The sequence below is a fragment of the Medicago sativa genome, chromosome 6 (genome assembly GCF_051527215.1).
Source record: "Medicago sativa cultivar Bolivia chromosome 6, Bolivia_mono, whole genome shotgun sequence".
Taxonomy (NCBI): domain Eukaryota; kingdom Viridiplantae; phylum Streptophyta; class Magnoliopsida; order Fabales; family Fabaceae; genus Medicago; species Medicago sativa.
The window spans coordinates 6,333,833-6,395,929 of NC_140754.1; the positions used below are offsets into that span (position 1 = coordinate 6,333,833).

At 31.1% G+C, this 62,097-nt stretch overlaps 2 protein-coding genes, 1 long non-coding RNA gene and 1 pseudogene across 5 annotated transcripts; 1 reads left to right on the forward strand and 3 right to left on the reverse strand.

Annotated features, from left to right (window-relative positions):
* Positions 1 to 883: 883 nt before the first annotated feature.
* Positions 884 to 1,883, reverse strand: LOC146912380 (uncharacterized). Its single transcript, XR_015014440.1, has 3 exons — positions 1,803 to 1,883; positions 1,645 to 1,692; positions 884 to 1,355 (listed from the first exon to the last, which is right to left on the reverse strand). It is a non-coding gene; the product is annotated as an uncharacterized LOC146912380 (long non-coding RNA).
* An 11,926-nt stretch (positions 1,884 to 13,809) lies between these two features.
* On the reverse strand, positions 13,810 to 17,134 carry LOC146912381 (CRIB domain-containing protein RIC11-like). The gene is made up of 5 exons (XM_085720463.1): positions 16,724 to 17,134; positions 16,295 to 16,435; positions 15,940 to 16,037; positions 15,745 to 15,850; positions 13,810 to 14,332 (listed from the first exon to the last, which is right to left on the reverse strand). Exons 2-5 carry the CDS (start codon positions 16,344 to 16,346, stop codon positions 14,115 to 14,117), a joined length of 474 nt encoding a protein of 157 aa, XP_085576589.1. The 5' UTR covers positions 16,347 to 16,435; positions 16,724 to 17,134; the 3' UTR covers positions 13,810 to 14,114.
* A 3,022-nt stretch (positions 17,135 to 20,156) lies between these two features.
* On the reverse strand, positions 20,157 to 39,221 carry LOC146912382 (uncharacterized). 3 transcript variants are annotated; one of them, XM_085720465.1, is made up of 4 exons: positions 29,612 to 39,221; positions 21,932 to 27,184; positions 21,087 to 21,811; positions 20,157 to 20,926 (listed from the first exon to the last, which is right to left on the reverse strand). In XM_085720465.1, exon 1 carries the CDS (start codon positions 35,876 to 35,878, stop codon positions 35,012 to 35,014), a length of 867 nt encoding a protein of 288 aa, XP_085576591.1. In that variant the 5' UTR covers positions 35,879 to 39,221; the 3' UTR covers positions 20,157 to 20,926; positions 21,087 to 21,811; positions 21,932 to 27,184; positions 29,612 to 35,011. The 3 variants fall into 3 exon arrangements, with proteins under 3 accessions (XP_085576591.1, XP_085576590.1, XP_085576592.1); XM_085720464.1 differs by having other exon boundaries at positions 21,932 to 35,878; XM_085720466.1 differs by lacking the exon at positions 29,612 to 39,221 and having other exon boundaries at positions 21,932 to 22,103.
* Positions 39,222 to 46,967: 7,746 nt separating this feature from the next.
* On the forward strand, positions 46,968 to 48,499 carry LOC146912383 (uncharacterized; annotated as a pseudogene).
* Positions 48,500 to 62,097: the final 13,598 nt, after the last annotated feature.

Genomic DNA, 62,097 nt, shown 5'->3' on the forward strand with positions numbered 1-62,097 from the left:
GTCATTGAACGGTAATTAATTATTGCTTAGCGAACAGTAGTTAACTCTCGTTTGGAAGCGAAAAGTGATTAACTATTATTAGGGGTATTTTCATATTATGTACCTAAAGAGCAATTTTCAATTTGAATCAAGTTGATTCGGATTATTTTTGATTTGAACTAAGCTGATACATTGATGTTATATTTCTTTAAGAAATGTCCTGAAACTCAACAATACTCATAATACATATTATTATCCAATTAGTGTGACATTATTATGCAAGATGAATTACCTCGACAAAATTGATTTCTCAAAATGAAACGAACACAAACAACCGATCTAAGTTGGCCTTGTATATGATTAAATCAACAGAAAATCAAGATACAATTTAAGTTGTTGCTTTAATGGAAGGAGTTTGTTTGATCAAACAAATTCTTGTCAAATTATTTCAAAAGGTATTACAACAAATATAAAGAAAAGGGAACTTCTACGGTACACCCGCAAATTAAGGTGTACCGATACTCCTACTTCAAAAATCTTTAAATTAACTATTATTTTTATGAAATAAAGAGTTATTTTTTGATATTTATATTTTAGAAAATGTCATTTTATAAGAAAAAAAACATCATTTCATTGTTTATAAAAATCATACTAATTTTTTTTTTACATTTTTTTGTAAAAAAATAATCAAAATTCTCTATTGTTAGTACTAAAAATTCAGAAAAATTAAATTTTATTTCGTCGAAGTTTTTGGTAAAAAAGATTTAATTATTATAATTACAGGTGATAGAAAACAAGTTTTCTCTTCAAAAAATAACACATTTAACTATTAATTTATTGATTTGGTGTACCAATATACTCAAATTTCTGGGTGTACCGTAGAATTTGCCTAAAGAAAATGCAATTAAGAGATTAAGTAGTTCACCATGCAATTAATATTGCAAACAAGGGAAAGGACACAAATAGTTCCTATGAATCTCTTATTTCTGCCCGAGACTACTATATTAGAGATCTCTTTTCGATTATTATCAACAATTGTTGCAAATGTCATCACCCATAAGATCAAAATGACGGTAGCAGCAGTCCCCGAAACAAGGCTCACTTCAACAACCGATAATATACTTGATAGTAACAATATATGTAATACTGAATAAATGGTGTTGTCAACGGGGTGGCTTTTTGTAATATCATATAGGTATGCTTGAAATAGAAAAACAAAAACGATGAGAATGATCGTGATGAAAGTGTCATATTCTGCCATGAATTTACCACCAAATGATGATATCTTTAGTGCTGGAAACATAATCAATATCAAGCATAATACCATTGACTTGATGGCAACTTTCTCAAACCTCTCTTTGTCGCTAACCATGTACCTATACATATTTACATATGTTCATGAGATTATATATATACTATGAAGTACGGATACCGGACACGATACGGACACCGACACCTTTAATAATTTGAGAAAATCACATAATTCAGTGTAATTACATGTGTCGGTGTTGTGTCGATGTCAGACATGACACATACGTGTCCGATACCAAGACAGCCTGATCATAGAAGTGTTCGGACTTCATTTGGGTTGCAGAAATTAAATGCCAAAAAAAAAAAGAGTCGTAGTGTGGAATTGCGTGATGGTAAATTAAAGAGAAAAAATACCTTGGGGCAAGTGGATTAGAGGATTCATATTCTTCCAGGCTTTCTTCACTATAACAATAACAATGTATGTATATTTCATGAGATAGACATTTATATATAGCTTTCTCGAATTGCATAGAGATTAAAAGAGAAAGAACATTAAAGGGATGATGTAGTACCTTAGATTAATTGAGTGATATGACTTATTAGATTCTTCCATTCTTTGTTAGCACAAGAGTATATTATAGAGAGATTTAGTGAATAAGCTGTGTGCCCTAACTAACATCACATATATCTGCCATTAAAAAACATAATAATACCAACGTGTTCAATATTGATTTGACTTTTTCTTTTACATGTGTTAATTTATTTTGACTTGGTTTGGGTGATTTGAAAATATTATTATTTGTCTCCACCCCAAAAAAAAAAAAACTTTGATGATTTATTTAAGAAAATTATTCCTTTATGTATGCCTTTTTTAGACGTTAAAACTATGTACTAGACTAAATGGATTTTGTTGTAAAAAATAATAATTTAAAAACTAGACAAGATGTGTCCTTCCTACCCTTTTTATCGAAAGATTTTGTTGGATACTTTTTCCCAACTTGGCTTTTTTCTTAACTGCTTGTATACTTCCTTTGTGTGGCATTGCCTTTGATCTAGCCATTTGGAACCAATAATTTTCTTTCCCTTATAACCACAACCAAAATGGAGAAAATAAAGCATTTCTTCTAGCCACCAAGGATCCATCAAGGGTAGTCTTGCTTTCACCAAATTTATACCTATAAAAATGGACTAAATGGTTGGTAAATGGACTATTTTTTTTAGATAATTATAGACTAAATTAGTCCTTAAAGTTGTAATTGTCAGTCATTGCAAATAGATAAATACATCCCCTAATTTGTAACACACCAATCATTTTAACCTTTTCGTCAACTTATTCCGTTAAAGATTATAAGCTAGAAGCTAAATGCATATGTGTCGTAATACACCACATCATATTGACCATTTTGCCTGAAATTATTTATGGCCTCTTTTTACTATATTTAAAGTATGCATGTACTAATTTGTCTATACGTAGAAAAAAATTGAGAAAGCCAAAAAATATATATTCACAAAGTCATTCATCGCACAAAATGTGTCATGAATAAGGAAAAGTACCATAATATCCAATTCAAAGAGAACATGTGTTAGGCTCAATCTTGATGATTTGATGGGATTGTGTTAGGTTCAATCACAAATTTTAAAATGATGAGCTTCCTTTACAATATGTTGAAACATATGTTATCAGGTTTCCATTATCAGGTCACCTACCATTTATATCCAAACCAAATAATGTTGGGCGTGAGAGTGTGTGTTAAGAGTGTGTTAAGCCCCCTCAAGGTGGTTTCGTGACATTGTGTTAGGCCCAACCAAAAATATGCATAAGAGACTCTCCATGATTCATTGGACAACCTACGTACTATCATATTTTCGCCCAAAAATTATAGACGTATTAAGAAGAGTCTCACATTAAATTAGATATTATGTCAACCCGTGTTTATAAGATGTGTTGGACCCAACATATATCTTAAGATTTTTACCTATGTTTGGATCAAGGTTGGGAGTGGTATTCTCACGTCCCAATGTTTCACGATCGTGGTATTTGCAAAGCTTCAAATTGAAAGTCAATAAACGTAGGATGGTGCCATGCATACAAACACATAATATATCCACGAATTCTTTTAAGGGTTGCTCTCGTATTCAAATAATGTTGCCCATTATAGTTATAGACATTACGTTACCCTTTATAGTTACTGAAGTTGTCCTTTTTATTGAATATCTGAAGAAAGTAAGGTAGCAACTAGCAACTATTGTCCTTTAATAAAATTTTTACCAATTTTTCATCTATTTATAAAAACCAGAAAATTCATTGAAGCATCTTGCAGCATATGATATAAGAATGACGACCTTATATACAATGACAGCCTTCCTATCAAATAGATTAGATGTTGCTTATATCTCAAGTTCTTTATAATCAATTAAAATTTGGTTTAGTGTAATCAACTTATTTCAAGTATACTACGTTACTCACTATATAGATAATTTTAAGTTGGTAGGGATACTACGTTACTCACTATAGATAATTTTAAGTTGGTAGGGCAATATCATAAACAACAAATGTTTATATTAAAAGATAAATGCTAACTTGTGCCCTGACCCATATTAAAAATAAACTACTAGAAAATTTAAATAACCACAGAAATTATATTTGGAAAATAATGAAATTGATCAATGAATTTGACGTCATTAATACTTAGCGATGTAACTAGAGTTGAAATTTGATTTTTTTTCACACTTTTTTTGTGAAGTGCCTAGTGGCTAGAATTCACCTTTTAAGGTGAATAAATGAGGTGTTCAGAGTTCGAACTCCAACCCCTGAATATAACAATACATTGTTTCTGGCAACTGAGTTATGCTCACGAATACTCCTTTTTTAACCCTTTAGAAGACAAAAATAGTTTTCAATGATTTATCTCTCACACCATCATATGTTTACATAAATAAAACATTCATTAATTTTTTTTGGAGACTACACTTAATTTTTATTTAAAAAAAAATGAAATTATGCAATGATAAAATGTTAGCGTCAAAGATCTAAAAAGAAAGAGAATCATCGATATTAGATGGCAAAAAAAAAAAAACGATTCACATGACGCCAAATTAAATCACAACAATTCTATTTTTATTGTTAAATTCAACAACAATGATTTGTTCTAAGAAAATTTCAGCAGTGATTAACAACAACAATTAATGTGTGTACCCGTCGACACTATAATTAACTTATTTTTTGGAATTTATAATCACAAAATATTTTTTGTATTAACTTCCGATTCCGCATCTTAGAGAAAAAAAGTCTACTAATTTTGAGTTCGATAGAGAGTCAAGTAAAACCTAAACAAGTGTTCCATCCAAAAATTAGCCACTTTAATTCAATTGCTTAATTGTGCAAATGCAATTTTTTGACGACTAAACAGTTATTCTTCCGTTGTAACATAACAATGCTTTGTTTTTTATATATAAAACTTAATTGATTGACGACATTGCAAAACGTGTTAATTGTCAAAATTGAAAAGTGGTGAACGTACAAAATTAGGCGTTCACAATTATCCATTTTTAGTTATGTCTTTTATAAGAGGGCACCCATTATTGTGCGATAAATAGTGAGATTTATGCTTTAATTTATCCTAAAAAAAACCTCAAATAACAAATAAGTACTTAATCTATACTATATATAAAATATATAAAGAAAGTGGATTGTTTTGTGCTGCCTTTTTCTCCTTCTAATTATTTCCTTAAGCAAATTTGACCATAAAGATGTTATTTTGTTGGTGGCATTAAAAAAGAGATTTATATTATATTTGCTATATTGTTGGTATCATTAAAAAATAAAAGTATAGTTTGTTACAATATAAATGTACAAAATATTTTATTATTTTTTTAAGGAAAAAGTATAAAATATTTATGGGTTAATTAAGTTTTGGGTCTTGTTAACGAGTTCCCCTAAGGCACTCTTTAAGCATTCTAAATTAAGAAATTATTTTTTTAAAAAGTCAAATAGTTCAATTTTCAATGCATTTTAGTCCCTTAAGTTTTTAGTCCCTACAAAATAAAATCACACTTTTTAGTCCCTGTGACATTTTCCTTAAGCATTTTAGGGACAAAAAATATTGATGGAAATTTTTGACAGGGGCTAAAAATGATGTTGGAAAAAATTTATAAGGACTAAAAATGCTGATGGAAAATTTTATAGGGACTAAAAAGTGTGATTTTATTTTGTAGGGACTAGAAACAAAATTCTGAATATATTACAGGGATCATTTACTTAATTAACCCAATATTTATTATCTATACATATAATTTTAATCAAAATCAAATTAATTTTAATCAAAATATCATAAAAACTATTGTTCGTAATTTATACGCATTAGCGCAAGAAGAAGAGTGGACAGATCGTACTCGTCTAAACGTTGGTTATTATAAAGATGGTTTATAAAAAATAAAAAAAAAAGTTATACAAGTAACATAATTGTAATTTGGAGATAATTTAAATGTTTGAGAGATGAAAATTTCGGTAAAAGAAAAAATAACTAAAATTGATCAAATTTTTTTTAAAAAAAAGTACTAATATTTAATTCATTTAATATATTACCGTTTGAACTAGATGCCATATATTATTGATCTCATACAAACACACAAGTTTTGATGCATAACTACATTTTCATCTAAATGACAATTTGGATATTTGTGTCATGATTTGTGATTAAGTTTTAATTTGTATATAAGAAAAAGAATCAATTTTTCTTATATAAAAATTAAAACTTTTTCTCTGACCTCTCTCTATCTTAAGCACTGTTGTTCCTCCCTTCTATCCAAACCAGTCGGCCAGATGTAGATCTCTGGCAGTGGTGGTGCGACGAGACTTCGTCTCCGCACCACCTTCTTCGCCCCCCGCTCTTGGGTTGTTCACCAAATGCGCGTTTTTCTGCATTTTTTTCCGGTCCATTTCTTGCCCGCGTTCTCTCCAATCTGTTCTAGATTTGTTTTATTCATGGATTGCGGTGGTGATAGGGTGGTGGTGGTGAGCTGTTGCTGTTTCCGGCTTCTGTTCCAGATCTGTTACGGTGGTTCAGCATAGATCGGTTTGGTGGCGGTGTTTCACAAAAGTGTTCATGGAGATTTTTCACTAGAAGGAAGCGGGTTTATTCACCATGTCAACTCTAAGCCTCTTCTTGTTTTTGGTGGTGTTGTTTGTCACGCTAGCATATTATTACTTGCAAGTATTACTTGCTAGTATTACTTGCTACAAGACTCCTTTGTTTGGGATTCAAGGAGAGCAAAGAGGTACAAGGCATAGTGACTTCAATGAATGTTTGCTTTTTGTGATAGTTGCTGGTGGTTACATGGGATTCATGTATGGATGGGTTGCTTTGGGAGGGTAAGTGAGAGTATTGGTTTTGCTTGTGGGTGTTTGTGTTGTGGAGGTGTGGTTTTGCATCGGGGTTTTGTGGGGGTTGTAATGGTGTGGTTTGGATGGGGTGGTCGTGGATAATTTTGGACTCGGATTTGGTGTCAGAACGCTTTGTGGACGGGAGCCGTTAAGAGGGGGTGGTAGGTGTTGTTTAGGTAAGGAGGTGGGTGTGTTTGTTGTTGGTGTTTTCTTTTGTGGGCCGCCTCTGTTATTCGGGTCCATATCCGCCGTCGCTAGCTCTTGTTCGTTTTGGGTTGTTTTTGTGTTACGGGTGCTTTGAGTGTGCGTGTCCTTCGAGCTGAGCCTCTTCCTTTTTGAATTGATTTATGTTTGCACCACCGTAAATCATGTCGTGTGCCTTACAATTTGCGGGTTGGATTCTGGTGGGCCGGTTAAATTTGCTTCGAGATCGGAAGTTGGTGTCTAGTTGCAATCTTGTTTGGCTTGTTATGGTGTTTCTCTGGTGGACCGTGGGTAAGGGGTGCCCCTTCAGATTTGGTTGTGAAGACTAGTGGGCTGATCACTTTTGATTCGAGATCGGGAGTTAGTTCTTTCATTCAAGTTTTGTTTTGGGCTTATTTTGGTGTTCTTTCGGTGGACCAGAGGTTGAGAGGTGGCGGAAGCTGAATGATCTTTTCAATAGGACATTTTCGGATGTGGCTCAGCTATGGTAATAAGGACAAGGTGTTTGAATTAGAGGGGTGTTTCTTTTTGGGTGAGTAGAGGCGAAGGGTGGTTATGGATATCGTTTTTCAGTGGTTGTTTTGTGATGGAGGTTGTTTTAGGTGGTGAAGTTAATTTTGGTGGGTGATGTCCTCATGGGTGTTGAAGGTGTGGTTTGATTAGGGGTTGTGTGTAAGGGTGTCTTTTATGGTGTTTAATTTGGGTGTTCCGCCTATATACGGCGCCTTTAACTTGTAGTCTCTGAATCACTGTTCGTCTTGAGTAGAGGTTTGGTTTTTAATAAAATTTGCTGTTTCAAAAAAAAAAAATTAAAAATGCAAAGCTCATGATGTTAGTATCATGCATAAGCAATCAACATACATGAAAATATTTTCTTGTTAACGAACATTTTTTCGTGAGATTTGTCATGTAATTTATCCCAAGACAAATTAACAAAATCAATATATACTTTTTTTTAAAGAATAAGGATAAAAAAATTATACGAATAGTATATTTAAAATTTGGAGATAATTTGAATGTTTGATAGATGAAAAGTTTAGTATGAGTAGAAATAACTAAAATTGATAAAAGAATAATAAAGTTTAGTCTCTTCATTCTATATTACCGTTTGAATTGGATGACATATATATGATAAAAGAACACACATGTTAGGTGATAGAAGCTAAAAATACATGGATACATATTTTATTGATCCCATAAGAAGACATGAGTAAGGATCAAGAAATATGTATCTTATTGATCTCATAAACACACAAGTTTTGTTACATAACTATATTCTTATCTAGATGACAATCTGGATATTTGTGTCATTGTATAATTGATGATTAAGTTATTATTTTCAAAACTAACTAGTTACAAACCCGTGCTTCGCACGGGGGTTCAGTAACATATTTGACAAAATATTATATTGGAAGGATAGATTGCGAAATGACAGATAATTATAAACCATAATATAATATTTAGAGTACTCTTGCATTACGGATTACAAAATTAAATCTTCAAAATGGCTTGATCACGAGTAACAAATGAAAACATATTTAGTCAGCGGTAGAAACACTTTTCCAGTAATAATTGATATCTATCTATAAACCAATGAAAACCCTATTACCAAAGCTACCTGATTATATCATTTTGACTTTCAGCTTCAACATATATAAATCCTTTCACATGATCTACAACAAAGGCAGATATTAACTGCAATTTAGTATCCAATTCTTTCAGGTGAACAAACTTCTGCATCAGACAGATAGCTGAAAGCCTCTCTACCTACTTTATATCATTTTGTGTTTTAGCTTCAACGTATATAAATCTTTTCACATGATCTACAACAAATGTCAATTGATACCCATGGGTACGGATAATATGATACATGTCCCCGCCCCGTTGGATAAATATGATACTCGTGCCCGCCCCGTATCCTCGTGGGTACCCACTATACGGATACCCGTGGGTATTGAGGTATCCATGGGTACCCATGGAGTTTTGAATTTATTTATTTTTTGGTACAAATAATAACTTTTTTAATTACCAAAAAACTTCAACTTTTAAACATCCATACATAATCCACTCAAAATTTCATAAATCATACATAATTCATAGAAAATTCATGATTCTTATATAATCTATATGTTTTATGATGTGAATGAAGTGGAAACGGTGAACTTAATAAGTTGAATTAAAAAAATTTAAAATAAAAATAGGTTATTATTGAGGATTTTTAGGTGGGCGGTAAAATTTTCTTCAAAAAGGTACCAACTTTAAGTAATTAGATATGATATATATTAGTAATTTACTTAATTTATTATCGGGTATGGGTACCCGTGGGTATGGATATAATCCAATTCGTGTCTGTGTCCATATAATAATGGGTAGTCAAATACCCATTTATTATACCCGTGGATACCTGTTTAGCTACCCGCTCCATACCTGTGACGGATTTTACCCACGGGTACCCATGGGCATGGGTATTTTTGCCACCCCTAGCAAAGGCAGATATTAACTGCAATTTAGTACCACGTATATAAATCCTTTCACATGATCTACAACAAAGGTAGATATTAACTGCAATTTAGTATTCAGTCCTTTCAGGTGAACAAACTTCTGAATCAGATAGATAGTTGAATGCCTCTCTACTTGATTTATATCATTTTGCCTTTCAGTTTCAACGTATATAAATCATTTCACATGATCTATAGCAAAGGCAGATATTAACTGCAATTTAGTATCGAGTCCTTTCATGTGAATTATAGGCACTTTTAAAAAAATTATTTTAAAGGAGAGATGTTCAAATTACGGAATATTACCATTCTTCGTAAATTTGAGAATGAAGGTCGCATAATCCAAATATTTGTGATGCATGGTCTAAGGCATGGGGTTCAGTAACGTATTTTGTAAAAAAATTGTTCCGAAGGAAAAATGAACAATTAATGAATATTGCACAAAAATTATAAATCTTTATTAAAATATTTATTAAAGCTTTATCAAGAGCGGGAAAACATCATAAATTACATATTAGTTAAAATTTTAAAAGTGAGCGCTACTGTCATAGAGTTAGTAAAAAGGGATTAACACCAATATTTACATGACACAAAATGAACGAAAGAAACACATTAAACTCTTTAGCGTCTTGTGTAGGAATTTGGTTATTAATAATTTGACCGTTAAAAAATAAAAAATCTCTTTGACGTCAAAAAAGTAATATCAGCTGAGCAATATTCAGTCTCTTCACATATGCTTAGTAATATTCAGTCTGGAAGATTACATTGAAAGGATAGATGGTAAAAATATAAACCTTAAAAACCATGAACCATCAACTTAGTTTTAAATAGTTAAAAATAAAAAATTGTAAAATAGTTAAAAGTTTTTAAAAATATAAAAATTGGAAAATAGTTAAAAAAATTGGTGAGGTAGCACTCAACCAAGCAACACTAAAAAAATTACATGCATTAGCGTAACAAAAAAACAGACAGACGGACATAAAATATTACTCTAAACGTTAATGTGTGTATATATTCACGAGGTTGAAGAAAGGAGATAAAAATATTTGGGATCATTAAATGACAGCGTGAATAAAAATATTTGTGAGATTGTGATGATTAAACGATATTGAAATTAAATATATAAGTGATAAAAAGATAATAAAATTCCTTTGAAAAAAAGGTAATAAAATTAAATGGAACCTCCTTAAAAAATTAATGGAACGGTTAAAAAAAATAAAGTTAAATGGAAGAAAAAAACATATTGAAATATAATATTAAAAAATAAAGAAAAGGTTCCCATCGTGAGTTGAAAAGAGGTGCTTGTGAAATAAATTGTCGAGAATTAGTTTTTTAAAGTAACATTCAACAGCTTCTGGTCAAAGCTTATTCCATTCAATTTTATGCATTCAAAAAAAGTACTTTTTTGGTAAGTACTTAATTGATATTGTATTCGGCCTAACTTTTCCTTAAAAATGTAGAGAAGTTTGAAAAAAGTCGGGTCAAACGATACCTTAATCTCTCACAACGGCAATGTAGAAGCAACTGAATTTGGGAGGAAAAATTGAAAAATAGTTAAAAATATAAAAATTGGAAAATAATTAAAAGTTATTAAAAATATAAAAATTAGAAAATAATTAAAAAATTTTGGTTAGGGGCAAAAATGGAAATTCAAATGCCAACCCTAAAAAAAAAACCTTCCAATAATTAATTTACCAAAATGCCCCTCCTGGGGGTAAAATGGTAAATTCAATGGACATTTATTTTCATATTAGTTATAGAAAAATATATTATCCTTTTCTATATAAAAAATGATTTTTAAAAATTCAAAACTCATGATGTTAGTTCTATAAGCAACAAAGTTGTCTCTATAATATGCACAATGCACAAAATACTCACACAGATGAAAATATTTTTTTGGTACGATCACATGATACGTGATAGCCACAAAAGAAACTATCTCAAGATGATTGCTCTTTAGGTATTCCGTAATTGCTCTTATCTATCCATTAAACCGAAGTTAATTGTCATTCGACACTTCTACGCATTACAAGTAAATGTTCAAAGGCAATGAGAGAAATATTGAAAAATTAAATAGTAACTTACATATTAGAAATATATTAACATGGATATAAACTGTAATTTAATCAAAGTTCTAACATAAAAGTTCATTAAAAACGAAGTATGGTACACAGTAAAACGGATATAAAGATTACTTCTAACATATAAAATACACAGTAAAGCGGATGGTACATGCAGTAAGAAGAAAATATGTCTAAAACATTCTCTTATTGAGGCTTTGATTGTGAGGAAAACATCCCATCGTGAGTAGTTGTTTTCTTTGGCAAAGAAGAAAATAAACAAACAAAAATTTATGCACCTTTCTCAGATAAAAATGTTAGGATTAAAATGTGTTTTGTTGTTATAGAAGACATTTTGTTTTAAAAAATAAAATAAGATAGAAGGAATAAAATTTCTCTTTAAAATTATTAGGAATAAAATGACTCTTGATTTTTTCACATGACATGTAGGCATCATAGTGGATAAAAAAGTTCCACATAAGCAAAAAAACTAATTTTTAAATAATAGTTTGCTTCAAGGACTTAAATGTCTCAATTTATTGTAGAGGATCAAAATGAGTATTTTTTATTGTGAGGGACTAATTTGGGTCTCAAATTTTTTTTAAGGGACCATTTTTGGGTCTTCACTCTTATTTTATTTCATTAATAACAATATCTTCCATACATGTAGGAACTCCAATAAAGATAAGAAAACTAACTAAAGATATGGTCAAAGTTTTAAATAACAAGCTCAGTCGTGCTTGCGTTAAGGTTGTTACAATTTTTTTGTTACGGATGATGCATTATAGATTACGGTTGTGGCGGTGTAAGTTAATTGCAACACTGCATAAATATTATTAAAATTATACTATCATATAATGTATAATAACTTCAATTAAACTTCCTTAAATTAAACACTTTTTTCATATGGTATAAGATGGTTAAAATAAATATAATAATTACAACTTCACAATAGTGTTAAAAAAAATTACAACTCCACAACACTGCACAACATGAAAATAAGGGACAAAGAAATATGAAACACGGTTGGATCACCATTATCTGTCTTTCTATATTTTTTTTCCTTAATAAGGAAGTTATGTTTTTCGCTTCCATAATGATGTGTCACATTTGTAACGGAGTTTTGTGGTCGTATCGGCATTTTGTCATGGTCGTAACGAGAGTTTTGCTGTGATTTTTATTCTCACTATGAAAAAAACGGTAACAGTGACTACCTATATCTTTTATGTGACGACCGTATAGGATCCTTCACGAAAATAGGACCCTTCACTTCTAGCACTCTTGAAGCTATCCTCCACCCTTTTCCAGTCTAGTTCAAATGTCAAATTATTGATATGAAACTTTTAAAGCAATTGTATGTCATACAAAAGACATAGTGCTTCTCCTTCAACGACGTTGATAAGTAGTGAATCCCATTTCATCTTGGCCAGCACAAAGCTACCTTAATTATTACGAATTCATGTTCCTAGCCCTACCCTATTTTGAGCACTCAAGAAAGAGGCGTCAATATTACACTTATAAAACTCGTAACTTGGTTTTTTTCCATCTTCTACTAACATGTGGCTGATCCTAGCATTTTGCCATCTTGTTAGCAAGTATGTGCCATACTTCCAAATACAAACATTTTCTTTGTTTCCAAATCGACCAAAGAGTACAGGAACTTAACACCAGCAGAACTTCAAACATATTGACAACAATAGTGCTGTCAACACTCATGACTTGTGCAACCAGCACATCATCTCCTCCTAAGAGGCGTAAAAGACTCACTTCGTCATCGTCATCAAAGTTACCTTCATCTCACCATCACCATGAGCACCCATAAGCACCTGAACATTCCAGCGTAAGGAATACAAAAATCTTCAAGATTTTTTTTTCCAAAACACTCTAAATATTGTGGGTTCTTGGACATGTTTGTGCCAGCTAAATCGTCAAACTACGAAGTTGCAAAACACAATTTTTGTCCTCATAGTCTCGTCTTCGAAAGCAGAAACCACATTAAATATATAAATAAATAAATAAATAATGAATATATATTAATTTCAAAACTAATTGGTAGGGTATAAAGAATTTTTTTATGTATAGTTTGGTGAACTAAAAAACGAATGTTTAATTAAAAAACATTCTTGATGTGTTAGTACCTTATGTGGAGAAGAAACAAAATACAAAAATAATTTTTCTTTCAATATCTTTGAGAGTTTGGTTTAATGGTAAAAAAGTAAGTCTTGAACCAAAGGTCTTCTCTACTTTATAATGAGGCACCTTAAAAATTTTCCATCAAAAAGTAAAAATTTCAATATATATATATATATATATATATACATACATATATTAAAAAAAAACTAATTGAATTTATTGAATCAACAACATATGTCGAAATAATTTTCGGAAAAGAAAAAAAAACTTATGTTGATAACCCAATTCTTGACCTCAAGAATTTTCTTCAAAACTTCACTTTGAAATTTGAATCACATTTATACAAGCAATTCTATGTGTCCCTTCTCAATGTTTTTCTCCCACCTTGACCTTGTTAGCAACAAATTTGATTTTTCTCTAAATGAACTATGATACTAAACAACATGGAAATTTTAACAGCTTGCTCCATTTGATTTCTTTCATTCCCTAGGTTCTTAATATTGAGGGCATGTCATATGATCTTTGCTATTAACAACATTGCCAAACTAATGCCCAAATCCAATTTTCCTTTGCACAAATTTCACATTATTGAGCCTTAGGTTAATGTTAAGCAATTGGTGTTTCTTCTCTCTCAGAATTTATCTCACTATACATAGCTTTTGACCTTGATGCTCTTGATTGTCTTGATGAAGATTTAGGAGATGAAGTTGACTTTGGCTTCTTCCTTCTTGGCTTCTTAGGAACATGATGAGTAACCCCAGCTGATGGAATATTGCCTTGGTACATGACTGGTTTTGGTTGGCTTCCTGTTGGATCTTCAAAATCTATTCAAAGGTTTAAGATATCGTTAAGAAGTGCTACTACATTGAACCAAACAATAAACATATATGTAGCAGCGACAACTTAGAGTGAGATTAAATTTACAACGAGACGGGAGTTGAGTAGCTCAACTAGTTTGAAATAAAGATTAATTAATAGGGTTTCAAATTTCTTGTAAATGAAAAATATATAACACCTAATTATAAATCAATAGATGTTGTAATAATTAATAATAAGCATCCCCAAACCGGCTTTGAAAAACATTGAAGGAAAACATAAAAATGGGATAAAGTGGTGTAGGTAGCAAGAAAAATCATTGAGGCCCAAAATTAATAAGCGATGTTAAATTGCATGTTTTAGGCCCAAAATTAATAATATTAACCGTTAATTGCTTTTTTTCCTCACCAAACAAACAAATTATTGATTAATGCATTACACTAAAATCATTTAGTACTAAAGACCTTTTCTCAAGTTAAACGTTGTTTTTTTTTAAGAAGTTAAATTAGCCCACTCAAATTGACACCGTAGAGAATCGAATCTAAGACCTCAAGGAGGAGCACACTCTCAAGTCCCAAGCCAATGCCACCAGATCAACCCAAGTGGGTTTTAAGTTAAACGTAGTTATTAGAGTTCGAACTCAGACTCCTTCATTCATGTGTGCGTGAATTTTCAATAACTATTATCATTTCGACTATCCGTAGAAGAAATGTTTTCCAAAAAGTGGAATATTCTATCCAACTATAACACCCCAACCAAAAATAACTACCCCTGAATTTAATATAGTCAAAGCCACTTTGTTGGTTAAAAAAATCTTGGTCTCTAACTTGGTCCACTAAAAAGGGTATTAAAGTGTAAAACATGAGCTAGGAGATTCCCTTCCTAATGAGTAAGTTTACTCGTGACAGAAGTGCCAAACTCTTACCATGGGGGCAAAGAATCTATATGCTGTTCTTTTGTTTTAGAAAGCCTCACAAGTTTACCTCGTTGAAATTAAAGTGACAATAATAACAGAATAAAAAAGTGACAATTCTAAAAATAATAATAATCAAATAAGCATTCCCTTACTACTAGGTTATATTGTTCAAGCTTGGGAGACTACAAGGTTTCACATGAATGAAGAAAACATGACATCAAAGAATTTTCATGCTTAGTCTTTGAAATTGTTTCTAAGTGTTTAAGCCTTTGTAACGGTCTTTTTTGTCTGACAAAACTCACTTACACGTATCTTTATTACAGGTTCGAACATGTATCCTTATTATCACATCAAATTTCTCTCATATTAACATACGAGTTACGGGACAAACATTTCTATTGGCTTAGAGTACTCAACATATTATTTCAAGAGTTTAAATTAAACATGTAAGATTGATATTATACAAATAAAAAAAAGGTTATTTCTTAAATTAAAAAAGCATACCTTGATTGGACCTAGATGTGGAGACAGTCAATTGATTGGAATCTTTTCGTTCACTTAAGCTACCAATTGATGTTGAAAAATCAGGTGCCGTTTTAAATCCATTCATCTGCAAACTCAGCAAAAAGAATAAACAAAATGATGAAACATTTAATCTAATTTAATATATAGTTGCAAAATTAAGATATAAATACATACCCAACTGGGTCCATTTCCATTGGGACCATCCCATCCAATGTGAGCCACATGTTTAACATCTGTTGGATGCCCAATTTCTATCTCCCTCTCCTTCACAACTACAACACCCAAAAAATACTAAATTAAATAAAATTTACAACAAAATTAGAGAGTAAATATTTAAATTTTCTTCTAATTCCCTAATTGCTAAATTTAATGGTGAAATTAGAGAAAAAATTCATTTTTTTTTCTAAATTTTTTGTCATTGATTTAATATTTTCTAGCGATAGAAAAGATAAAAAAAAATAAAAAATTAAAAAAAATAGAAATTGGAAAATTAATATATTGGAGTTGTACCAAAGGATAGATAAATTACCAAAAATTTGGGATATGTACTTGAAACTTTTGTAGATCCCTTTAATCGTCATGTTGAAATCACAAACCCAAGCTCAATATGGTTGCCTATAAGAATGTCAAAATGTAGAAGCAAAAATCCTAATTTCAATGCTTTTGGTTCCTGTCACAATATGAATATGCATGATTAAACCTTCGTTATAAAAAAAAAATAATAATAATTAAATATTGTACACAATTATGAATTCAATAAAATGGCTGATGTGTTCAATGCATGTGATTTAAGATGAACCTTTCTTATATTAGTCTATAATATATGAATGATTGAAGATTGGTATTTGATTACAAGAATACAAAGATCATTAATTCATTTGTTGTCATATTAATACGGAGATTAAGAAAATTGTTAAGGGTAAACATGATTAGAGAAAAAATAAAACAATAGGAGTACCTTTGAAGAGAATTAAGATGTTGAAGGAGCTATAAAAAACATTGAAATGAGGATGATGATTTTTCCTTCAAATCCAGAAGCCATTGCTTTTGGATCCATTTGTCATCATTGTGAAACTTCTTTTGATATAGGGAATGCTATTGATCACACATGCAAAAGCCTTTGTTTAGTTTCCTTTTTTCTTATAATTTCATGTAGGGAAGTATCAAAATGGCATAAGAAATTGAGTTTCAAATGCAAAATCTAAAATGAATGAAAGAATACAAGAGAAGGGTTTGTTTCTAAGGAGAGAAGGAGGGGGAGAAAAGAATTGAAGGGATCCACGAAAATATGAAAAACTATTGAATAAAGAGTGAGAGAAGAGAGAGAATGCAATTTAGAATGCCAAGTGTGGTACTAATTAATTGAATTAATAATAGTACAAAAAAAATGCGATATTTAAACAAAACAAAAAATTGATAACGCTAGGGAAACCGTATAAAAATACTACAAATATAATTGTTAATTTCATTGAAAGAAAGAAAATATAATTAAACTGACACTTGTATAAAAATATCGTGGAAGATAATTTTTTAGTTGTCAAAATAACTTTTCTGTTGAACTTATTTATCTCTCATTGATAAGATAGTGAAGTCAACACTAATAATAGATTGGACCAAATAGTAATGAATTTGAGTCTCTTAAACATGTTGTCAGAGGTTCGATCATGACTCATGCGAATGAAAAATATCCGATTAGAAGGAAAGAACAAACATTGTGTGTCCCACATATTATTCGATTGAGATTAATTACTGTTTAACGATCGTGAAAACTTCGTACGAATATCATAGTCTTCCACAAGTTCTCCACCTTGTGAAATCTACCTATAAAATGGTCTCATTAATCGATTATTTTTGTCTATCTCTTATGTGTGTGTATCCATGTTATTGTGGTGTTTGGTAGTTTGTGCGACATAAGCGCGGGTCATGATTTTTGTCTGTTCATCATCAAAAAAGTTGGTCCTTATCTTGTTACTTGTACTGCACTTTCCCAATGTGTAGATATATACTAGTTTTTTCAATTAACACATGAGTAAGCCACTAGATTAATTTCTGATTTCGTAGGAAGCTATCAAATAAATTTATGATTTTATGAATATTTTAAAAAGATATTTAATTCTGTCAAATTTTACTCATGCTAGTACTATAAAAGTATTTTAGATACTAATTAGATAGTATGTGAGTAAACGTAACTTAAGAATCAAATTGATAGTAAGTTGTTAAAACATAATTCATGGTAAATGGTTACACATATGGATCAACTTAACAATTTAATAGAATCAAAGATATTTTCGAAGTAGTCATAATCTCATTGATTTATTTGAGAGTTTCCTACAAAGTTGGAGACTAATTTTGGGTTTACTCGTATACATAAATCGGGTATTCTTCCGATCAAATGTGAAAATTAATCTCTTAAGTCGAGTTCAACAAGTAAACTTCCATCTCAAAAGTTTTAACATTCTTATTAAGGATGACAATGGAGCGGGATGAGACCGGTTTTAAACATCCCCGTCCCACCTCTTTGTACCACCCATGTCCATAACCCTTGTCAGGAGTGATTATTGAACATCCACCTCAATGGAGAATGGATTTCCCCGCCCAACCTATAAATTGTAAATTTTTCAACAAAAACAAAGTGTGTCCACAATTTCCACATTTATTTCTTCGGAACATCAAAAGCTAATAAATTAATTGTATCATTTAACTAAAAATCAATCACAATATATAAAAGGGTAATATTGTACCATTAAAAGGGTGAATGAGCAATAAAGTTAATAAATATAAGGATAATATAGTAAATGTAAGTGGGTGGGGTGGGGGACGTGTATCGCCTTTCCCCGCCCCCATTTGTCACCGTTTTTTAAATTAGTTTTTTCTACACCCACATTCAGTTAAATCGGTTTTTTTTTTTGGTTTGAGTTAAATCGGTTTTTTATGTTAATTTTAAGTTGGGTTTGGTCGGATTCAAATTATTTTATCATACTTAATTGCTAAACTGCTCTATGCAGTTTCAGAGGCAAAAGAGGGACTTAGGGTGGTTGTGGCCTCCCCTAAACTTTTTTTAAAAAAAATATATACTATTGTGATTATGATATTATATATTGGCCCTTGAAGTTTCAAGCATCTACTATAAAAAAAAAATCTATTGAAATTTCATCAAGTATAAAAATTCATGGGGAGGATTAATTATATTGTACTCCATATATATATATATATATATATATATATATATATATATATATATATATATATATATTCAGTTTGTGTCATCTCTCTTTTGTGTTGCTTGTTCAGTTGTGCTTCTCGTTTCGTCGACTCTTAAGACCAACCAACAAACTCACTGGTATTACATTGTTATTTCCATATATAAGAGTATTATAAAAAGAAGCAATTAATATTATAAAATACATATGAGATCAACGATATTTTAAAAATGACAAAATTGATGAGATAGAAATAGCTGTAATTGCTAGAAAAAAATTATGACTTGTTTGACCAAAACATAATAATTGTTGACATTTTGTATCAATAGTACTATTATTGGTAAGCATTATTTTTGTAACAAGAAAAAATGAACCAATATGTTAGTGAGAAAATTCGTTTGCTTTGTTGGCATATTTCTGACAAAAATGGGTTGGAAGCACGTTTTCAACTGTGTTTTGGTAGGAGACAATGCCAATAGGTCTCATATATTTCTTGATTTTTCATTCTTAATATGGAAAGAAATATGCCAATTTGCCTGCAGAAAATCTTAGATACCATGATCATATATGGTTGTCTTCATTTAATATGTTTGAAAATTATGCTATAGATGATTAGATCTATTCTTACCAAAAAAATTCTATAGATCAATTAATATTGGAAACATTATAAGATGACTTTGCAGGCTTAGAGCTTCCAAAATAAGATGTCAAACAAATTAGTGTTTTGTTTTCCACTATAGATTAGGCCAGAGACTAATAAGCCTTAGTCTATTACTTTTTCCATCTTATGACATTCTTACGTGTCTTATTTTTTTTCTCTCTAAAAATATCCTTTATTTGGATTTTATAACCAGAACTGTATTTGGATCATAAAATCCGAAATATTCAGAAACTGTTGGAACCTGAAGCCCAATGATCCTTAAGCACATTGGAATTGTTCGGATTATAAAATCTGAAACGTGTCAAACACCCAAGAAAAGCATGACTTTGGAGTAAAAAAAGACACTTTTTAGATTATATAATCCGAAATGATATAAAACATTTCAAATTATATAATCTGAAATGTCTCAACACAAAGACATAAGTGTTGTGTTTTGGCCGAGACATGCATTTGGCACTTAAATTGCTTCTAAACTATATAAACATGCATTGATCGGATGTTCAAACATAAAATTCAATCCAAAACAGAAATTAACAACACAATTTTTAAACATTAGATTAAAAATAAAAATTATCCTAAAGTTACAAACCAGTTCAAAGATAATATTAAAATCAAAATAACAATTATCCAATGGTTACAACACCATAAAATAAAATCAACCCCTGCCACCCTTAACAACACGCCTACGACGATAAACCTGTCCTCCATGAACCTCTCCTAAGATTGCTTCCAAATGATGTCATTCTTCAGACCCTTGCTCCACACACCACTGATCATGACAACATAGACATGGTCTTTGATACGACCCAACCTTCCGGTCAGATTCTAGTACCCCTACTCTCAATCCTGCTCAGCAGCAATCTCATCAAGGGCCTCCTGTTCTGGTGGCCTCATGTCCTGAACATCCTCGTTCGGAAGAATCATGCCTGGATGTGAGATGATATAAAACCATCTGATGTATCCCTGGTCCGTCACCACACCCTACCTAGCAAGGAGCCCTAAGTCCTGAGGTGTCAGCACATGATCAAGATTGTGCACATAGCGGTAGTTGATCTCCACTAAGGTTTTCTAAGGAGGTGCATTCTGTGGATGGTCTAGACGCGCCCAAACTGGCGAAACACCCGCTCCGACATATATCTCACCCGCCAGATCCAGTTGATCCAGATGTTGTTTGTATTCGTTTGGTGAAGACATACTCCTGAATGGTAGATACATCAAGGCGCGTGGATGTTAATGGTCCTGATATCCACCCCCATACATCCCTAATACTCATACCCCTGAAGTGCGGAAACACTCAAGCCTGCAACAAAGACAACCACGAATAAATATACAAACAATCAAGACATATAGATGAATAAACAGACATAAACACCCAAGCCTGCAACAAAGACAACCACGAATAAATATACAAACAATCAAGACATATCGATGAATAAACATACATACTTATTTATTTATACCTGCAAAAAATATAAGTTTCCTGATAGATGCTTGGTCTTGTAATGGGAGGCATTGTTAAGCTCCATGTACAGGTGTGGAAGGGCATTAGCTCCTCATGCATAATCAGAGACAAGCTCTAAGTCTTTGAAGTACTTCAGGTAAGCGATATCCACATAGGTTGAGCTCTTGTCAGTGAAGAGTGTGATACCCCAAAAAAAAAAAGCCAATATACTTGGAGAGACTGGTCTCGTGTCTGCTGCATCTCATCGAACTGACCATCATGGTAGGCCGTTTGTGCCTCCCGAAGACGCTCCTTGAAAATTATCTTCAAATAGCTAAATCGTGAATGTCCACCTTCTGTATCATCCACCTCCTTCCATGTGTCGCCCCCATCATCCACCAACAGCTTCATCATCATCTGAACAGCTTCAGCCTTTGGCATACTTTCGTGGAACAAGAGCAGACCATCAATAGGAAGATGCAGCAAATTGGACACATCATTGAGTGTCATTGTCATCTCCCCAAACGGAAGATGGAAGCTTGATGTCTCCTCGTTCCATATCTCCACAAATGCAGAACACATCCCTTGGTCAATTTGGCTGTAGCAGGTATCCTGCAGCCACGAAAGGTCAGTGGCTTTCAAGCCATCCTTAAACCATCGTGCTGCCATCATAGTCCTGTCTGCATCATCATGTATCGCTTCCATCTTCTTCCCGTTGTTTACACATTTTAAATTGTCACGCCACTGCAAAAATTAAAAACAAAAAATTAAAATCGGTTTTGCAATAATCAGAATAATATATTACAAAAATTAACAATAGTTTACAATCATTACAGTTTCACAATAATAGGTGTAATGTCTTACCATTTCATCAGCAGCCATCCTGGCCATGTGAACACGATACTTCGACAACACAGTCAATTTGTGTGGCCCACTAGGATAGTCATCAAGCTCCTCTTGCTCTGGCTCCAAGACACGCTGGTGTTGTTGTTTCTCATCATCACCCACCTCATGAGCCTCAGCATCACCCTCCACCTACACCTCCATCTCCACATTGGGCTCGTACTCTAGCTCCTCCACCTGAGATGATCCCTCGCCATCAGCACGGCGTGCCCTTCCCTTGCCCCTGCCACACATGGGCCCTCTACCCTCTGCTCGCTTGTTCTCCACACGCTCTCTCCTAACAGAACCATGCATTGTTTGTCTATCACCCTTGGTGCGGTCAACAGGTTCCATACATGTAACATGCATAGGGTAACACACAATCGACAGAAATCCACAAAACGGTAAAAAAAATATGCCTACTGGTACACTTCGGATTATAAAATTCGAACTACAACAATCCAGTTTTGATTTTATAATCTGAGCACATACAGTTCTCATAAGAAGAAAAAAAAATGAACTCAAAGGCTTGTATGCAGAGGGAAAGAGACCTAACCTTTACTTTGGTGTTTGGTAAAGCTTTGAATTTGATGATAAAGCTTCGAATCCAGTTCAGTTTAATTGATGTGGTTCTCTTTAAATCTATATATTGTATATAAAGAAAATAATATGTTTTCACTCTTAACCCACTTCGGTTGGCCTAGTGGTATTGGCTTGGGATCTGAGAGTGTGCTCCTCCTTGAGGTCTCAGGTTCGATTCTCTCTGGTGCCAATTTAGGTGGTTAATTTAGCTTCTTATTATGTAATTTAGCTTCTTATGTAATTTCATAAGTATTTTCATAAAAAACACCGTTCATACTTTTTTCATAGCTTCTTATGTAATTTCATAAAATGTAATTTCATAAAAAACACCGTTCATACTTTTTTGTAATTTCATAAAAAAAACACCGTTCATACTTTTTTCATAGCTTCTTATGTAATTTCATAAAATTATTATGTAATTTAGCTTCTTATGTAATTTCATAAAAAACACCGTTCATACTTTTTTGTAATTTCATAAAAAAAAACACCGTTCATACTTTTTTCATAAAAAAAAACACCGTTCATACTTTTCAAACTAATTTAGCTTCTTATGTAATTTCATAAAAAAAAAAACACCGTTCATACTTTTTTCATAAAAAAAAAAAAACACCGTTCATACTTTTCAAACGTTAGCGCAATAAAAAACGCGAAAAGACAGGCACGTGAGTGCCCGTCTTATCGCTAATATTTTATAGCTTCTTATGTAATTTCATAAAAAACACCGTTCATACTTTTTTGTAATTTCATAAAAAAAACACCGTTCATACTTTTTTCATAAAAAAAAACACCGTTCATACTTTTCAAACTAATTTAGCTTCTTATGTAATTTCATAAAAAAAAACACCGTTCATACTTTTTTCATAAAAAAAACACCGTTCATACTTTTCAAACGTTAGCGCAATAAAAAACGCGAAAAGACAGGCACGTGTGTGCCCGTCTTATCGCTAATATTTTATAAAATAAAATAAAATAGCTCTCAAAAAATAAAGATTAGAAAAAGAAAAGAAAATAAGAAACAACAATTAACGTACTAAAATTTCTCATTATATATGCAACTTCAGGACATTCTTTTTTAAACCTAGCTCTCAATACTTATTTGTTCGCAAATTTTCTCTCCCTTTGGTTCACAACAAGTTTATTCTCATAATATAACCTCTCATTATTTTCCATAGTTCATTCATCCATGGATGAATACCTTTGCGATGCATACCCAAATTACTTTTCTTCCACCGATTATGACACACCAAAAATTTCATCATACCCTAATGGCAAGTATTTCAATATAGAATTTAAGTGCACAAATATGTTCGGTTTGAATGCTAGAAAGGATGAATTGATGCAAGAAACTACTATTGTATCATGGCTTTCTCAAATGGACGTTCCTCAAGATACTTTTAAGGTTGTAGTATCAAAATTCTTGGAATGTGCTCGTAAAATGGTTAACATGACACATAAGAAGCAAATGGTTCTTTTTATTTGAGTCGATCTTGCCGTAACAAAGACAAGGAAGCAAAAGCCCCTTCCTTTTTATTACTAGGTTTTGTTATTTTTAACAAGACAAGGTTAGTGGGTTCATTTTTTTTGGATGATTACTAGGTTTTGTTAATTGTAGTTTCTTTAATTTATATATTTTTTTTAAGGATGATTACAAGGTTTTGTTAATTATAGTTTCTTTAATTTATACTATATATAAAGAAAACATCATGTGTAATTTTCAAAAAATAGTTATATGTCCTATAGGTAAGAAATATTTTGTAACTCACACAATGTCTTGTTATTTGGTATCAGTCAATCAGACATAATTAGTCAATCAGACATAATTGAGTAAATTTATTTATTTTTTGATAAATTTGAGCAAATTTATTTGACAGTTTGTTGTTTCTGACTAGTTGAATATTTGGGAGTGAGTTATAATGGAGAAGTTTGTTATAAATTTGAGCTATTACGGGAAAATTTATTTTAATTGACATTTTTTTTTATGAAAATTCAAATTATAAACATAGAGATAATAGAGGGATGTTGAAAGGGAAAAGACACAAAATGGTAGAATATATTGGTGGTAGAATATATTGGTGAATTGCCAAATAATTAGAATGAGATAAGATAGAGTTTTTTTGTAGTAATTAAGTTTTATAGTTAGAAAATACATATGAATGAAATATGCATATGTTTTTTTTTAGAGAAATGTAATATACACACAATAACATCCAATGTTTTTTCTCTCAAAAAAAAACATCCAATGTTCGCATTTTAACTCCAATTTTATAAAACTCATGGAAAAAAAGTATAATAATGACTTCTAATTAAATAAAGGTTTTTTGTCATATAGTATCTATATCTCTCTAACATACATTTGAGGATGGTTGAAATGAGAATTACACATGGCATGCTAAGCTCAAATACATATAGAAAATGTCCAAGTGGCACTACAAGGAATATAAACATAAACAATTTTATTTATAGCATTTGCTCAATATTAATTATCATTTATGGCATCCAAAAAGTCAAAAACAAAATATGTTAATATTCTACTAACAGTTAAATATAAAGATAAACTAATTACCTTTCTTTGATTTATCAATTACATAAAAAATAAATATGAAAACGAGTTTAATCACTTTACATTGACGGTATAAAATTATTTTACACATGTATCCATTTGAATTGAAAGCAAACGTAAAAAAACAAGAGATGACTATTTTTCGTTGATAAATATTTACAAAAACAACATAGTTCTTAATATATTAAAAATACAGGAAAAATAATTATCCCTCGCCAAAAAACTTTGGACAAGTTTTGTCAATAAAAAACGTTGGACAAGTTAATAACTTATTACTAATAAATATTATAAAATCACGGGACATATCTTTTATTTATATAACAAATTATTTGACAAATCTTAAAAAAAATGTATTTGACTCGAGTGTAAAATTATTTACTGGTTGGAACAAAAGAACAAGCTATCAGACTTTATTTACCTTCCCCGCGATATTATAAATGAGTGTAGATTTTTTTTTGTTTTCATCTTACCCTTAAAAAAACAAATTTCAAACTTAAATAATTTATTACAAGACAATTCAATAGTACACTACATCTGTTTTTAGTAGGATGTACACTAATACTTTAGTAGGATGTACACTAATACATATGTTATTTTTTGGTTGTGTCCGAAGTTTGAACCCCAGACCTTGCATATATTATGCATTGTCCTTACCAACTGAGCTAAGCTCACGGGGATATGCATATGTTATTTAATAATATAATCTTGAGTCGATATATGAGTTATTAAAAAAATATTAAAAATTATGCTACTCTTATAATTGTGGAGAGAAAGAGTGTTGATTAGTGTATTTAGGCATATATGACGCTATTTCATGAATTCAAATCTCCTATCTCCTATATATACATTCGAGCATAGTTTAAATAAATAATCAACATGACATTCTTCTTTCATCTATTTAAATCAATGACACATGTCATTATGTTGTACAAACCATACAAATAATTATTTTATTACAAATATAAATGAAATAACATGGGAATCGTAAAAAAATACGGCACAACTATTAATCACTGAATCCTAAAAAAAATAACATGGAAAAAATATTTGTTATTGGTAAATATTATTATTTTTATGAAACAAAGGTGATGCTAGATGTTCCCTAAAAAAAAGTGATGCTAGAAGCATTACCCAAATTCATTAAGGAAAAAAATAGAAATACGAAGAAAGAAAAGGGAAACTAGATCAACACATTTTCAAAAAGACATAATCCAAAGTTATGCAAGCCTAACTTATTTCTTATGTAATCTAGGTTAATGCTATTAGGAAGAGAAGTGAACAAACAAAAAAATAAAGGACTAAACAAATGTTAGCTAACCTCTATGTGCATGAGTTACTTTCTATATGAATTAATTGATAAATATTAAGAAAACACTAGACAAATATTAAAAAACACAAGAAAATATTTATAACTCATTGTCGCGTCATTTTTCGGAGGTCAAGGCTATTTGATTAGCTTATTGACTCACTAATTATTTCACGACTGAACATTTAATTTTTTTGAGAAAAGGGGAAAAAAGTTCAAACACCCCACATTTTGAAAAGATTTAGGGTTCGGGGGTTAGTTACATAAAGGGAAGGTGTTAGCACCCTTTATGTCCGTAGTACTCTACGGGAACCTTTTAGTTTTATTTAAATAATGTGCTATAACTTGCTTATTATTTTTTTTGGAAAAAAAGAGTTTGAAATGATTAATAAAGGAGGACCTACTTATCTACATTTTATTGATTTGGAAGGACAAAGTCCTCTGCCTACGTACCCGTGAGGGATCAAAATCACGTAGTTCGTGGTAAAAATTGACGTTTGATTGGTTGAGTGTTTTTTAATGTTTCGAAAAAAAAGGTTTTAAAATAAAAAGCCAAGTGGCAAAAGAATATTTGTTTGTGTTTTTTAATATTAAAGAAAATGGACTCAAAATAAATTAGATTGATTGATATTTGATTAAGAAAAGAAAATAAAAGGACGTCACTTGATTTAGGATCAAGGTTTATTTAAGAAAATATTTTTGTGATTTTTGAATATTTGTTTTTTTTGTTTTTTTTTTGAATAATTGGAATGAAATTAAACTAACGGAGCAGAAAAAAAAAAAAAAGCTGTAATATCCCGCTTTTCAGAAATAATAATTTATCAGTCAAATGTATCAGAGGTTAAGTAATGAGGAAATGTTAAGTATGACAGAAGATATTATTATGTAATATCACTCAAATATGGACTTGTGTATCAGTTTCAGGTAAACACGACTGAGACCAAGGGCAATTTGGGTATTCGCACGCAAGGGGTATATAAGCAAGTTTGAACCCAAAATATTCATTTTCCCTTTCACTTTCTCTCTCTAGGTTTTGGGAAATAATTCTCTCCCCCTTCTCTCTAAGATTTGCGCCCTCCCTCTCTCTCTCTCAAGACATCCAATCTTCCTCCAATACATGATCAAGTGTGGTTTTGGTAACTTAGCAAGCAAGAAACAAGAGGAAGCATGGATTTAAGCATGGTTTGGTGGGAAAAGCTAAAGATCAAGAATGAAGGGAAAGCTAAGGTTGATGCTTGAAGCTTGAAGGAAAGCAAGAAAACATGTTAGGTGAGTTCCATAGATAGATTACCATCCTTTGGGTTGTGTAAATTCATGTTACAAGTATAGATTTATGTTTTTGAGAGGTTTTAACCCTAATGTCTCTTTGAGCAATTCTTGTCAATTACATGTTAGTTTGCCATGAAATATGTTTATAAATGTATATATATGCTGCTGGATGATTATGGTGCATTGCAGGATCAAACTGAACAAGTTTTGGGTCAAAACTGGAAATTTTGTACCTCAGACCCGAAGAGCTACGCTATTAGCGAAATCTACGCTAATAGCGAAATTCACAGGATGAGCCACGCCCCAGCTGAGCTATTAGCGCAGCTCTCTGGACTTGGCCAACTTGCTTTGGCCTGTTGGCCCAGTTCAGGGTCCGTGGTGCATTCTGAAGCTTTTCTTTCATCGTTTTACAACTTTATAACCCTAAAACAACATCTAGGCAATGCACATAACATCAAACGATTCTTGAAATGAAAATCATGGCAATCTTAACATGAATGGCAAGAGTGAATCAAGAGAGTTTAAGCCGATATTACTCGGGTAGCTATGAATTAAGAAGGGCATGAATGTAGAGCCTCAACATAGTTGTTGAGAATTAGCAAGATAGCATGAATCACTAAGTATGTCAAGTATAGGATTATGAATACATAAGTAAGTAAGACGCGAATGATAATCTCTTCGCACATGAGCTAGAATGACTTAGCTAGTATGTAAGTCGTGGATTGATAAGCTATTCTCTCCACCATGTTAAGTATGAACAAGTATAAGTTACCATTAATCGGATCGATTAAGGTTCCGAGGTAAACATGTATGTATGATTATGTTTAACTTAAATGCACGACAAGACCATGATTAATAAGTGTAGGTGGCATGTCTCTTGCTATCCACATCAGGGGGATACAAGGGGTTCTCGTAATGAGAACGATTCAAGCCGTAAGGGACCCGCATGTCACCGAGTAAACAAGACGTAGGTGTTCGTGTCTCTTGTTATCCACGCCAGGGGGATACGGGAGGTTCTCGACCTAAGGGGAACGGTTCAAGCCGCAAGGGACCCGCACGACACCGAGGGAGTCCGATGTACGTACATCGGTCATGTATGGGATTGATCTCGGGGTTACTCCACCCGGGACTATCCGTAAAATGAATCCAGATAACTGTTTGTTCAACGCTAACCTATGAATGAACTTAAGTACGTTTATGTATGTTATGATTATGATTCTATGTACGACTATGATTATGATCACGTAAGAATCCATGCACGTTTATGTTAAGAACAAGAGCACTAGATGCTACATGATAAGTATAAGGCATGGAATAGAACAAGTAAAGAACATGATACCGATGACGATCTTAGGTTTCCCCTAATCGTCCGGTTTAGAATCGTGCCATGATTATGATATGTTTAGGCCTTGATACGTAAAACGTATTTTTGGCAATGCGGTTTTAGGTTCCCCTCGACCGCCATGACACGTATAGGAAGTGAAACCTATAACAAGTTAATATAAGAATATGACGGCTCTAGTATGCACTACCGTCTAAGCATGCAAGTCCCCACACACGTATAATCAACCGCCAGGTTGTAATGTAGACACGTGGTGACCGTAGGTTTCTCCTCGAGGTTGCCTATAGCCTAGGATTTAGGGGAACTCACTGAGACATTATGTCTCATCCCAATCCTTATTTGTTTCAGATAAGCAGGATTTTATGCAAGCTTGAAGTCGGATGGATATTTCAGCAAGTGTGCGTTCATGTCGCTGCAGGATGCTTTGGATTTAAGGGTGAAATCATATATGTATGGTTGAGATGTTTATGTGATTTATGTATGAACGTAATTTTTTGTATAAATATTCACTCGTATGTAATTTATGTTGTAAATTTTAATGTATCCAGTACTAATATTAACGCGCGTGCTAGACTTTCTAGATACGTCTGGTATGGGTGTTACAAAAGCGTAGGTACTTTGTAGTGACGTTGGATCACCACAAAGACCATTTAACCTAAACTAGGAAGAAAAAATAAAGGCATACACACACGCACGCACACATGCACCTAAAACTATTACATGAAAACCTATTATACATGCTATGGTCTGCAATAAAATAAATATGCATGATTTACATTAAGCCTAAATTTACATTCTAGATTATATGCAATAAAAATAAATGACATAAAAAAAAAAAAGATCCACAAATAAATGAATGATAAACATGCAACCTAATCTAATAAACATAAAAATAATAAAGTGTCGAAGAAATAAAAATACAAGAAAAATTAAAATGCATGAGAATGGAATAAAAGTAAAACGGGGGCGTGGGTTTCTGTTGTCTTTCTTCTGCCTTCTTCAAACCAATGATAACCTCACAACTTAATCTCCTGTAAAAATCTGGCGAGTAAAATTCCCTTGAACGACTCGCGGTAGACTGTTAAATGAGGAACCGTACTGCAAAAGACAACAAACTAAACAAATAATAGCATGAAAACTACACAACAGGGCAGCAGCATACCACGAGCACAACAATGAATTCTTATCAATGAAATTTAAAACTAAACACCCACGCTGCAGTGTGATGCACTCACGGTACCACCCTGTTATTGATGAACACTTTAAATTAAAAGGAATAACCAAACCGCAACAAGCAGTTTACGTAGCAATTCGTAGAATTGGCCACGCAGCAACAGGAGTATATATATGGAACACGACACTTAATACTAACAAAAGCAGTCCATAATTGAAATCAAAGTAGCACAGCAACAAGAGATAAATTATGAAGCTACAACTTGAAAGTAAAAGGGAATGGCAATTGAAATAAGGAACATAGATTTAAAGACACGACAACATGAATATGGGGTATATATACAAATATGGCTGCTGCAAATTGTATAAAGAATCAACGGGAATGAATTCAATTAAAGCAACACCGGTAACATGAATCGCAAAGAATAGTAAAGAAAAACTGAAGCTTGAGTTAAATTGAATGAAAACTAATACTATAAACTACGGCAACTAGGATTCAAAACAAATAACAAAATAAAATTGAAACTTAAAATTAGGGTTATGAAAATTGCGGTAGCCAAGGGTTTTTGCTTAGCAGGTTTTTTGGAATATTTGTGCGTGAAAATTTGTGTTGTTGGGTAAAATTGTGTGTGTTTGTGCATCTGTACAGGTTGCTTCTTATAGGATTAGGATTTGGTGAAAAAGAAACCGTATGCCTTGGCTTGGGGAGAAGGAAAATGTATTTAGACTGGTTTATGAGGCTTGGTCATTTGAACTTATCATCTAATAATAAAAATAAATAATAAAAAGGATAACTATGCATATTTTGGATTTAGACTTATCGGTGGACAAGAAAAAAAAGAATAAAAGGGAGATAAAGGCTAAAAAATAAAAAGAACATGATAAGGTTAATAAGAAAATAAAGATTAAAAAAAAAAAAAAAAAAAATTAAAGTTAATTAAAATTTTAAATAAAAGATGGAAATAAAGATAAAAATAAAAATAAAAGAGAAGAGGGCCCGACTCGGAACCAAACATGAGGTATTTTAAAATACCTCTCTGCCGAATTTTTGCTGGAAATCGGAGACTGGTCCGGGTTAAACGACATACGAAGGCAGGGTCCAACGACACGTGTCAGTGGTATCTTAGGTCAAAAAATGGGGTATGACAGATGCCCCTATTTAAGTTTCTTCGTCCGGAGATTTGAAGATGGAATCTTTGATTTGACGGGTCGAAGAGACTTAAATACAGAGTACACCATTTTTGACCTAAGATGCTATGAATGTATGTGATGGAATTATGAATGCAGGACGACAAATATGACTTGACTGAGACGGGAAACAACAACGGGATACCCAAATTCGTTGAAGAATGGGATCCGACTCCGCTAGGGGAAATGTAGTTTCACTGGGGAAAGATTGTCTACTACCGTATTGGTTGGGTATGATAGCTTAATGAAGACGAGACTCTTAGCGACATCTCTAGAACAGCTAACGCTGTGGAGGACACTGCTAGAATTGAAATTGACATTGAAATTGATTAGTGACATCACTGGAACAGCTCACGCTGGGGATGACACCATTGAAATTGAAATTGATTGAAATTGAAATTGAAATTGATTGAAATTGAAATTGAAATGGAAATTGATTAGTGACATCACTAGAACAGCTAACACTGGGGATGACACCATTGAAATTGAAATTGAAATTGATTGAAATTGAAACTGAAATGGAAATTGATTAGTGACATCACTAGAACAGCCAACGCTGGGGATGACACTATTGAAATTTGAAATTTGAAATTGAAATTGATTGAAATTGAAATTGAAATTGAAATTGAAATTGGTTAGCGACATCACCAGAACAGCTAACGCTGGGGATGACACTTTTGAACTTGAAATTTGAAATTGAAATTGAAATTGAAATTGATTAGTGACATCACTGGAACAGCTAACGCTGGGGATGACACTATTGAAATTGAAATTGAAATTGATTAGTGACATCACTGGAACAGCTAACGCTGGGATGACACTTTTGAAATTGAAATTGAAATCGAAATTGAAATTGAAATTGAAATTTGAAATTGAAATTGAAATTGATTAGTGACATCACTAGAACAGCTAATGTTGGGGATGACACTTTTGAAATTGAAATTGAAATCGAAATTGAAATTGAAATTGAAATTGAAATTGAAATTGAAATTGAAATTGATTAGTGACATCACTGGAACAGCTAATGCTGGGGATGACACTATTGAAATTGAAATTGAAATTGAAATTGAAATTGAAATTGAAATTGATTAGTGACATCACTGGAACAGCTAACGCTGGGGATGACACTATTGAAATTGAAATTGAAATTGAAATTGAAATTGAAATTGAAATTGAAATTGAAATTGATTAGTGACATCACTGGAACAGCTAACGTTGGGGATGACACTATTGAAATTGAAATTGAAATTGATTAGTGACATCACTGGAACAGCTAACGCTGGGGATGACACTTTTGAAATAAAAGATAATTTGCCAACTGTTTATTTACAGAACTTGCCGCTTGGCACAACGATAAGTGAGGACCGGACTGAAAGGGGAGAATAACTTCTGAGTGATAAATGCGACCATGTATGAACGATGAGGTGGATATGTTGTGTATATATGAATGTATGAATATGGGAAAGTATTAATGTATGAATGTATGAATACATGCAAGTATTAATGTATGTTGTATGATTGTATGAATGTATGAATGTAACTTGTACGTCCGTATAAACTGTATATGACGACGGGTAACTCGATGAAACGAGACAAGACAGGTAGGATGGGAGGCGGACTGACAACACAGTACAAACACTCGGCAAACTTCCTTCGAGATGATATTATTGTGAACAAATTGAGCCATTGATGGGGTGAAGCCTGGCACAAGGTAGCAATTGATGCCCCTGGGGATAAAGCTCATTGTTGACCAAAAATCTGGAAGAAGTCGCCATTTGTAAACCAACACGGAGTGTTCTCCCACGAATATGCTTCAACAGTCGTGTTTTTTTTTGTTCTTTTTGTTTTGAAAGTCCCTAACTTTTGCCTGGACCGCCCTTTCGGGTTTTCAGTCCACCGGGAGTATATTCCTTTTTTGTGCCCCTAATTTTTGCCTGGACCGCCCTTTCGGGTTTTCAGTCCACCGGGACGCTCTCTATTGCTTAAGCCGCCTTTTCAGGTTTTTCGACTTAGCGAGCATTTATTTTTGTATATTTTTTGTATATATATTTTTTTACTGTGAAAGCATCTTGCTCGAAGCAGAGGTCCTCTTCATTGTGCTTAGCCATGTTTCTCTTTCGGAATGTAACCGTTTTCGAGGGTGATGTTGATGTACGCTTCAACTACTCATGAGTTCAAAGAGAGTGTGTTTGTTGTTCACACTCTTCAAAAGATGTAAAAAAAGTTTTGTATTTTTTTGAAAATTTTTGCTTCAAGTATTGCCATCAAAAATAGAAGAAATTTTGCAAATAGAATAAATGAGAGTTCCAAATAAATGGGCACAGGCTCAAGTTTGATGAATAGAGTGATGACCTACCAATGGCATGGCTCCACAGATCTTTAAAAAACTTGGAAAATGGTAAATATATTGGAAGGTACATTGAACACAATAACCGTTATTCTCCCTAACAACTTTGAATGCCCCTGTTCCGAGTCTTTGATTTGTAGATGCTTCAAATCGGAGGTTCTTTTGACGACTGGATGCCCCAAGTGGACTGTGCTGACTGATGCAGTTACTTGTCATGATCCTTAACTTTTGCATAGATCGCCCTTTTCGGGTTTTCAATCTATCAGGATAACCATCATTTTTTTTTGTCTCTAATTTTTGCCTGGACCGCCCTTTCTGGTTTTCAGTCCACCGAGACGCTCATTTTTGCCTAAGTCACTTTTTCAGGTTTGCGACTTATCGAGCTTTTATTTTGACAAAGTATTTCTTGACTGCACCGGCATTCATAGGACATGTGAGTTTGTCACCATCCATGATTGTAAGAGTCATTGCTCACAAGTCTTCATAATTAGGCGTCCACTTGCCCCTGGAGTTTGGTTGGAAAGTAGTACAAAGTTGGGCACAAAGTCTCTTTCTTGAATTCAAGGGGACGAGCCTTCTTGTTAGAAGCTTGTTTCAAACCTCTTTTGATATATTTGTACAAAGGTCGTCGTGTATTTAAATTCGATTAAGCTTGGACTTTAGCAGAACTCCTATTGACGGGACTTCGACCTTTACGGAAAGCACGACCTCCATGTTGCATATTGGGGAAGGAGGGGGGGTTGCCCCCTGTTGAAATGTGTACTGAAGTACGATATTTAAGCAAAGCGAATGGTAGCACCCCGAGCCAGTCTTTGTAATTGAATGTCATCTTCTGGATAATCTCCTTGATATTTTGTTGGCAGCTTCGATGGCTAAGATGCCCCAGTATGTGAGAGATCTCGTCGGGAATCTCTTCATTCCCTTCTTCAGCTTCGGACACAGGGAACTCAAAGTTGGAAGAGAGTACATGGTTAATGTGTTCAACGGGTTTATTAATGCATGATTTGATTATTGATTTTGACAAGTGTAAGTTATGATTATGCAGATATTTGAGAATGAAATTTATTTTTTGGTTTTTTTGTATTACCATTTTTCCAAAAAAAGCACAAAATAAAAACAAAGTCGGGATCAAAGCGACTTTTTTAATGATGAAAAATACATGAAGCGAAAAGCCCTACACAAGTTCACTTTCGTCTCGGGCAGGACGAAAGGATTTTTTTTGGAAAGACAAACAACAAACACATTAAATGAGCAGATGAGTAGTAGAAAGAACATTGACAGCGACCCAATTGTGGCTACACGCTCGGATTCAAATTCTTGAAAGGCAAGACGTTGTCATCGATCAGTTTCTGGACTTCAATCTTCAAAGAGAAACAGTGCTCAACATCATGACCTTGTGCCCCTTGATGGAAGACACAAAAGAGATCAGGTCTCCACCAAGCCGGCAATTTCTTCGGTACTGGAAGAGGTGCCTTAGTTTGTACGAAGCTCTTTTTAAGCAAATACGAAAGCAACTCCGCGTACTTCATAGGAATCAGATCAAAGTGCAGTGCTCTTGGAGCCTGTTGTTGAGGTTGTGGCTGGACAAGTAGCTGACCTTCGGGGGACAAGGTGTTATCTTGGATTAACCTCTGAACTACAGTCTTGAAAGCAAAACATCGCTCGATATCGTGACCTGGTGCCCCTTGGTGAAATGCACAAGAAAGGTCGGCTCTATACCCCATTGGCAATCTTTTCGGCACCGGAGGAGGTGGTCTAGTTTGGATTAGGTCCTCCTTAAGCAGTGTAGGAAACAGCTCCGCGTATTTCACAGGGATTGGATCAAACTTCGGTGCCCCCTTAGCCTGGTTTTGAGGAGTAAACTGTTGCAGAGCCTGTTGTCGAGGTTGTTGGGGACATAGTGGCTGAACCTGTGTAACCATTAGTGAAGATACTAAGTTAGTTAACTTCTCTACCTCGGCCCGAAGCGTTGTTACCTCTTCACGAAGCTCGTGGACCTCTTGTTCAAGCTGATCCATTTTTTGTGTTTGCACGAATGCTTGCATTTGCGAGTTGAATTTGAATGAAGACATCGGACCAATTTTGAAATGGGTTGACCTTTGTATGGAAAAGAAAAATTTGTGAGACTCGGAATTGAGACTATGAAATGCAAAATGATGCATGAAGCTTATGCAAAAATAGACACATTTTTCGAAGGATTTGTCAAAGTAATTGTAAACATCATAAGGAATATTGTTTCATTTGATAATTTGAAATGTTAAAAACGGTTCCTTTAAGAACAAAAGCAAAGCCAAAGACAAAGTCCCCAACGAAGCTAAGGTCTAGTTTAAGACTTTTGAAACTGTATTCCTTGGTGTCCCTCTTTATAAGGTCTACTCCTCCGATGTTTACAAGAACTTATCTAAGTCTTTCGATGTTTTGATGGGAAAAAGTTTTTATGAATGAATGCATGTATGCATGGTTATGCTAACACAAACGGTGAATATATGGTGAGGTTAAGTCCACATGTTGGAGTCAAGGGTAACAACGCCATTGGTAAGGACTATGGTTTTCAAATGTACCTGTATCACGGGTTCTACCAAGTTCCCAGAGTTATCAACCACTTCCGAACACTATCAGGTTACGGAAATACTTCCGTTCCAATAATATTCGTAAGAAAGTCTCGTCTGAGTGTGGTATCGCGTGTCAACTAAACCAAGATTACTCATGATTAGCCACCGCACCACGTCCTAAAAGGCCAAGAGGGGTTAAAGGTAACTAAAGGTCCTCAACTTCCGACAGTCACTTGAAAATAACATGCCAAACACGAATACTCATGCCAACATAGTATACTTCCAAGATCCCTCAGTTGAGTGGGGTTATCACATGTGTCACAAACCAAAATTCACTCTTGGCAAGGCACTATGATTATACCACCGTCCTATCTTAAATTTCTCTCAAGTCCGGGTGTAGGACTTATCACACCACTCACGTTAGAAAGGAGAAAGAAGAAGGATGAACAGATATACACGTATTTCCATCTTTTATTTTCGTTTTTTAAGCAAGTTATAGCACAATAGTTAAATAAGACCAAGTTAGGCTCAACCCTCTTAGGGGGTAGTCCCCAGTGAAGTCGCCATTTCTGTCGCGTCATTTTTCGGAGGTCAAGGCTATTTGATTAGCTTATTGACTCACTAATTATTTCACGACTGAACATTTAATTTTTTTGAGAAAAGGGGAAAAAAGTTCAAACACCCCACATTTTGAAAAGATTTAGGGTTCGGGGGTTAGTTACATAAAGGGAAGGTGTTAGCACCCTTTATGTCCGTAGTACTCTACGGGAACCTTTTAGTTTTATTTAAATAATGTGCTATAACTTGCTTATTATTTTTTTTGGAAAAAAAGAGTTTGAAATGATTAATAAAGGAGGACCTACTTATCTACATTTTATTGATTTGGAAGGACAAAGTCCTCTGCCTACGTACCCGTGAGGGATCAAAATCACGTAGTTCGTGGTAAAAATTGACGTTTGATTGGTTGAGTGTTTTTTAATGTTTCGAAAAAAAAGGTTTTAAAATAAAAAGCCAAGTGGCAAAAGAATATTTGTTTGTGTTTTTTAATATTAAAGAAAATGGACTCAAAATAAATTAGATTGATTGATATTTGATTAAGAAAAGAAAATAAAAGGACGTCACTTGATTTAGGATCAAGGTTTATTTAAGAAAATATTTTTGTGATTTTTGAATATTTGTTTTTTTTGTTTTTTTTTTGAATAATTGGAATGAAATTAAACTAACGGAGCAGAAAAAAAAAAAAAAAAAAGCGTAGGTACTTTGTAGTGACGTTGGATCACCACAAAGACCATTTAACCTAAACTAGGAAGAAAAAATAAAGGCATACACACACGCACGCACACATGCACCTAAAACTATTACATGAAAACCTATTATACATGCTATGGTCTGCAATAAAATAAATATGCATGATTTACATTAAGCCTAAATTTACATTCTAGATTATATGCAATAAAAATAAATGACATAAAAAAAAAAAAGATCCACAAATAAATGAATGATAAACATGCAACCTAATCTAATAAACATAAAAATAATAAAGTGTCGAAGAAATAAAAATACAAGAAAAATTAAAATGCATGAGAATGGAATAAAAGTAAAACGGGGGCGTGGGTTTCTGTTGTCTTTCTTCTGCCTTCTTCAAACCAATGATAACCTCACAACTTAATCTCCTGTAAAAATCTGGCGAGTAAAATTCCCTTGAACGACTCGCGGTAGACTGTTAAATGAGGAACCGTACTGCAAAAGACAACAAACTAAACAAATAATAGCATGAAAACTACACAACAGGGCAGCAGCATACCACGAGCACAACAATGAATTCTTATCAATGAAATTTAAAACTAAACACCCACGCTGCAGTGTGATGCACTCACGGTACCACCCTGTTATTGATGAACACTTTAAATTAAAAGGAATAACCAAACCGCAACAAGCAGTTTACGTAGCAATTCGTAGAATTGGCCACGCAGCAACAGGAGTATATATATGGAACACGACACTTAATACTAACAAAAGCAGTCCATAATTGAAATCAAAGTAGCACAGCAACAAGAGATAAATTATGAAGCTACAACTTGAAAGTAAAAGGGAATGGCAATTGAAATAAGGAACATAGATTTAAAGACACGACAACATGAATATGGGGTATATATACAAATATGGCTGCTGCAAATTGTATAAAGAATCAACGGGAATGAATTCAATTAAAGCAACACCGGTAACATGAATCGCAAAGAATAGTAAAGAAAAACTGAAGCTTGAGTTAAATTGAATGAAAACTAATACTATAAACTACGGCAACTAGGATTCAAAACAAATAACAAAATAAAATTGAAACTTAAAATTAGGGTTATGAAAATTGCGGTAGCCAAGGGTTTTTGCTTAGCAGGTTTTTTGGAATATTTGTGCGTGAAAATTTGTGTTGTTGGGTAAAATTGTGTGTGTTTGTGCATCTGTACAGGTTGCTTCTTATAGGATTAGGATTTGGTGAAAAAGAAACCGTATGCCTTGGCTTGGGGAGAAGGAAAATGTATTTAGACTGGTTTATGAGGCTTGGTCATTTGAACTTATCATCTAATAATAAAAATAAATAATAAAAAGGATAACTATGCATATTTTGGATTTAGACTTATCGGTGGACAAGAAAAAAAAGAATAAAAGGGAGATAAAGGCTAAAAAATAAAAAGAACATGATAAGGTTAATAAGAAAATAAAGATTAAAAAAAAAAAAAAAATTAAAGTTAATTAAAATTTTAAATAAAAGATGGAAATAAAGATAAAAATAAAAATAAAAGAGAAGAGGGCCCGACTCGGAACCAAACATGAGGTATTTTAAAATACCTCTCTGCCGAATTTTTGCTGGAAATCGGAGACTGGTCCGGGTTAAACGACATACGAAGGCAGGGTCCAACGACACGTGTCAGTGGTATCTTAGGTCAAAAAATGGGGTATGACACTCATACATAAAAAAGTACGGGACAAGTATTTATCAAAATTTTTAATGAAGTTTTTATAAAAAAAAAACATATGACAAATATTTATTATTGATACATAAAAAATTATGAGTCAAATATTTTTCATTTTTTTTGAAGGAAAATATTTTTCATTTTTATAATCAAAGTAGAAATTAAATTAAAAAGAGAAGGAAGTACAAGACTAAGGAGCAAGGACATGACCCAATAAACCACAAAAACAAAACCCGACAATTCAGTACAAAAATGGTAATAAAAGAGAATATCCTAAACAACCACTACCACAAACAATCCACGAACGCACGTAGGGGTGTGGAACCAAATTGCAAATAAACGCAGTGGGAATTTTTTAAGCATTTAAATAGGCGTATGGATCGTCTGTCAACATAGAAAGGACTCAAGTTCCAACAACTCCCTAGCTTCTAAGTATTAGTAAGCCATAAACCCTCTTTCGAGCCAAAACAACCAATTACGAACCGAATCCACAGATTCACAGTGGTCTTGAAACTTTAGCCGAAGTCCAGATCGAGGGATGAACAAACAATAGAAATCTATCACAGTTCACCAACGACGCAAGAAGCAACCATAGAGGATAAAATCTTTTAAGTATGATGAACGACTACTACCGTCAATACGGAGCATCTACGCACCTAGCCCTTTGAAGCAACATCAATATAAAACAAGTCATGTTGAATCAAGATATGCATCCAACAAAACAATGCTAGAACTAAATAACCTAGATTTTCAATCAAAAAAACCAGATTCAAGATTTTCAGACCAAATCACAGAGGCAGAACAAAGCCACCACCCATCTTCGTCTCCACGAAACAAAACAAAAACAAATATCAAAAACATAAACGAAAAAAACATAGCAAAAACCAGATCAAAAAACTCATGATCTGACATAATCCACCTCAAAAAACTAACTCATAATCGCGTCGATGTCAGAGCAGTACAAAGACAACGACGACGTTAAATGAAACCAGTGACCACAACAGAATCAACTCACACCAAGACTGTGAGAGGACAGTCGGGGCGACGCTTCACCGACGATGATCTAAAACCCATAAATATATTTTTCTTTTATGCATAAAGACATGAGACATATATTTATCATTAATAAACATAAATATAATATGAGACACATATTTGTCATCATTGCGGCAAAAAAGATACAGACATATTTAAAAATTCACGGGATAAATAATTTTCATCAACAAATAAAAAAAATAAAACAAGTTGAGATTGAAAAATAATGGTCTATCACCCGTGCATTGCACGGGTTAACACACTAGTTATATAAATTTGAGACCTATTTCATTTTCTCTTCTTTTGGTGTTGACATGTGGCACTCTTTCTCAAGCATTTGCATTTGCTCCAAGTCTCAACATGTGACACTCTTCTCTCATGCATTTCATATTTAATGCTATCCCAAATTAATTTTTATAACCATTTATATTTTTTATTTTGATATTATAAATAAATTGCAATATTAATATTCCTAAAATAGCATTATTATGATTATTATTTTCTAGAGAAAAACATTATTATGATAGTAACCAGAATAGGCATTGTAGTTTCAAATTAAATTTGTGCACCAATATGCATGATTCTATATACTACTTTTTAGAATAGGCCTAATATCTCTTAAAAAAAAAGAATAGGCCTAATATTGTGCATAATTTTTTTTTAATAATATAATAATTAACTATCGAGATAATAGTAGTAATATATTATTGTTTTCATTATGAATGACGTCTATAAATTTATTGGATTTCATAAATTGTTTTTTAATTTGTTGGATTACAAATAGTACTAGCATATATTATTCCTTAAAAACAAATAGTAATAGCATATATTTATTATTAATATTATGAAAAATATATATTCATGTAATTCCTCATTAGCCAAAAAAATTACCACAAAAAATTTTTAAATTAAAAATATTCAGATCTTTGGAAGCACAAAAATATACCATAATTAACTTTATTGACTTTGAAACAAATAAAGAAATAATAAAAAACCATTAAAAATGCTAAATAATGCATTTATTTTGATTCCTCCATTTCTTTGAGGCGTTAACATGAAATTTGTGCATTAAGAATGCATGAAATTCATCCGTTTCTTAAAGGTGTTAAAACTTACGATTCTTTTTTTTTTGAAGAAAAAACTTACGATTCTTTTAAACGATATTGAGATAATTATCATTTTTTTTATATTTTCAGTAATGATCATATTACCAAATTACCCTCGAATCTATATCCATATCTATCTATCTATATCTATAAATTGTACATTTTAGGCTTATTCCTCAAACGTATATATGAAAACGAAACCCTCCCTAAAGCATCCTTATGACATGTGGCATCATAGACTTAATTCAACATTCTAATGCATTGGGCACTAATGGTGTTATTTTTTTTATAAAACAATTCTGAATTGATGCATTGATATTCCAAATTAATTAATATTAATTTAATAATAAATTTATTTGTGGAATATTATTACAATTAGTATTTTATTTCAATTAGTATTAGTTAATTATTAAATAAGACAAATTTATATTTAAATATATTATTAAAATTAAATTCAAAGATTCAAATAAAATACTAATTGAATAATTTATATTTTAATATTTTAATTTCAAAGAGATCAAATTATTGATATATGTAAGTAATAAAAATACGTTTTGATTAAAGTAATTCAAATTAAAATAATTTAATTATATTTATTCAGAACCATTAATTTTTTTTATACAACTTAACTTAATATGATTTTGTTTCTAATTTCAAATGTGTGACTTTTCGAAAATTAATGGATATTTTTCACATTTATTTTATCTGTAAATCAAGGGAGTGATTTTTTTTTTTTGAAGAAATCAAGGGAGTGATTATTGGTATTACTTGATGATTTTTCCTATAAATATTGTTTATGATACTCACAAGTTTTACATCACTTGGAAAATGCAACATAAATTTTCTGAAAGTCTTCTATAAACTCAAATTTTTTGTTGAATTGTTCTTTGTTTTCTTATTTTCATATTATTTTCTGTGACTCCTATTTGAATAATCATTTCAATTTTCATTGTTTCTGTTGGTAGATTTTGGTTTATATGTGATTGAAAAATGTTAATCTCTCATTCTCCTTAACATATATTGTCGTTTACATTTTTAATTTAGATTACATAAAGCTTTTATTTTTATATCTTTTATTGTTTTTTAGTTTAGACAGGGAGACAAAGTGATTAGAAATTGTGACACACAAAAAGTCGTTTATGAGGAAGAAGAGTCATATGATGGAGCATTGCGAAAGACATTGATAATGAGGCGTTTCAATTTAGTGTATAAGAAATAGCGCACTATTTCTTTAATTGTTTTTTTTTTTCAAATACAAGAATGACAAAGAAACTGAAGATTGTATTTATTATATTGGAAATTTTAGTGCGGCGTGTCGTGAATGCCCCTTTTTCTTCATGATTTATAATTATTAATTTATTGTATATCACATGTACATGAATAATACAAATATATTAATACATGTGTATGAATTTAGATTTTTGTTTCACGAGTTTTTATCAACACCATTAACATGCCTTTTTTCTTAAACTATTTTAACAACTTCTCACCCTCGGTATCACTTTTCACGTAAGAAATTCTAAGGTGAACTCTCACATATTAATTAATAGTTATATACAACCAATATTTCTTTTAAAAAAAGTTATATACAACCAATCAAATAAATACAAGTAATAAAGCAATATTAAAAATAAAATTATTTAATAAAATATATTAATGTGATATTTCCCTCTTTAACCAAAAAAATATTAATGCGATACAAACTTCCTAAACAAGTCATCGAATTGTAATATTTTCATGAGGATATTTTCCTTAATGAATAATGATGTCTTCAAATAAGTCATTTTATTATAAGATTTCAAATAATAATTAGCTTTAATGAGAAGATTATCCTTAATGACAAATTTTAATAATAATTGTTATGTATAATGTATTTAATTTTTTATGAATAAATTGATTAATTTGTTAACTAACTTTTTTTACATAAAAAATGAAATATTTATGAATAAAAATACTTTGATCTTTTTAAAAAAATTTAAACCTAAAGACATTTTTAAAATAATTCTATTAACCTTTTTTGGAAAATCGGTCAATTTTTTTTATCACAAGTTGATTTAATTTGGTGATAAGTCTTTTTACCACCAGACTAAACTTTTACAAATTTATTACATTAATCTATTATTTACTAATTTTAATTTTTTTTTTTATGATACTTCATCCTACTCTTATCTTATGAGTGAGTGTGTGTGTCAAATTTTATCAACTTGTGATAAAATGAAATGAAAAGGGTTTCCAATTTTTTTAATAATACTTATTAGTTTAATCTATTTTTGTATCAAACGTATTAATCTATTGTTCCTTTATATTATTAACATTAAAAGAGTTTTCCAAAACTTTATTTTGGATATGTAAATAGTGATCCAAATTATATTGCATTAAATTTGATTGAATTTTTTTTTTCTTCAAAAGATTCATCCAAGTCAAAGTTAACCGTGTTTGATTTTATATTTGGATCATAAGATATTTTGCCTCAAAAACATTTCGAATTAGACTTCAAACAAACCTAACATTGTGATGTCAAAATATAGACTAAGACGGTCAACAACGGAGCTCCCAAATTTGGGTGGTTAATTGGATCCAACAAGTACATTTGTAGAATTGTATATGTATTAATGTGCAAGATATATATTCATTAATTCTAATATTTATCCTTTTTTACGGTCAATAATCTTTAAATAAGCATAAAAAAAATCCTATTTTCTTTTTTCAAAAATAAACACATACTTTGATAATCCTATTTGAAAATATTCATTGAGACAAATCAAACAACATCTTACATGCTAACATTTGTATTTATATGCTTCTTCAAAAAAAAATTGTATTTATATATTAGTTAAAAAATGTGGTCAAAGTAAGTGAAATGTATTTTAAAACGGATGAAGTATTAATGAATTGTTGAAACTTTGACATGCTGCAATCAAGAATATCTTAAAAATTAGCGGTATTCGTTAACTCATTTAAGAATATATAGCAAGTTTTCCGTTTTCAATAGTCAATCACCATTGAATAACTTTTAAACCATCATAAAAAAAAATCCTCTTTTATTTAAAAAAATAAAACTCATGAATTAAGAATTAATTGCATTAAAGGTAAACAAATTGTAGAAAAATTGAAATACTTCAATCAAGGCAATCACAAAAAACAAATTAAAAGAATATTTTAAATCACTCAATAATGAATATGTATGTCTTCTTCAAATAAAAAAAAAGAATATGAATGTCTCATTTTCTTATTTCTATTTAATCTTGACCCTCATCCCGTTCTTCAATTTATGTTTCTACTATTCTTTGTAAACAATAGATCATTGAACCATCATTAAAAAAAAAAATCAAACCAAGCAAGTTCTCGGAATCTAGAGAATCAATCAAAGTATGAAATAAAAAATTTGGGACAAATAACTTATTTGAAATTATGTGGTTGCTAATTTAAAATTCAACGGAAAAAAATTATGGTCAACCGTAAATTTTAAATGAAAGTTAAAAATAAGGTAACTCGTTAGTTGTGGAATTTCTACTATACATATAAATGATTATTATAGTTTTTTATTTACAGGAATTTCGATTTTTATTGTTTTTATTATAGATTTTTTTATTATAGAAATTATTAAAAAAGTATTGATTTCTATAATCCTAATATGCATTAAATCAGAATTAAAAAAGATATTTTATCAAAAGATAAAGAATGACAATTGCATATTTAAATGTTTGAGTTTTAATAAGGAAAATAATACATAATAAAAGAGAGTACAATGGGTAGTCTAACTCATATTATACCATGCAAACCATCTCTTTCTCCTGAAAAATAAAATAAAAATATACCTGTTTTTTGTCCTAAAAAATAACTTTTTTTTAAGTAAAAGTGGGATGAGCACTTTCAACATGTCATTGTTTTTAATGAATTGAAGATAGTTTCATTGATGAGGGAAATAAAATCAATCAATAGTAAATGACGACTAACATAGGAAATACAATCATTTAATTCCTTCGTTGTTTGTAACAAAAATCATTCAATAAAAAAAATTAAATTTAAGCAAACATAAGTTTATGATCGTCATGAGTATAAAAAAAGTTAATTATGGATGATGATACCTATTTAAAAATAAATTAACAAACATGCTTCAACATCCCGCCTACAGGTGTTCACGGGATGAGTCGGTTTTCATTGTAATCTTTTACCCGATGCAATCAAGTTTCATTAGGTTTGATCAATAAATAATTACACGTAACTTTTTTAAAAAAATCTTAAAAATATATATAATTAAATGACATTCTATATTAAATAATTACCCGATGCAATCAAGTTTCATTAGGTTTGATCAATGCGTAGAAGAAACGCGTTGTATAGGTCAAATAGAATGTTAAATGAGCAAGGATGGATACATCGCTGCCTGAATGCAGTAAACAATAAGCAAGGGTATCCACATCTTTGTGAACGAGTGTGAGTAAAGAAGTTAGTTAATGAGAGTATGATCCGTTTTACAACATGGAATAAAGGTACCCTTACTTGAACATATATGGAAATAGTTGACGCAATGACTAAAATGAAGATTAATTTTATGTGCCAACAAAAAACTATGTGGGTAGGTGAAAAGACGAAAGAATTAGATAGTTCAAGATTTAAGCATTGATAAACTGGAAAAGTTAGATCGAGAAATGGTGTAGGCATTATTGTGGATAAGGAATTGAAAAAGGATATTGTGGATGTAAAGAGGATGTAAGATTTGATTGTATCCCACAAATTTTTAGTTTAATAAGACATCTTTATTTTTTATTTAAGGAAATAAGACATCTTTAATGTTATGAGTGTTTACCAACCTTAGGTAGGTTTGGAAGAATATTCTAAAGTTAAATTTTGGAAGGATTTGAAAGGTTTAATTCAAGATATACCACAAGGAGAAAATGTTTTTCTAGGAGGGGATCTAAATGGGCATGTAAGGAGTGTTTGATAAGTTTTAAAGGCGTGAATGAGGGTATAGCCTCGGGGACATAAATGCATAAGGTAAATCCATCCTATATTTTTTGTTGTCTTTTAATCTTACTTTAGGAAAATAAAAAGAAAATTTATTACATACAAGAGTGGGATTTCATGTTCTCAAATAGATTTATTTCTTATTAGGAATTATGACAGAAATATTTTTTTGAATTTAAAGTTTTACATGGAGAGAGTTTGACTATCCAACATATAGTATTGGTTATGGATGTAAGGGTTAAGATAAGAGCGGAGATGAGAGGCCATGATTGGGATACAAGGATCAAGTGGTGACATTTAAAGGATTAAAATCAAAGTGTTTTCCTACAAAAGATTTTGAAGGAAGGTTGTGTGAAGCTACATAGAAGCGAAAATGATATGTGGAACAAGATGACATATGAGATTAGAAAAGATGACATATGAGATTAGAAAAGTAGTAAAAGAGACACTAGAAGAATTAATAGGTTTTGCACCTAGCTAGGAGTAAAGAATCTTGGTGGAACCAAAGAGTTCAAATTAAAGTGAGAATCAAAACAGTACTTCATTGATAAAAAAATAGGGATAAGGGTGATACATTTGAAGACTATTACACATTAAGAAATTTAGCACATTCCAACCTTGATGACAAGGTTGTTTTCGAGGGGTACGTTTTTTAGGATATAGTAAAGGCTGATTAGAATAGTTTAAGTATTTAAGAGGTACTTTTTTCAGGATATAGTAAAGAAAAAATTAAGAGTTACTAACTCTACGATACCATTCAACATTTTCTATATTTTTTAGGCTGATATGTTTAAATATAAAGGATTCTCATATAAAGCTAATATTTTATTTTCTTTCTCTTCAACGTGCACACATATGCATGCAAAGGTGTTAATATTAATTTCGTGACTTTACATTTAATATGCAGATCTACGTATCGGTGATGATGACTTGAAGAACCTTTGTTTGATTGAAATTGAAATGATGCTTCAGGAAAACGGACAGTCGCTTACTAACTTCAAATCTATGCCCAGGCCAGATGCAGCAGACATGCCAACTTTCACAAACAAGCTCAACGTTGATGAGCTAAATTACAACAAAGATGAACTGGAAAAGACACACGCTGATATGTTACTGATGCTGATTGATGAGCAAAGATGTGTACATGACAAGATCATGGAGTCTGTTGGTTCTGACGACGATGGTTTCTTTTTCTTATATGGTTACGATGGTACTGGTAAAACATTTATATGAAAAACATTGTCGGCTGCTGTTAGATCGAAGGGGTTAATTGTATTGAATGCTACATCCAGCTGTATAACGACTCTTCTATTACCAGGTGGATGAACCGCACACTCGACTTTGACAGTCCATATTGAGATTAACGAGGCATCATCGCTTACGATGGAAAATGATAGCCCTAGGGCAGACCTGGTGCGTGCTGCAAAGTTGATAATTTGGGATGAGGCTCGAATGATGCACTGGTGGTGTTTTGAGGCAGTTGACCGATCAATGCCTGATATCATGTCAAAGAATGATCCCCTAAACAAGTTTAGACCTTTTGGTGGAATGACAGTAGTTTTAGGTGGTGATTTCAGGCAAATATTGGGTGTTGTCCGAAAAGGAACGAGACAGGATATTGTTGATGCCTCAATCAATTCATCAAAGATACAGGCTTATTGTAATGTGTTGAGGCTTACTGTTAATATGAGATTGGGTGCATCTTCGGTGCCTGTAGAGCAGGAAGAAATTGCTAATTTTGGCAAATGGATACTCTCAATTGAAGACGGCAATTACGCTTCGGATGAGAATGGTGAAATGAAGGTAGAAATTCCTGAAGATTTGCTCATATCGGACACAACAAATCCGTTGATGTCACTTACAAACTTTGTGTATCCCGATTTGAATGATAATCTTGGTGACCCGCTATTTTTCCAAGAAAGGGGAATACTCGCATCAATGCTTGATTCAGTTGAGCATGTTAACGAATATACGATGTCACTGATTCCAGGTGAAGAGAAAGAGTATTTAGGCTCTGATTCTGTTTGTTGATCGGGTGAAAATTCTGATGCCAAAGCGAGCGGTTCGCAAAAGTTTTTTATTTCCCCGTGCTTGGCACGGGTCACTATACTAGTAATAGACTAATTATAACTTATTGTACAGATCAAACATGAGATGCTTTAATTAATTATTTCCATTGAAATTCTCTAATTTAAATGGTTGTCATATATCAACCATAAACAGTTTGTTGAGAGAGATTAATTTATAACTAAGAAAATATGAGATTGAGTTTGATGGTTGAGATGCAATAATTTTGAAAATTGAGAGATTTTAAATGAAGATAGTCTATTCTTCATCTAATATATATGTGCAACAACGACGTAAATTAGGATGTTGCAGTTGAAAAAAATTGACAGAATTCAAATGATAAAATTCACTCTCCATCTAATATGTATGTGGCTATGTGCAACCACCATACTAGATTTGTATCTAAATGAGTAACAACTTCAATACTCATGTTTTTATTTATCTTTTTGTATTTTCTCTTTTATTTATAGCGAAATAATGATTTTTTTTGTCAAAATAAATAGAAAATTATATATTAAAGAATACATTTTTTGACAATAATTAAATATTCATTCAAACAAAATATTTCTTTTTGACCAGTTCAAGCAAAATATTAAAGAATATTTTTTCCAAATGAAAATATTAAATAATATTGTTTTTTTAGGAAAATAATATTGTTAATTATATGATATAATAATTTAATTGTAATAATTTTTTTTGGATTTTTTATGAATGTTGATGAAGGTGATGTTGAAGAAGATGAAGAAGTGGAAGGAAAAAGATGAAAAAAGCAAAAAAAAAAATAAAAATAAATTGTGAGTTGCCCCAATGACATGTACAGTTAACTGCAACATCATAGAGTTTAACAGACAAAACAAATGGAGGGGGTAATTGACTAACGTTTGTAAATTCTAAAAAGTTTTTTTTTGAAGTTTCTAGAAGAGCTCAGGAGGATTTTAGACGAAAGTTGCAATTTAGAAGGTTTTGTCTGTTTACTCAAAGATTTGGTTTTGACCAAATTAAATAATTTATTTATAATTTTTTTAAAGAATATAGATTAATTTCTACACACATTCAGTTCACATGATTTGGGTTTGACTAAGTTCAAACAAAAGCCTGCAATAATAATTTATTTATCAAAAATTAAAGAATATAGTTTAATTTTTACACACATTCAATGTACTCATTTTCAACGATGTATTGTTACATCTTCAATTAATGAATATAATAACTCATGTGTTTTCATTTTTTTTTTTGAAGGAACTCATGTATTTTCATATTCATTTATTGATATGACAATACATCATTGAATATATGTGTAAAATAACTTTACACTGACAATGTATACAAATTAAATCTAAAAGAATATTATTAATTATAAGCTTGTTTTTTTTACACATATATTGGTTCTTACAAAGTATTGGTTCTTAACCTAACCCTGTAAAAAATTCAACCCCATATCAAGTTAGACGTTGTATCTGAGGTTCGAACCCCCTCTACTTATGTATGAGAGTTTCAATGGTTATTTCTTGTTTCACCTATCTACCAGAAAAATGGGCTAAAGTTTAATGCATATTTAACTCTTAAAAAAACATATTGTAATTCAAGTATCTCTTAAAGAAAAAGAGTATAATTTGTAATTTGTTCTAGACATTTACTTTTCAAGGGAGAGTAATGCATATTTTAACAAAAGAGGATAAACAACTGTAATTCAAGTGTATCTCTAGATAGGGTGTTGTAATTTACTCTTTGGCTTATTTCTTCATTTTTATTGTTCTAAATATTCTAACGACAAAACTTACACACATATTAAATATTGAAAAGTGAAGAATTTATGTTTCAAATTCACGTATGTAATACCAAACATCTTTACGGCTAGCGTTTGAGTTATACTTACGATGCTTCTCTTTCATTTTTAGTGAAAAAAAATACAAGTTTCTTTTTTTTCGATTATTGACGCCGACAAAAAAGATAGATAAGATAGAAGTCTTTTCTATAAGATAAGAAAATTAGCAAAACATTAAAGACTATAAATTTTTGGAATACAAGAAAATTAGTAAAACATAAGTATTAAAGAATATAATTTTTTTGTTAACTAAATATACCATTCATAAAAAAACTAAAGAATAATTTATAAAAATAAAAATAAAAATAAAATATTAAAGATTTAGATTTGACCAAATTCAAACAAAATATTAAAGAATTATAAATACAAAAAATTTGGTTTTGACAGAATTAAAAAAAAAAATTAAAAAAAATTAGTTTAATTTCTACACACATTTAATGTAGACATGCATTGTAACCAAAAAAATGTAGACACATATTTAACGATGCATTGCCACTTCATCAATTAATGAATATAATAACTTATGTATTTTCATATTCATTAATTGATATGACAATACGTCATTGAATATATGTGTAAAATAAGTTCACACTGACTATGCATACAAATTAAATCTGAAATAATATTATTAATTATAAGCTTGTTTTCTTGACCCAATAAAAGTTTATTGAAATGGTAAACAACTAGCATTGACACCCGTGCCAAGCACGGGCTAGAATTTCGTCAAACTTAAGGGAGATAATATTGTGATGTAGCAGAAGTCCGTTAAAGTTCAACATTAGATGAAAGAGTGCAGGTTGAACATCAAAAGAGTGAAAAACTCATACTTAAGCCTTAACGTTTTGGATGAAACTGTAGTCTCATTTTCACTGTGTTGTTGCCCTTTCTCCGATGTGTTGATCCACATTATTGTTGGCTCCACCAAAAAGTCCAACTGTGGTATGATATCCTGGTTCAATGTTGTAGGGGAGAGGGAGTGTTCTAGGTGGTGGATCATGAACACGGAGAATCTGAAACTTAATGGAGAGATGTTAATGTGTTAAGTGTAAGTTAAAATTTTATATTGTATGCAAGAGTAGATGTGAACAACATATAAATAATATGATCCATGTTGTAATGCCTTGAGACTTTGGATGAAGGTTTGATGTTAATCTCACTCGTGTGATTGCTCTTAGCCTAATGTAAGGGTGTTCAAAACTGAACCAATCCAATACAAAAACCACAAACAGAACCAATCCAAACCGAAACTGCAAAAAACTGCATTTGATTTGGATGTATTCGGATCACTTTTTTACTCAACCACATGGTTTGGTTTGGTTTGGTTTGCGGTTTTCATTTTACCAACCGAACCAAACCAAACCAAACTGCAACATAATAAAAACACTAATTAAAATCTATGTCACCTAGACCAATACTCATAGAAACTCAATGAAAACTTTTATAAATGACATATTTTTTCTCTTGTTAAGTTTCTTCTTTGCTTTTTTATTTCAAAAATGTATTTATGTTCTACTTGAACTTTTAGAGAATGATAAAATATAAGTATTTTACATTTTTTACATAATAGAATTAATTTTTGTCCACATTTTTAATTTGGTTTATGTTGTTTGGTGAAAATGAAAATTTAATGTGGAATGAAATTAAAAACATTGTCGGAACCTTGCTGAAAATATGTTGTGTGTTACCTTTTTAACTCGATTTTAATGTTGTAAACAAAAAATTGTATTGTCTCAAAAAAACCGCACCAACCGATCCAACTCAAACTGTATTTGTTTGGTTTGGTTTGGTTCGGATTGTGCTTTAAAAGTCAACCGAACCAAACCAAACCACATGCTTTTTTATCTTGCAGTTCAGATGACTTTTAGCCTCAAAACCGAACCAAACTGCACCGCGAACACCCTAGCCTAATGTGATCATACAACTCAACTCAGACTCTCACAGAAGTTCCAACGTTGTGATAATTTTATTTGTTAGTTTTTGAATGTCGTTTTGTTTAATTTTTTATCTTAAATTTTAGTTTTCAAATGTCAAAAAATTATTCAACCTCTGTTATATTTGATTCATTCACTTTTGATCTTTGATAAGATCTGACAATAGTAAAATGTAGATGTGTTTTGCTGACATAAAAAATACATACATGTTTATTAGACATTTTAAATTGTCGTGGCATTTTTTTTATGAGTCTAATATTTTGGTAAATTAATTGAACATTAATTCTTATCTCCTTCAATAATGTATAAAAGTACCAGTAACTCGTTATATACTTTATACTCTTAGAGAAAAACAATAACTCCTTACTTGTTTCTCTTTTCATTTCTCTCATGTTCAAATTCCTTTTTCGTCTTCTTTCTTTTTCTAATATACTTTCTTTTTTCTCATGAAAGAAAGGAACAAAAATATTTCTCTATAAAACCACTACCAACCCACATTTTTTAACATGTTATGCCTTTGATCTTTTTTGGCTCTCTCGCCAGATCAGAAATACGGATTGTCTCACACATAATAGTGATATGTTTATGTGTCATGTGTGAGTTAAACTTCTACATTCAAAGCAAAAGTATATATTGAGAAACATGAATGTGAGATGACCAATATATATAATGTCTTTCAGGTTTTGGTGAAGATGTAGTGTCAATCTCATTTTTGGGGTTTCTGTTAGTTAAATGTGATGATCAATCCATTATAAGCTCACTCAAAACTCCAAACACTATGATGAACTATTTTTTTAGTTTTTGGATTTCATTTGTTTAATTTTATTATATTAAATATAAGCTTTTCAATGTTCACTTTCATGAAAGAAAAAAATTATCCAATCTCCACTATTTTAAATACCTTCACTTTTGGTTTTTGGTGGGATCTAGTAATAGAAAAATGTAGACGTGTTATGTTAAATTAACAAATTACATATTTATCAGACATTTAAAAATGATGTGATATTTTTTTAATTGATTCTCTTTTTGGGTGAAATAATTACTGATAAATCTTCAACTCCTTCAACTGTCCCATAAAATTATCAGTAACTCGCTCTATTCCTAACACTTCAATGGACAAAACACACACTACTTTTTTCCCTTATCATTTCTATTATCTTTAAATTTCTTTTTTATATTCTTTCTTTTTCTAATTTTCTTTCTCTTTTTTTATGAAAGATGATCATAAACCTCCATCCATCAAACCACTATCAACCCACATTTTTTACCATGTTGTGCCTCTGGTTGACCTTATTTGGCTATGTCACCAGACCTCATACGCAAGAGTCTCACACTTATGGGAGATATGTTAAAGTGTCAATTGTGACTTAAAGTTCCACAATAGATGCAAGTAGATCTTGAAAAACATATAAGTGAGATGACCAATATACATAATATTTTAAAGTTTTGGGTGATGATGTGGTGTCAATCTCAGTTGTGTGCTTTGTGATGATCTAACTCATTGTTGGTGGCCTTGAAACTCTAAACATTTTGATGAATTATTTCGTTAGTTTTTTCAACGTTGTTTGTATAATTTTTATATTAAATTGAAGTTTTTTGATGTTGTTCGCTTTCATGCAATATTTTATAATATCAATCTCTATTATTTCAACTTCCTTCAGTTTTGGTCTTCGTTGGGATTTCACGATAGAAAAACGTTGACGTGTTATGTTGAGTTGACAAAATACATCTTTATTGAACATTTTTAAATGTTGTGACGTATTTTTAATTGAGTTTAGTTTTTTGGTAAATTAATTACCCAAATATCTCAAACTCCTTCAATAAACCGATAAAATTACTATAAAATCACTCTATTTGTTATAACCTTATGGACAAAACACACAATTCTTATTTTTTTTACCACTATCATATCTCTTAATCTGAAATTTATTTTTCATGATCTTCTTTCTTTTTCTAATTTTTCTATCTCTATTCTCATGAAAGATAGGAACATAAACCCCAATCCATTAAATTATATCAATCCACCTTTTTGACCATGTTGTGCCTCCGTGTGACCTTGTTTGACTATGTAGTATGTCACATAATTATGGACACAGAGTCGCACATTGGAGAGAGAGAGAGAGAGTTAAAATTTTACATTAGATGGAAGAGTAGATGATGAATAACATAGAAGTGAAATGACTCATATACATGTATCTAAAGATTTTAGATAAAAATGTGGTGTCAATCTCATTTGTGAGGTTTCTCTTAGACAAATGTAATGATCCAATTCATTGTAGGCTTCCTCATAGCTCTGAACTCTATGATGTATTCTTTTGATTGTGGAGATATTCATTATCATTTTTCTCATGTTTAGATTTTTTTATCATCTTTCATTTCCTAATTTACTTTCTCTTTACTCATGAAAGAAATGAACATAAAGCTTCATCCATTAAATCACACTAAATAGAGTGATGTTAATGTGTCATATGTGAGTTAAAGTTCCATATTGAATGCATCAGTAGATGAAGAGAAACATATAAATGAGATGATCCATATATCTAATGTCTTAAGGATTTTGACGAAGATGTAGTGTCAATTAATGTGGTTGTTTTTAACCTAATGTGATTATACAACTTAGTTCATGTTAGCTCTTTTCTTGGATTCAATTTATGTCCCTAATTTTTTATCAGATTAGGTTTACGTCTTCTAGTTTTTTTTTTTTTTTTTCTCCATAAATTTTTATCTTAAGAATACTTATTAGAAACGATCCTTAAAATATCAATTATTTTCTATTTTTAATTTAAAAAATGTCTAGAATACTATTTAAAATGAAAGACATGAGATTTTATTGATCATCATAGGTTAAAAGTTATATATTTAATGTATTTAATTAAGAAAAAAGATATCCTGTTTAACAAAGGCTTTTTTAATGGCAAATTTAATAATTAGTTGTTAGATTAATTTTTATTTCTTTCTCAAAACAAAATTAATTTTTTTCTTCTTCATCCGAGTTTGTACCAAGAACCTCTAACATCATCGGAAAAACACAATCAAGGAAAATCAATAAATACATTCAATTAGATAATTGATATTTCATTAAATGCTAAGATGATTTTGCATCTTTTGTAGAAAAAAAAATGATACTGTTCGTAACATTATAATTAAATCAACTATATAATCTGACATATTTTTAGGATCCGTTTTTTTTTTATCAAAACAAATTGACCAAAAATAATTTGAATTAAATCAATTTTATAAGCAATTCAAAGGTCCTTGCAATGACATACACTCATACTCTCACCCATGTTTATTTCTATTTATCAGGTATAAGTAATTTTCAAAGTATCATCAGAGGCCGGATCACAGTAAAGTCTAGTTTAGGGTCTCATTATCCGCTATATTTTAAAATGTGTCTTTTATGTAAATGTAAATATTTTGTAAATCTTTCTTCTAAATAAAGTTATTCAAAGTCATTTTTATGATGTTTTAAGTTCAAATCTTAAAGTAAAACTCCATTTGAGTTGAAAAGGTTTTAAATTCTTAATACTTAAACTGCGATGTTACACATACTTGTTATGTTATATCATATACTCGTACTCATTGGTCCTTGCATTTTAGAAGCAATTCAATGGTCCTTGTAATGACATCAATGATATGTTTCATGTTTGAGAAACGAAAAAAAAAGGAAAAATTAAAGCCCAAGAAAAAATGTCACGTCAACATGCTAGATGAAAGTTGAAGATTTTGCTTGTTAGTAAGTTATATTTGTTGTACCTACACACACACACACACACACACACACACACACACAACTTGTTAACAAATTCGTGTATGATTGAAACCTATGATGATTTAGTTACTCTAATTGGTAGAAAGTTAATGCAAAGAGTACATGACTACATTTGATTGGTTGAGAAATCAAACAATGATGATATTTTGATGGTTGCCTTTGAAACATGATTAATAAGTGATAAAAAAATTCAATTATTCTTTTGTCATTATAAGACTTTTACAGCTTTCCGCTTATAAATAAGGTAATTAATAAAAATATTAATGCATGTTTACATAGACACATTGTCTTGTCAAATAAATCACATGTGTAAACTTTTTTATGAGGTGAATTAGACTTTAACGGTCTTTAGAATATGAAGATGCAATGTGTACTTTCGATTTTTAGATTAGGTGAATTAGACTTTAATGCTCTTTAGAATATGAAGATGCAATGTGTACTTTTGATTTTTAGGAAGACATTTGTATATAATAGAGATGTCCTTATAGTACAAATAAAGAAATTAAACACATAAATGAAATCTTGGAAGTTGTGTATTTTTTAGTTTGAAAGTTCAAAATTTTATTTTTCAATACAAATTTAATTTTTTTAATTATAATTTTACCATCTTAGCTCGTGTCTTCAAGGCACAATTTAGCAAGAACCTTATTCTTAGTTTCTTAAAAAGACATGTTCAAGTATATTTCTTTCTAAATATCATTTTTAAACAATTTTGTCGAACCATTGGTGTATGCTTTACACCTTGAAATGTGATCATCTCAAGGTATCAAATTTGAATCCTCTTATGCAAATTTGAGTAGGCTAGCCTGTACAGAGTTTGATTTGCCTTTAAATGGCCCCCTCTAGCGGATATGAGAATGGTTACCAGAATTAATCGGTCATGGGTCAGATACCGAGTCTTTTAAAAAAATCATTTAGACACTTTCCTAATTTAATCTAGAGATTTAATTGAAAAAAAATGAAGCTATTTTTTTATTTGTTTACAATAGTGAAATTTGCATCTACCAATTTTTTTTTTAAGAAAAACAATTAAAAAAACTTTATATTTTGGTGTGTCTCACACAGATTCAATCCAAACGTGATTGTTACCATTTTTGGTAAATTTTTATTTTTTTAGCAGAGTAAACTTGGTAATATTATACAAACAATAATCAACTCATAAATATTTTTTTCTTCACAAATTTTTTTTGGTAATATATGGGTATTTGTTTTTTTAGGAAATGGATCCTTAATCGGCTGTAAAGGGTTAACATCGTTTTTTTTTACTATCTTAGTGAAATTAAAAATGAAAAAAGATTTGCATAGGTACCATTGCAATTATAAAATTATAAAATTTACACCGTAAAAAAGGACAATTGCTTTGGCACGTGAAAATTACTACATTAATATGAGTAAGTAAAAATAACAAAAAAGAAGTAATTAAAAATGAAAATTTTAATAGGGGTGTATTGGATTAGGATTCTAAAGGATTTTAAAAGACTTTTTAATTATGAAAAAGTCTTGTGGTATTCAATCAAGACTTTCTGTAATTTAAAAAAGTCTTGTGGTATTCAATCAAGATTCTTTGTCATTTTAAAAAAGTCTTGAGGTATTCAATCAAGACTTTTCATCACTTAAAAAAAGTCTCATGGTATTCAAAATCATTCAAATTTCAAAGGATTGTTTAATAAATTAGATTTTGATGGATTTTGTGAGATTGTCTAGTGAAATTTTAACAAAAAAAAGTCTTTCATGAAGACATAAGATTTCTTGGGATTGTTTTTCTTTAAAAGTTTTTACTATCTCTTTCTTATCCCTTCTTCCTTCTCTCTTCTCCCTTCCATCTCTCCCCTCTTTTCTCCCTCCTCTCTCCTCCCTCTCTCCCTCTCTCTCTCTCTCTCTCTCTCTCTCTCTCTCTCTCTCTCTATATATATATATATATATATATATATATATATATATATATATACACCCTCCGGTCACAAATATAAGCAAAAATTTACATTTTAGGTTCATTCAATAAATGATGTATGTGGACTATTAAATAGACCATATACATCATTTATTGAATGAACCTAAAAGTAAGTTTTTGCTTATATTTGTGACCGGAGGGTGTATATATATATCGCTCTTCTCCCTCTATCTCCTCTCTTCTCTCCCTCCTCTCTTCCCCCTTTCTCTATCTCTCATAAAAATAAAATAAAAAAAATAAGAGTATGTATTCAAAATATTATGATAGAGAGTGTGTTGTAATCATTTCTTTTTAATGAGTCCTTAAAATTCATAAAATCTTTTGAAATCTTATAAATCCATAAAATCCTTTAAAATCCTTTAAAATCTTATGATGTAAATCCATTGAAATCCAAATTGAAAATCATGATTGTCTTTTAAAATCATGAAAGTCATTAAAATCCTACAAAATCTTTTAAAATCTTTGAGACTTTTTTAAGCAAAAATTGTCCTTCAAAATCCTAATCCAATACACAATCTTGCTAAATCACATTAGCTTTTTTTAAGGAAAATCACATTGGTTTTTTTTTTTTTTTTTTTTTGAAGTAAGAAAATCACATTAGCTATTAATTCATGTTTTGCACTTCTTTTGATATTCACCATTTCGTTCACGCTTTTCTTTCGCCAGGCCTTTGGGATATGCTTGTTGCTGATGCAATATGAACCTTCTTGAGATTGTAGTCTTTTTTTTTTTCATTTCCTAGCCTTGCAAACAAAAAATCACATTAGTTTTTTTGAAGTAGGGAATAGTGACATACTTTTTTTTATCAAATAAATACCCTCAATCAATATATAAAAATGGGTTAGGATTAAATGACATTAAAGTGTCAAAGTTTATTTGATGCCAAATTTTAGCCATTGATTGATTTTAATCCAATGATAATATTGATTAAGTTAGTTAAGGTGTCAATGTTAGTCTAAGTTTTGGTCTCCCGGTGGTATTTCCTCTTTCTCTCATATGCTCCCATATCCATGAGTTAGTGTGTTTTCGATTTGACCTTCCATATCCTCAGTTATCTAAAAAAAAAAATGAAGGTTACAGATTTGCTACTTGCTTAGTTTTTTAGGTACTATGTTCCAACATAGGTATATTGATATATGAAACATGGATTCCTCAAGTTCAAGGCATGATGTTTGGAAAAAGGTAAAAACTTTATGTTATACATGACCTTGATCATAGCTTTATAACAATAAAATATCAACAATCAATAAAATTGATAAACATCATTTCCAAAAACAAATACTACATAAAAATAAATACTTCATATATATTTTCATTGATATGTGATGCATTTCTTCTTTTCTCTTGATTGGCTTCCAAGTCCAAAATAAGAATCCGGTAAAAGACAAAGAACATATAAACACCAATTTTGAATAAGAAATCACAATATTCTTCACACACACAAAATCACAATAAAAAGTAACATAAGAATAAGAAATGTTAATCAAACAATAAAAAAAAATAGGAAATAAACAAATAAAAGAAAAGATAATGTGGTTGAAAGTGGTTTTTTTTTTTTTTTTATGAGAGGAAGAGGTAGATGAAAATAATGAAAAACAATTTGTCTATATATAAGAAAAAAATCATGTCATGATCAATTTTGATTGGCTAATGAAAAATAAATGAGTCATGATCCATTTTGATTGGCTAATAAAAAATAAATGAGTCATGATCCATTTTGATTGGTTGATAAAAAAAATTAAATGAGATGAGAAATTTGAAGATGCCATGTGTACTTTTCAAAAAAATTAAGGCAAATGTTTATAATAGAGATAGAGATTCAAAATTTACAATATAAAGTTAATTTTAAAATGAATATATTAAAACATTAAAAAAAATTGGCTCACTCCCTTAAAAAAGAATTTGCTAACTGAGTAGAGTAAGTTTTTTATTTTTCTTGAATGACAATAAACTATTAAACGATTCTGACTTTTTAGCATTTATTAATTGAGATTTTTAATGATAGAATAAAAAAATAGTTAAATAAGAGTGTTTTAGCATTTATTAAATGTGCATAATTGTAATTAAGAAAATGCTTGTGACATTTTTTTATTTTTTTTTGGTAGTTCTTCTTTTTTTTTGGTAGTGGGCGGGGTTTGAACCCTGGATGGTAGTGGCCGGGGTTTGGACCCTGGACCTTGCATATTTTATGCATTGTCCCAACAGACCGAGCTAAGCGACATTTAATTATTCATAATGAGTTACAGACCATTATGTTCACTTTATTCATTTGGCAGGCTTACCACAATGTACTCATTATTATCTTAAGGTCATTTGCGTTTGGTTTTCATGATTGGTGGAGATACCCACTACTTTGTATGGGTGTCATGTAATTATTCTTTGTATTTCTTTTTTAGATGGTGGCTTTCTTGTTAGGTGACTGTGGTTTGTAACAGACTTTGGGTGTTTCATCACTTTAGCACACCTTGTGCGGGGTGATTCACTCTCTTTTGAGCAATATATTCCATTTTGATTTGTTAAAAAAAAAAAAATTATTCATAATGAGTGTTTTAAATCATATATATTTTGGACGAAATTAATTCATATATTTTATTATTAGAGAATAACGACATTCGCAGGGTCCTAAAACATGTCATGTCAGTCGGTCTTGTTAGGATGTTTGAGAGAAGTTAAATCAGTCCTTAATATGCAATTTATTATAATGCTTTGAAAAAAAAAAACGGAAGTCAGAAAATTAGAAGAACAGATGCGAGAAAAAATAAATATTATTCAAATCCTTTAACACATGCCTTAGGTAGAAATTTCAAATTGAAATGCATTCCTTATTTTTGAATGTATGAGCCTTCTACATATATTTGTATATTGTAAAAAGATAGTGCAATAACAATAAAAGACTTTATCAATGAAATGAATAATAAATTTTCACGAATTTCATAATAAGAAACGATGTATATATGACAGACATTCAAATCTTGCTTAAATTCTTGAAAAACGGTGTCAATTTCACGTCACTCGCATCAATCATTTATAGTCTTTCTTCACATGAAATAATCGCATCAATCATTTATAGTCTTTCTTCACATGAAATAATTGAACATCTGAAAAAAAGGCAAAATAAATTGATTCAATACACACAAAAAATTGAACGAAAATATAAGAGAGAAAGAAATATATGGACTTAAGAATCAAAGCACAACATGAAGCAAAACAAACATAAGAAGCTGATATGTGGTTGCATATAAGAGAGAAAGAAATATATGGACTTAAGAATCAAAGCACAACATGAAGCAAAACAAACATAAGAAGCTGATATGTGGTTGCAGTAAGATGAAGAAAGAAGAAAGCAGATGAAAGAGTCGAATAAAACATCTGATATATATAGTCTAAGAGCTTAAGTATAATATTATTTGAAGCAATATGAAAAAAAAAATATATGACACAATAAAACCAAAATCAAGCAATATGATTGGTTCAACAAAACAAAATTGACACATGTTAAACCACCATTGGAGAAACTCTTTTTAATGACGTGATTCCTTTAGTCAATTAGAAAGTTGTTGTATCATCACTTTTTCAGGTACATAAATATTACATTGGCTTAGAATCTTCTTAATAAAGGCAAATTAATACTTTCGATTACATGAATCATATCGTAGCTTAGAAATTTCCATGATTAGACAAATTAATCCTTTTTTTTAAAAGATAGACAAATTCATACATGATTAGCGAAAATGAGTGCGGCAAATAATCAACTCTTCAGTTAAGGTAATAAAATTGTTCGTGGTAGAGTAAAAAAAATACATTTTGCGTAGTTAAACTTTGTTGACCAAATAAAATTAAAGATTGATCATTTCATACCTTTTTTTGTAAAAACAAAATTTGGAATATAAAAAAAGTATAAACAAAATTTGAAGCACTAAAAAACCAAAAAATAAGATGTAACAAAGATGCGATATAATTGGCTCAACAACACAATAATGACACATGTTAAAATATCATTCGATATAAAATTTTAACTGATGTATTGAGAAATAATTTAGAAATTTGACTACTAACTATAATTATTCAATAACAAAACAATAAATTTTTAAACTAATTTTAGGCTACTAATTTTCGCTTACCAACTAATTAAGCATATATAACATTAAATGATATCACATTAAATGATGCTTAGAATAGAGAGGTGACATGTGTACTTTAGAAAA

What these genes read in the sequence shown, in the direction of transcription:
- LOC146912381 (XM_085720463.1), bottom strand. Translation starts at nt 16,346, where the DNA reads ATGACGATTAAAGGGATCTACAAAAGTTTCAAGTACATATCCCAAATT. An exon ending in GTACATATCCCAAATTTTTG is followed by an intron (nt 16,038 to 16,294) that starts GTAATTTATCTA and finishes TGGGTGTTGTAG; the next exon opens with TTGTGAAGGAGAGGGAGATA. An exon ending in CACATCTAGGTCCAATCAAG is followed by an intron (nt 14,333 to 15,744) that starts GTATGCTTTTTT and finishes ACCTTTGAATAG; the next exon opens with ATTTTGAAGATCCAACAGGA.
- LOC146912382 (XM_085720465.1), bottom strand. Translation starts at nt 35,878, where the DNA reads ATGCATCATTTTGCATTTCATAGTCTCAATTCCGAGTCTCACAAATTT.